Source organism: Pongo abelii, chromosome 17 (genome assembly GCF_028885655.2).
Source record: "Pongo abelii isolate AG06213 chromosome 17, NHGRI_mPonAbe1-v2.0_pri, whole genome shotgun sequence".
Taxonomy (NCBI): domain Eukaryota; kingdom Metazoa; phylum Chordata; class Mammalia; order Primates; family Hominidae; genus Pongo; species Pongo abelii.
Window position 1 is genome coordinate 8,538,348 of NC_072002.2, and position 72,089 is coordinate 8,610,436.

Sequence of the window (72,089 nt, forward strand, 5' to 3'; positions counted from 1 at the left end):
TGAAATGGAATGCAATGGAATGTGGAATTGAATGGAATGAAATGTGGAATGGAATGGAATGCAAAGGAATGTGGAAGGAAATAGAATGAAATGTGGAATGGAACGTGCAATGGAATGTGGAATGGAATGGAATGGAATGTGGAACGTAATGTGGAATGGAATGTAATGGAACGTGTAATGGAATCCGGAATGAAATGGAATGGAATGTGGAATGGTATGTGGAATGGAACAGAATGGAATGTGGAATGGAACGTCATGGAATGTGGAATGGAATGTGGAGTGGAATGTAATTTGGAATGGAATGGAATGGAAGGTGGAATGGAACGTGTAATGGAATGGAATGTGCAATGGAATGAGGAATCAAGTGGAATTGAATGTGGAATGGAATGTGGAACGAAACGTAATGGAAGGTGGAATGGAACGTGGAATTGACTGCAACGTGGAGTGGAACATGGAATGGAATGTGGAATGGTATGGATTGGAATGGAATGTGGAATGTAATGTTGAAACGGATGGAATGGTACATGGAGTGCAATGTGGAATGGACTGCAATGTGGAATGGAATGCATTGGAATATGGAATGGAATGTGGAATGCAATGGAATATAGAATGGAATGTAATGGAATGTGGAATGGAATGTGCAATGAAATGAAATTGGATGGAATGAAATGAGGAATGTAATTGAATTGAATGCAATATGTAATGAAATGCAACGGAATATTGAATGGAATGGAATGGAATGTGGAATGGAATGGAATTGAATGTGGAATGGAATGGAATGGAATGTCAATGGAATGGAATGGAATGTCAATGGAATGGAATGTAATGTGGAATGGGATGGAATGGAATGGAATGTGGAATGTTATGGAATGGAATGTGGATGGAATGGAATGCAATGTGGAATGGAATGGAATGGAATGGAAACTGGAATGGAATGGAAAGTGGAATGGACTGTGGAGTGGAACGGAAAGGTACATGGAATGGAATGTGGAATGGAATGGATCATGGAATGGAATGTGGAATGGAATCGGATGGAATTTGAAATGGAATGTGGCATGAAATGGATTGGAATGTGCAATGGAATCTGGAACGGAATGGAAGTGAATGTGGAATGGAATGTGGAATGGAATGTGGAATAGAATGGAAATGAATGTGGAAAGGAATTTGTAAAGGAATGGAATGGAATGCAATGAGGAAAGGAATGGAACGTGGAATAGAATGGAATGGAATGTGGAATGGACTGGAATGAAATGAAAGTTTGCATGGAATGGACTGGCATGCAAAGTGGAATGGAACGGAATGGAATGTGGAATGGAATCCAACGGAATGTGGAATGGAATGGAATGGAATGTGGAATGGAATAGAATCGAATATAAAGTGGAATCGAATGTGGAAAGGAATGGAATATGGAATGGAATGGAATGTGGAATGGAATGGAAAGGAAAGTGGAATGGAATGTCGAATGGAACTGAATGGAATGGAATGGAATGTGGAACGCAGTCTGGAATGGAATGGAATGGAATGTCGAATGGAATGTGCTATGGAATGGAAAGGAATGTGGAATGGAATGTGGAATGGAAAGAGGAATGGAATGTGGAATGGAATGGAACGGAATGGAAAGTGAAATGAAATGTGGAATGGAACGGAACGGAATGGAAAGTGGGATGGAATATGGAATTCAATGTAATCATATGTGGAATGGAATGTGGAATGGAATGGAATGCAATGTGGAATAGAATGGAATGCAATGTGAAATGAAATGGAATGGAATGTGGCATGGAATGGAATGGAACGTGGAATGGAATGTGGAATGGAATGGTATGCGGAATGGAATGGAATGGAATGCAATGAAATGAGGAAATGAATGGAACGGAATGCGGAATGGAACGGAATGGAAAGTGGAATTGAACGGAATGCAGTGGAATGTGGAATGGAATGGAATAGAATGCAATGGAATAGAATGTGGTATGGAATGTGGAATGGAATGTAATGGAAACTGGAATTGAATGCGGAATGAAATGTGGAATAAAACGTGGAAAAATATGTTGCATGGAATATGGAATGGAATGTCAAATGAAATGAGAAATGGAATGGAATGGGATGAGGAATGCAATGTGGAACGGAATGTGGAATGAAATTGAATGTGGAATGGATTGTGAAAAGGAAGGTGGAATGGAATGTGGAATGGAACGCGAAATGGAATGTAGTTCAACGTGGAATGGAACGTGGAATGGATCGTGGAATGTAACGTGGAATGGTATATGGAATGGAATGTTGAATATATTATGGAATGGAACGTGAAATTGAATGGAATGGAATGTTGAATGGAAACTGTAATGGAATGGAGTGGAACGTGGAATGGTATGTGGAATGTAATTTGGAATGGAAAGTGGATGGAACGTGGAATGGAATGGAATAGCTTATGGAATGGAGTGTGGAATGGAATAGAAAGGAACATGCAATGCAATTTGGAATGGAATGGAATGGAATGTGGAATGCAACGTGGAATGGAATGGAATGGAATGTGTTATGGAATGTGGAGTTTGAACACAATGTAACGTGGAATGGAATACAATGTAACGTGGAATGGAATGTGGAATGGAATGTGGAAAGGAAAGTGGAATTGAATGGCATGTGCAATAGAATGTGGAAAGGAAACTGGAATGGAATGACATGTGGAATGGAACTTGGAATTGAATGGAATGGAACGAGGAATGGAACTTGGAATGTTTTGTGGAATGGAATTTGGAATGGAATGGAATGGATTCTGGAATGGAATTTGATGGAATGATATGGAATGTGGAATGGAATGGAATGCAATGTGGAATGGAATCTGGAAAGGAATCGAATGGATTGTGGAATGGAATTGAATGGAATGTGGAATGGAATGGAATGGAATCGAGAAAGAAATGGAATGGAACGGTAAGGAATGTGGAATGGAATGGAATGTAACGTGGAATGTAACGTGGAATGGAGCATGGAATGGAATGTGGAATAGAATGAAATTGAATGTATAATGGAAGGGAATGGAAAGTGCAATGGAATGGAACGGAATGGAATGTGTAATGGAACGGAATGGAATGTGGAATGCAACTTAGTGGAATGTGGAATGGAATGGTATGCGGAATGGAAAGGAATGGAATGTGGAATGGAATGTAATCGAATGGAAAGAATGTGGAAATGAATGGAACGGGAAGTGGAATGGAATGGAATGGAATGGGGAATAGAATGGGGAACGCAAAGAATGGAAGGTGGAATGGGACGTGAAATGGAATCTGGAATGGAAGATGGAATGCAATTAAATGGAACGTGGAATGGAACTTGGAATGGAATGTGGAATAGCATGAGGAATGGATCTTACAATGGAGTGTGTAATTGATTATGGACTGGAATGTGGAATGGAAAGGAATGGAATGTGGAATGGAATGTGGAATGGAATGGAGTGGAATGGAATGTACAATGGAATGTGGAATAGAATGGAATGGAGTTTGTAATGGAATGGTATGGAATGTGGAATGGAATGTGGAATGGAATATGAAATGGAGTGTCCAATGGAAAGTGGAATGGAATGCAATGAAATGTGGAATGGAATGGAATGCAATTTAGAATAGAATAGAATGGAATGGATTGGGGAATAGAATGTGGAATGGAATGTGGAATGGAATGGAATGGAATGTGGAATGTAATGTAATGGAATGGAATGGAATGTGAAATGGAATGTGGATTGGAATGTGAAATGGAATGTGGAATGAAATGTGGAACGGAAAGTAATGGAACATGGCATGGAATGGAATGGAATGGAAAGTGGAATGGAATGTAGAATGGAATGTGGAATGGAATGTGGAATGGAACACGAAATGGTTTGGAACCCTATGTGGAATGGAATGTGAAATGGAATGGAATGAAATGAGGAATGCAATGTGGAATGGAATGGGGTGGGATGTGGAATGCAATGTGGAATGGAATGGAATGGAATGGAATGTGGAATGGAATGCAGGGGAATGTGGAATGGAATTTAATGGAATGTGGAATGGAATGTGGAATGGAATGGAATGGAATGCGGAATAGAATGTGGAATGGAACTGAATGGAATCTGGAATGGAATAGAATGGAATGGAATGCAACATGAAATGGAACGTGGAATGGAACGTTAAATGGAATGTGAAAAGGAATGGAAAAGAATGAGAAAGGAAGGTAATGGAAAGTGGAATGGAAAGTGGAATGGAATTTAATGCAATGTGTAATGGAATGCAATATAATGTGGAATGGAAGGTCAGGGAATGTGGAATGGAATGTGGAATAGAATGGAAAAAATGTGGAATGGAAGGTAATGGAAATGGAATGGAAGGTAACGGAAGGTTTAATGGAATGGAATGGAATGTAGAATGGAACGTGGAATGGAATGTGGAATGGAGTGTAGAATGGAAAGTGGAATGTAACGTGGAATGGAAAGGAATGGAATATGGACTGGATTGGAATGGAATGTGGAAAGGAATGGAATGATATGTCGAACATAATTTGGAATGGAATGGAAAGGAATCCAGAATGGAATGGAATGGAATGGAGCAGAATGGAATGTGGAATGGAACGTGGAATGGAACGTGGAATGGAATGTGCAATGGAATGGAATGGAATATGGAATGGAAGGGAATGGAATGTGGAATGGAATGTGTAATGGAATGGAATGGAATGGAATGTGGAATGGAGTGGAATAGAATGTGGAACGGAATGGAAGGAAATATAAGGTGGAATGGAATGTGAAATATAATGTGGAATGGAACCTGGAATGCAATGAAATTGAACGTGGAATGGAATGGAATGGAACGTGGAATGGAAGGAAAAGGAAACTGGAATGGAATGTGGAATGGAAAGTGGAATGGAACGTGGAATGCAACGTAATGGAATGTTGACTGGAGTGGATTGGAATGTGGACTGGAATGGAATAGAATATGGAATGTAACATGGAATTTAATGGAATGGAACGTAGAATGGAATGCAGAATGGAACCTCTAACCAAACGTAGAATGGAAAGTGGAATGGAATGGAATGAAACGTCTAATAGAATGTAGAATGGAACGTGGAATGGAATGCAGTGGAACGTGGAATGGAATGTGGAATGGAATGTGGAATGAAATGTGGAATGGAATGTGGTATGGGATGTGGAATGGAACGTGAAAGGGAATGTCGAATGCAATGTGCAATGTAATGTGGAATAAAACGTGGAATGGAATGGAATGGAATGGAATGTGGAATGGAATGTGGAATGGAATGGAATGGAATGTAGAATGGCATGTGGAATGGAATGGAATGGAATGTTGAATGGAATGTGGAATGGAACGTGGAAAGGAATGTGGAATTAAATGTGGAATGGAACGTGGAATGGAATGGAATGGAATGTATAATAGAATGTACAATGGAACGTGGAATGGAATGCAATGTGGAATGGAACGTGGAATGGAATGGAATGGAACTTGGAATGGAACGTGGAATGAAACGTGGAATTGAATGGGGAATAGAAAGTGGAATGGGATGTGGAATGGAAAGGGGAATGGAATGGAATGAGGAATGGATCATGAAATGGAACACGAAATGGAAAGTGAAATGGAACGTGGAATGCAATGTGGAATGCAACGTGAAATGGAATTTGCAATGGAATGTGGAATGGAACGTGGAATGGAACGTGGAATGGAATGTGAAATGAAATGTGGAATGCATCTTGAATGGCATGGAACGTGGAATGAAAAGTGGAATGGAACGTAGAATGGAATGTGGAATGGAACATGGAATGGAATGTACAGTGGAATGTGGAATGGAATGGAATGAAAAGTGGAAAGCAATGTGGAATGGAATGGAATGGAACATGGAAAGTAACATGGAATGGAAAATGGAATGGAACGTGGAGTGGAATGGAATGGAATCTGGAATGGAATGTGGAATGGAATGTGGAATGCAATGCAAAGGAATGTTAAATGGAATGTGGAATGGAATGGAATGGAATGTGGAATGAAAGTTGGAATTAATTGTGGAATGGAACGTGGAAAGGAACGTGAATGGAATGGCACAGAATGTGGAATGGTGTGGAATGGAATGTGGAATGGAATGTGGAATGGGATTATGAATGGAATGTGGAATGGAATGGAAGGTGGACTGGAATGGAATGCAATGTTTAAATGAAATGGAATGGAATGTGGAAAGGAATGTTGAACGGAATGTGGAATGAAATGGAATGTGGAATGGACGGGAATGGAATTTGGAATGGAATGTGTAATGGAATGGAATGGAAAGGAATGGAATGCAATGGAATGAAATGTGGAATTGAATGTGCAATGGATGGTGGAATTTAATGGAATGGTATGGAAGTTGAAACGTAATGGAATAGAATGGAAAGGAATGTGGAATGGAATGGAATACAATTTGGAATGGAATGGATTCGAATGTAGAATTAAACGGAATGGAAGGGAATGCGGAATGTTGTGCAATGCAATGTGGAATGGAATATAATGGAATGGAATTGAATGTTGAATTCAATGGAATGGAAGGTGGATTGGAATTGTATGGAAAGTGGAATGGAAAGGAATGGAATGAAATGGAAGTTGGAATGGAATGTGAAATGGAATGTGGACTGGAAAGTGGAATGGAATTAAATGGAATGTGGAATGGAATGGAATGGAACGTGGAATGGAACATGGAATGGAATGGAATGCAACGTGGAATGGTACGTGTAATTCAACGTGGAATGGAATGTGGAAAGCAACGTGGAATGGAACATGGAATGGAATGGAATGCAATGTGGAATGGTACGTGTAATTCAATGTGGAATGGAATGTGGAAAGCAATGTGGAATGGAATTGAAAGGAATGTTGAATGGAATCGAATGTTAAATGCAATGGAATGTAATGGAACTTTGAATGGAATGGAATGGAATGTTCAATGCAATGGAATGGAATATGGAATGTAACTTGGAAAGGAATGGAATGGAACGTGGAATGGAATGTGGAATGTAACCACTAATGGAAGGTAGAAGGGAACGTGGAATAGAACGCAATGGAAAGTCTAAATGAAAGTGGAATGGAATGTGGCATGGAATGGAATGGAAAGTGGAATGGAATGGAATGGAACGTAGAATGGAACGTGGAATGGAACGTAGAATGGAACGTGGAATTGAATATGGAATGGAACGTGGAATGGAAAGTGGAATGTAATGTGGAAAGGAAAGAAATTGTATGTGGAATGGAATGGAACGGAATGTGGAACGGAATGGAATGGAATGTGGAATGGAGTTGAATGGAATGGTGTGTGCAATTTAATGCGGAATGGAATGGAATGGAATGTGGAATGGAATATATGATGGCCTGGAATGGAATGTGGAATGGAATGGAATAGAATGTGGAATGGAAGGAAACGGAATGTGCAATGGAATGTGGAATGGAATGCAATGGAAAGTGAAATGGAAAGGAATGGAATGGAATGTGGAAAGGAATGTGGAATGGAATGAGATTCAATGGAACATGGAATGGAATGTTGAATGAAATGGAATGGAATGTAGAATGGAAGGGAATGGAATGTGGAATGGAATGGAATGTGGGATCGAATAAGGAATGGAATGGAAAGTGGTATGTAATGGAATAGAATAGAATGTGGTATGGAAAGCATTGGAATGGAATATCAAGTGGAATGGAAGGGAATGGAATGTGGAATGCAATGTGCAATCGAATGAACTGGAATGTGAAATGCAATGCGCTACTGAATGCAATGGGCTGGAATGGAATGTGCAATGAAATGGAATGGAACGTGCAATGGAACTTGGAATGAAATGGAATGGAATGTGGAATTGAATGGAATGCAATGTGGAATGGAATGTGGAATGGAATGTGTAAGGGAATGCGGAATGGAATGTGGAATGGAATGGAGTGGAATGGAATGGAATGTGGAATGGAATGTGGAAAGGAATGTGGAATGGAATATGAAATGTAACGGAATGAAATGTGGAATGGAATGAGCAATGGAACGTGGAATTGAGTGGAATGGATTGGAATGGATTGTGGAATGTATTGTCGAATAGAATGTGGAATAGAAAGTGGAATGCAATGGAATGGAATGTGGAATGGAATGGACTGGAACGTGGAATGGAAAGTGGAATGGAATGTGGAATGGAATGTGGAATGGAACGTTGAATGGAACGTGGAATGGAATGGAATGGAATGTGTAATCGAATGGAATGGAATGGAATGGAATGTGGAATGGAGTGTGGAATGGAATGTGGAATGGAATGGAATGGAATTTGGAACAGAGTGGAATCGAATGTTGAATGGATGGTGCAATGGAATGTGCAATGTAACGAGGAATGGAAAGGATAGGAATGTGGAATGGAAAGAGTGGGATGTGGAATGGAATAGAAAGTAATGTGGAATGGAATGTCAAATGGAATGGAATGGAATAGAATGTAATGTGGAATGGAGTGTCAAATGGAATGGAATGGAATGTGGAATAGAATGTGTAACGGAATGGAATGGTATCCGGAATGGAATGGAATGGAATGGTATGCAATGCGAAATGGAACGTGGAATGGAAAGTGGCATGGAACATGGAAGGGAACGTAGAATGGAATGTGGAATGGAAGGGAAAAGAATGAGAATGGAATGGATTGGATTGTGGAATAGAATGTGGTATGTAATGGCATGGAAGGTGGAATGGAATAGAATGGAATGGTATGGAATGTAGAATGGAAAGAGGAATGGAAGGTGGAATGGTGTGGAATTGAACGTGAAATTGAACGTGGAATGGAAGGACGAATGTAGCGTTGAATGGAATAGAATGGAACATCTAAAGGAATGTGGAATGGAATATGAATGGAATGGAATGGATTGTGAAATGAAATGGATTGTAATGTTGGATGAAATATGGAATGGAATGGAATGGAAAGTGGAATGGAATGTGGAATGGAATGGAATTGAATGCGGAATGGAATGTTGAATGAAATGGAATGGAATGTGGAATGGAATGAAATGGAATGTGGAATTGAATGGAATGGAATATGGAATGGAATGTAGAATGGAATGTGGAGTGGCACGTGGAATGTAATGGAGTGCAATGTGGAATGGAATGTGGAATTCAATGTGGAATGGAAAGAAAAGTGGAATGGAATGGAATGGAATGTGGAATGGAAAGTGGAATGGATTGTGGAAGAGAACGTGGGATGGAATGTGCAATGGAATGTGGAATGGAACAAGGAATGGAATGGAATGGAAAGTGGAATGCAACGTAGAATGGAATGGAATGGAATGTAGAACGGTGTGTGGAATGGAATGTGAAAAGTAATGGAATGGAATGTTTAATGGAATGTGGAATGGAATGTAGAATGGAATGGAATGCTATGTGGAATGGAATGTGGAAAGGAATGTGGAATGGATTGTGGAATGGAACGAAATGGAATGTGGAAATTAATGTGGAATGGAATGTGGAATGGAAAGTGGAATGGAATGCAGTGGAACAGAATGGATTGTGGAATGGAAGGTGGAATGGAACGTGTAATGGAATGCATTGGAACGTGGAATGCAATGGAATGCAATGTGGAATGGAAGGTGGAATGGAATGGAATGGAACGTGGAATAGAATATGGAATGGATCATGGAATGTAATGTGTAATGGAACGTGAAATGGAATGTGGAATGGAAAATGGAATGGAAAGGAATGGAAAGTGGATATAATGTGGAATGGAATGGAATAGAACGTGGAATGGAATGTGGAATGGACTGTGAAAGGAACGTGACATGGAACGTGGAATATATTGTAATGGAATGTGGAATGAAATGTGGAATGGAAAACGGAATGGAATGCAAATCAATGTGGAATGGAATGTGGAATTGAACGGAATGGAATGTGGAATGGAATGTGGAATGGAATATGGAACAGAAAGTGGAAAGGTATGGAATGAATTGAGCAATGTAACGCGCAATGGAATGGAATGTAACATGGAAGGGAACTTGTAATAGAACGTGGAATGGAAGGTGGAATGGAATGTGGAATGCAGCGTGGAATGGAATGTGCAATGGAATGTGGAATGGAATGGAATGGAATCTGGAAAGGAATGGAATGGAATGTGGAATGTAATTTGGAATGGAAATAATGGAAGTTGGAATAGAATGTCGAATGGAATGGAATGGAATACGGAATGGAATGAAATGGAATGGAAGGGAAGGTGAAATGGAATGGAATGGAATGTGGAATGGAACGTGGAATGGAATGTGTAATGGAACGTGGAATGGAATGTGCAATGTAATGAGGATTGGAACGTGCAATGGAAAGGAATGGAAAGTGGAGAGGAATGTGGAATGTAATGGAATGGAACGTGGAATGGAATGTGGAATGGACTGTGGAATGGAAAGTGAAATGGAACGTGGAATGTGTTGGAATGGAATGTGGAGGGGAATGTGGAAAAGATTGTGCAATAGAAAGGGGAATAGAAAGGAATGCAATGTGCAGTGCAACATGTAATGGAATGGAATGGAACGTGGAATAGAACTTGGAATGGAACGTGGAACTGAAAGTGGAATGGAATGTGGAAAGCAGAGTGGAATGGAATGTGGAATGTAATGTGGAACAGAATGGAACAGAATGTGGAATGGAATGGAATGGAATGGAATGGAATGTGGAATGGAATGGAATAGAATGTGGAATGGAATGTAATGTTATGGAAAGTGGAATGAAATGGAATGGAATGGAATGGAATGTGTAATGCAATGGAGAGTGATGCGGCATGGAACTTAATGGAATTTGGAATGGAATGGAATAAAATGGACTGTGGAATGGACTGAAATGGAATGGAAAGGAATGTGGAATTGAATGGAATTCGAAGTGGATTGGAATGGAATAGAAAGGGGAATAGAATGGGGAAATGGAATCTGGAATGGAACATGGAATAGAATGAAATGCAACATGGAATGGAATGGAAGGGAACATGGAATAGAATGGTATGGAACGTGGAATGGAACTTGGAATGGAATGTGGAATGTAATGTGGAATATTACGAGGAATGAATCGTGGAATAGAATGTGGAATGGAATATGGAATGCAATGTGGAATGTAATGGAAAGGAATGTGGGATGGAAGGTGGAATGGAATGGAATGGAAAGGAATATGATATGGAATATGGAATGGAATGGAGTGGAAAGTGGAATGGTATGGAATGTGGAATGGAATGGAAAGGAATGGAAAGTCGAATGGAATGTGGAATGGAATGGTGAATGGAATGTGGATTAGAATGTGGAATGGAATGTAATGCAACGTGGAATGGAATGTAATGGAATGCAGAATAGAAAGGAATGGAATTTGGAATGGAATGGAATGGAAGGTGAAAGGGAATGTGGAATGGAATGTGGAATGGAATGTGGAACGGAATGAAATATAACGTGGAATAGAATGGAATGAAAGGTGAAATGGAATGGAATGGAAAGTGGAATGGAACATGGAATGGAACATGGAATCGAATGTGGAATGGAATGTGGAAAGGAATGCGGAATGGAATGGAATGGAACCTGGAATGAAATTTGGAATGGAATATAATGGAATGTGGAATGGAATGGAATAGAATGTGGAATGGAATGCAATGGATTGTGGAATGGAATTTAATAGAATGTGAAATGGAATGGAATGGAATGTGGAATGGAAGGCAATGAAATGGGGAACAGAATGGAATGGAATGTGGAATGGAATGGAACAGAATGTAATGGGAGGTGGAATGGAAAGCAATGGAATGTAGAATGGAACGTGCCATTGAATGGAATGGAATTGAATGGAAATTGGAATGGAATGGAATGCAATGTGGAATGGAATAGAATGGAATGTGGATTGGAATGCAGTGAAATGTGGAATCCAATGGAATGGAATGAAATAATTAATGGAAAGGAATGGAATGTGCAATGGAAATTGGAATGGAATGGAATGGAAAATGGAATGGAACGTGGAATGGAACGTCTAATGGAAGGTGGAATGGAACTTGGAATGGAATGCAAAGGAACGTGGAATGTAATGTGGAATGGAATGTGGAATGTAGTGGAATGGAATGTGGAATAGAATGGAAACGAATGTGGTATGGAATGTGTAATGGAATGGAATGGAATGTGGAATGAAATGTGGAATACAACGTAATGGAATGTGGAAGGGAATGTGCAATTGAATGAGGAATGGAATGTGGAATGTAATGGAATATAATGTGGAATGGAATGGAATGGAGTGTGGAATGGAATGGAAGGGAATATGGAAGGGAATGAGCAATGGAATGTGGAATGGAATGTGGAATGAAATGGAATGGAATTTGGAATGGAAAGTGCAATGGAATGAAATGTGGAATGGAATGGAATGGAATGGTGAATGGAATGTGGAATGGAATGTGAAATGGAATGGAATGGAATGTGGAATGGAATGTGCAGTGGAGTGTGGAATGTGATGTGGAATGGAAAGTGAAATGGAATTTGTTATGGAAAGGAAGGGAAAGTGGAATGGAATGTGGAAAGGAATGGTATGGAATGTGGACTGGAATGTAGAATGGAATGTAGAATGGAATGTGCAATGGAATGGAATGGAATGTGGAATGGAATGCGGAATGCAATGTGGAATGGAACGTGGAATGCAATGGAATGGCATGTGGAATGAATGGAATTTGGAATGGAATGAAATGGAATGCAATGTGAAACGGAATGGAATGGAATGTGGAATGGACTGTGGAATGGAAAGTGGAATGAAATGTGGAATAGAAAGTTAAATGGAATGTGTAATGGGAAGGAATGTAATGTGGAATAGAATCTGGAATGGAGTGGTATGAAACGTGGAATGGAATCTGGAATGTAATGTGGAATGGAATGTTTAATGGAACGGAATGGGAAGTGCAATGCATTGGAATGTGGAATGGAATGCAACGTTGAATGGAATGGAATGGAATATTGATTGGAATGGAATGGAATATGGAATGAAATGGAATGGAATGGAATGTGAAACGGAATGTGGAATGGAATGTGGAATGTAGTGTGGAATGCAACGCGGAATGGAATGGAACAGAATGTGAAATATAATGTGGAATGGAAAGAAATGGAATGTGGAATTGAATGTTAATGGAATGTCAAATGGAATGTAATGGATTGTGGAATGGAATCGAATGGAATGGTATGGAATATGGGATGGAATGGAATGGAATGAGGAATCGAACGTGGAAAGGAACATAGCTTGGAGCTTGCAATGGAACGTGTAATGGAAAGTGGCATGGAATGGAATGCAACCTGGAATGGAATGTGGAATGGAATGGAATGGAACGTGTAATGAAATGTGGGATGAAATGGATTGGAATGTGGAATGGAAGGTTGAATGGATTGTGGAATAGAAAGTGGAAGAGAAGGTAGAGTGGAATGTGGAATGTAATTTAATGGAATGTGGAATGGAACGGAATGTGGAAGGTAATGTGCAATTGAATGAGGAATGGAATGTGGAATGAAATGGAATATAATGTGGAATGGAATGGAATGGAATGCGGAATGGAATGGAATGGAATGTGGAAGGGAATGTCCAATGGAATGTGGAATGAAATAAAATGGAATTTGGAATGGAATGTGGAATGGAATGTGGAAGGGAATGAGCAATGGAATGAGGAATGGAATGTGGAATGAAATGAAATGGAATTTGGAATGGAATGTGGAATGGAATGTAATGGAATGTGGTATGGAATGTGCAATATAAATTGAAATGTAATGTGGAATGGAAAGTGAAATGGAATTTGTAATGGAAAGGAATGGAATGTGGAATGGAATGTGGAATGGAAGGAAATGGAATGTGGAATTGAATGTGAATGGAATGTCAAATAGAATGGAATGGATTGTGGAATGGAATCGAATTGAATGGTATGGAATATGGGATGGAAAGGAATGGAATGTGGAATCGAACGTGGAAAGGAACGTAGATTGGAGCTTGCAATGGAACGTGGAATGGAAAGTGGCATGGAATGGAATGTAACGTGGAATGGAATGGAGTGGGACGTGTAATGAAATGTGGGATGAAATGGAATGGATTGTGGAATGGAATGGAACGTGTAATGAAATGTGGGATGAAATAGAATGGAATGTGGAATGGAAGGTTGAATGGATCGTGGAATAGAAAGTGGAATAGAATATAGAGTGGAATGTGGAATGTAATTTAATGGAATGTGGAATGGAACGGAATGGGATGTAGAAAATATTGGAATGGAATGGAAAGTGGAATACAATGGAATGGAATGTGGAACGCAATGTAATTGAATGGAATGTGAAATTGAATGAAATGGAAAGTGGAAAGGAATGGAATGGAAAGTGGAATGGAATGGAAAGGAATGCGGAAAGGAATGGAATAGAATGTGGAATATAATGTGGAATAGAGTGGAATGGAATGTGGAATCGAATCGAATGCAATGTGGAATAGAATGTGGAATGGAATGGAATGAAATGTAGAATAGAATGTGGATAGTAAAAGAATGGAATTTGGAATGGAAGGGAATGTGGAATGGAAGGAGGAATGGAATGGGATGGAATGTGCAATGGAATGGAATGGAATGTGGATTGGAATGGAATGGAATGTGGAATGGAATGCAATGGAATGTGGAATGGAATGGAATGTAATGGAGTGGAATGTGGAACTGAATGGAAAGGAAAGGGGAATGGAATGTTGAATGGAATGTGGAATGGTCTGTGGAATGGAATGGAAAGGAATGTGGAATGGAATGTGTAAGGAATGTGGAATGGAACGTGGAATGCAATGGAATGCAATGGGGAAAGAATTGTGGAAAGAAATGGGGAATGGAATGTGGAATGGAATGCAGTGGAATGTGGAATCGAGTGGAATGGAATGTTCAATGGAATGTGGAATGGAATGGACTGGAATGTGGAAGGGATTTTGGAGTGGAATGTGGAAAGTAATGGATTAGTATGTGGCATGGAATGTGCAATGTAATATAATGGAAAGTAGAATGGAATGTGGAATGGAAAGTGTAATGCAATGTAGAACAGAACGCAATGGAATGTGGAATGGAATGTGGAATGCAATGTGGAATGGAACGTGGAATGGAAAGGAAACTGTAATGGAATGGAATGTGTAATGGAATGTGGAATGGAATGGAATGGAATGTGGAATGGAATGTGTAGTGGGATGGAATGGAATGCGGAATGGAATGAAACGGAATGTGGAGTGGAATGGGGAACGAAAATGAATGGAATCTGGAAAGGAATGTTGAATGGAATGTGGAATGTAATTTGGAATGGAACGTGGAAAGGAAAGTGCAATGGAACGTGGAATGAAACGCGGAATGGAATGTGGAATGGAATAGAATGCAATGTGGAATGGAATGGATTGGAATGGAATGTGGAATGGAATGAAATTGAATGCGGAATGGAATGGAATGGAATGTGGAATGGAATGGAATGCATTGTCAAAAGAAATGTGGAATGGAATGTGGAATGGAATGGTATGGAATGGAATGGAATCTGGAATTGAAGTTGGAATGGAATGGAATGGAATGGAATGGAATATGGAATGGAATGGAATGGTATGTGTAAAGGAATTGAATGGAATGTGGCATGGAATGTGGAATGTAATGTAACGTAGTGGAATGTGGAATTGAAGTTGGAATGGAAAATAATGGAAAGCGGAATGGAATGGACTGGAATGTGGATTGGATTGTGGAATGGAATGGAAAGCAATGTGGTATAGAATGGAATGGAGGAGAATGTGGAATGGAAGTTGGAATGGAATGGAATGGAATGTGGAATGGAATGTGGATAGGAATGGAGTGGAAAGTGGAATGGAAGGTGGAATGGAATGGAATGGAATGTGGAATGGAATGGAATGAAACGTGGAATGGAGCATGGAATGGAACTTGGAACGGAACATGGAATGGAACGTTTAATTGAAGGTGGAATGGAATGGAATGGAAAATAGAATGGAACATCGAATTGAAGGTGAAATGGAAGGAAGAATGGGAGGTGGAATGGAATGTGGAATAGAATGTAATGTAATGTGTAATGGAATGGAATGGAAGGTGGAATGGAATGGAATGGAATGTAGAATGGAACTTGGAAATGAACGTGGAATATAATGTGGAATGGAACATGGAATGGAATGTGCAATGGAATGTGGAAAGGAACGTGGAATGGAATGAAATGGATTCTGGAATAGATTGTGGAGTGAAATGTGGGATGTAATGGAATGGAATGGGGAATGGAACTTAATGGAATGTGGAATGGAATGGAATGTGGAATGGAATGGAATGGAATGGAAAGAATGTCGAATTGAATGGAATGGGAAGTGGAATGGAATTGAATGTAACTGGAAACAGAATGGGTAATGGAAAGGAATGGAAGGTGGAATGGAATGTGAAATGGAATCTGGAATGGAACATGGAATGGAATGAAATGGATCGTGGAATGCAATGGAGTGGAAAGTGGAATGCAGTGGTATGGAATGTAGAATGGAACATGGAATGGAATGGAATGGATACTGTAATGGTAATTGGAATGGAATGTGGAATGGATCATACAACGGAATGTGGAATTCAATTTGGAGTGGAATGTGGAATGCAATGGAATGGAATGTGGAATGGAATGTGGAACGGAATGCAGTGGAATGGAATGAACAATGGAATGTAGAAAGGAATGGAATGGAATTTGTAATGGAATGGTATGAAATGTGGAATGGAATGCGGAATGGAATGTGGAATGGAATGAAATAGATCGTGGAATGGAATGGAATGGAATGTAAAGTGGAATGGAATGTGGAATGGAATGTGGAATGGAACGTGGAATGGAATATAAAGTGGAATGGAAGGTGGAATGCAATGTGGAAAGGAACGTAGAATGGAACGCAGAATGGAGTGGAAACCAATGTGGACTGCAATGTGAAATGGAATGGAATAAAATGTGGAATGCAATGAGTAATGGAATGGAATGGGATGTGGAATGAAACGTGGAATGGAATGGAATGGAAAGTAGAATGGAATGTGGAATGGAATGGAATGGATTGTGGAAAGGAATGTGAAGTGAAATAGAATGGAACGTGAAATGGAAAGTGGAAAGGAATGTGGAATGGAATGGAATGTGGAATATAATGGAATGGAATTGGAACGGAAAGTAGAAAGGAATGGAAGGGAAAGTGGCATGGAATGGAATGCAATGAGGAATGGAATGTGGAATGGAATGGAATGGCATGAGAATTGGAATGGAATGGAATGTGGAATGGAAAGGAATGTCATGTGGAATGGAATGGAGTGGAATGTGGAATGAAATTTAATGGAAAGTGGAATAGAATGTGGAATGGAATGTGGAATGGAATGGAATGGAGTATCTAATGGCATGGAATGGAATGTGGAATAGAAGGGAATGGAATGGAATGGAATTGTAATGGAATAGAATGAAACGTGAAATGCAAAAGAATGAAATGAAATGAAGAATTGAATGGAATGTAATGTGAAATGGAATGGAATGGAATGTAGAATGGAAGGTGGAGTAGAATGTGGAATGGAATGTGGAATGGAAAGTGGAATGGAATGGAATGGAAAGTGGAATGGAATGGAATGGAATTTGGAATGGAATGGAATGGAACGGGGAATGCAAAGGAATGGAATGGAACGAGGAATGCAATGGAATGGAAAGTGGAATGCAATGGAATGGAAAGAAATGTGGAATTGAATGGAATGGAATGCGGAACAGAAAGGAATACAATGTGGGATCCAATGGAAAGGAACGTGGAATGGAATGTGGAATGATATATGGAATGTAATGTGGAATGCAATGGAATGGATTGTTGAATGGAATGGAACGAAATGTGGAATGGAATGTGGAATGGAATGGAATGGAATGTGGAATGGAATGCAATGGAATGTGGAATGGAACGGAATGGAACGTGGAATAGAATGTGGAATGGAATTTGGAAGGGAATGTGGAATGGAATGGAATGGAATGTGGAAAAGAACGGAATGTGATGGAATGGAATGCTGAATATAATGGAATGGTATGTGCAATGGAATGGAATGGAATGTGGTATACAATGGAATGGAATGTTGAATAGAATGTGAAATGGAATGTAGAATGGAATGTGGAATGTCAGGAGGAATGGAATGGAATGGAATGTGAAATGAAATGGAAGTTGGATTGCAATGGAATTAAATGTTGATGGGAAAGGAATGAAATACGGAATGGAATGGAATTTAATGGAATGGAAAGTGAAATGGAATTTGGAATGGAATGTGGAATGGAATGAAATGGAATGTGGAATGGAATGGAATGGAATGTGGATTGGAATGTGGAATGGAATGTGAAATGGAACGTGGAATGAATGTGGAATGGAATGTGGAATGGAACTTGAAATGAATGTGGAATGGAATGTGGAATGAAATGTTGAATGGAATGCGGAAAGGAAACGAGTGGAATGTGGAATGGAATGTGGAATGGAATGTAGAATGGAATGTGGAATGGAATACTGAATGAAATGTGGAATGGAATGTGTAAATGAATGGAATGTGGAATGGAACGGAATGGAATGCTGAATTGAAAGGAATGGAATGTGGAATGGAATGTGGAATGAAACGTGGAATGGAAAGTGGAATGGAATGGAATGGAACGTGGAAAGGAATGGATTGAAACTTGGAATGAAATGTGGCATGGAATGGAATGGAATTAGGTATGGAATTTGCAGTGGGGTGTGCAATGGAATGGAATGGAATGTGGAATGTAATTTGAAGTGGAAAGGAATAGAATGTGGTATGGAATGGAATGGAATGTGAAATTAGTTTGGAAAGAAAAGGAGTGTTATGTTGAATGGAATGTGGAATGGAATGTGGAATGGAATGGAATGGAATGTGGAACGGAATGGAATGGAATGTGGAATGCAATGTGGAATAGAAAGGAGGGAATGTGGAATGGAATGTAATGGAATGAAGAATGGAATGTGGAATGGAATGGAATGGCATGGGGAATTGAATGGAATGGAATGTGGAATGAAATGGAATGTAAAGTGCAATAGAATGCGGAATGGAATGTGGAATGGAATGTGGAATGGAATGGAATGGAATGTTGAATGCAATGGAATGGAATGAAATGAGGAATTGAATGGAATGGAACGTGCAATGAAATGGAATGGAATGTGGAATGCAATGGAAAGGAATTAAATGAGGAATTGAAAGGAATGGAATGTGAAATGGAATGGAATGGAATGTGGAATGGAATGGAATAGAATGAAATGGTATGGAATGGAATCTAATGAAGAATGGAATGGAATGGATTGTGGAGTGGAATGGAATGGAATGTGAAATGGAATGGAATGGAATGGAATGTGGAATGGTATGGAATGGAATGTGGAATGAAATGTGGCATTGAATGGATTGGAAAGTGGAATGGAATGTGGATTGGAATGGAATGGAATGTGGAGTGGAATGTGCAATGGAATGGAATGGAATGAAATGGAATTTGGAATGGAATGGAAAGGAATAGAATAGAATGGAATGTGGAATGGAATGGAATGCGTAATGGAATATAATGGAATGAGGAATGGAATGGAGTAGAATGTGGAATGGAATGGAGTGGAATTGGGAATGTAATGGAATGGAATGTGGAATCGAACGGAATGTGGAGTGGAATGGAATGATATGTGGAATGGAATTGAATGGAATGTGGAATGGATTGTGGAATGGATTCGAATGGAATGGAATGGAATGTGTTATGAATTGTGGAATGGATTGGAATGCAATGTGGAATGGAATGTGTAATGGAATGGAATGAAATGGAATGGAATTTGAAATGGAATGGAATGGAAACTGGAATGGAATGGAATGGAATCCAATGTGGAATGGATTGGAATGGAATGGAATGCAATGGATTGCGGAATGGAGTGTAATGTGGAATATAAAGCGGATTGAGTTGTGGAATGGAATGTGGAATGGAATGGAATGGAATGGAATGTGGAATGGGATCTAGAATGGATTGTGGAATGGAATGTGGATTGGAGTCTGGAATGGAATGTGGAATGGAACGGATTAGAATGTGGAATGGATTGTGGAATGGAGTGTGGAACGGAATGTGAAATGGAGAGTGGAATGGAACGGAATGGAATGTGGAATGGATTGTGGAATGGAGACTGGAATGGAATTGGACGGAACGGAATGGAATGTGGAATGGAATGTGGAATGTAGTGTGGAACGGAATGCGGAATGGAACGAAATGGAATGTGGAATGGAATGTGGAATTGAATGTAATGGATTGTGGAATGGAACGGTATGGAACATGGTATGGAATGTGGAATTTAATTTGGAATGGAGTGGAATGGAATGTGGAATGGAATGTGCAATGGAATGGAATGGAACGTGGAAGGGAACATGTAATGGAACGTGGAAAGGAACGTGGAATGGAATGTAGAAAGCAATCTGGAAAGGAACGCAGAATGGAATGGAATGGAATGTGGATTGGAATGGAAAGGATTGTTGAATGGAATGTGGAATGCAATTGAATGGAATGTGGAATGGAATCTGAAATGCAATGGAACGGAATGTAGAAAGCAATGTGAAATGGAATAGAATGGAATTTGGAATGGAATGGAATTTAATGGAATGTGGAATGGAACAGAATGGAATGTGGAATGGAATGAGGAATGGAATAAAATGGAATGCGGAATGGAAGGGAATGGAATGGAATGTGGAGTGGAATAGAATGTGGATTGGAATGGAATGGAATGTGGAAGGGAATGGAATGGAATATGGAAATGGAATGGAATGGAAAGGAATGGAATGTGGAGTTGAATGGAATGGAGTGTGGAATGGAATGCTGAATGGAATGTGGAATCTTATATGGAATGGAACGGAATGGAATGTGTAATGGAATGTGTAATGGAATGTAGAATGGAATGTGTAATGGAATGTGTAATGGAATGAAATGGAATGGGGAAAGGAATGTGGAATGGAATGTGGAATGGAATGTGGAATGGAATGGAATGAAAAGTGGAATCGAGTGGAATGGGATGTTGAATGGAATTTGTAATGTAATGCAATGGATTGTGGAAAGTATTTTGGAATGGAATGTGGAATGGAAAGGATTAGAAGGTGGAATGTGTTGTGAAATGGAATGGAATAGAATCTTGAATGGAATGTGGAATGGAAAGGAATGTAGAATGGAATAGAATGGAATGTGGAATGGAAAGTAATGGAATGTGGAATGGATTGTGGAATGGAGTGTGGAATGGAATGTGGATGGAACGGAATGGAATGTGGAATGGAATGTGGAATGTCGTGTGGAATGGAAAGTGGAATGGAACGGAATGGAATGTGGAATGGAATGTGGCATGGAATGTGGAATTGCATGAAATGGATTGTGGAATGGAATGGTATGGAACATGGAATGGAATGTGGTATGGATTGTGGAATGGAATGGAATGGAATGTGGAATGGAACGTGCAATGGAACGTGCCATTGAACGTGGAATGGAATGTGGAACAGAACGTGGAATGGAATGGCATGGAATGCGGAATAGAAGGCAATGTGATGTGGAATGGAATGTGGAATGGAATGGAATCGAATGTTTAATGCAATGCAATGGAATGTGGAATGGAATGGAATCGAATGTGGCATGGAATACTTGGAATGGAATTGAATGTTTAATGCAATGCAATGGAATGTGGAATGGAATGGAATCGAATGTGGCATGGAATGCAATACAATGTGGAAAGGAATGGTATGGAATGGAAAGGAATGTGGAATTGAATAGAATGGCGTATGGAATGGATTGGAATTGGACGTGGAATGGCACGTGGAATGGAACATGGAATGGAAAGTGAAATGGAATGGGCAATGGGAAGTGGAATGTAACGTGGAGTGGAAAGTGGAATGGAACGGGAAATGGAAAGTGGAATGGAACGTGGAATGGAATGTGGAATGGAGTGGTATGGGATGTAGAAAGGGACATGGAATGGAAACTGAAATGGAACGTGGAATCGAACATTCAAGGGAACATGGAATGGATCATGGAACGGAATCTGGATTAGAATGGAATGGAATGTGGAATGGAACGTGGAATGGAACGTGGAATGGAACCTCAACGGGAACATGGAATGGAACGTGTAATGGAAAGGAATGAAAAGTTTAATGGAATGAAATTGAATGGAATATGCAATGAAATATGGAATGCAACAGATCGTGTAGTTGAATGGAATGGAATTTGGAATGGAATAGAATGGAATGTGGAATGGAATGTGGAATGGCACGGAAATGAATGTGGAATGGAATGTGGAACGGAATGGAGTGTAATGAGGAACGGAATGGAATGGAATGGAATATGGAATGGAATGGAATGGAATGTGGAACGAAATGGAACTGAATGTGGATTGGAATAGAATGGAATGTGGAATTCAATGGAAAGGATCATGGAATGGAACATGGAATGGAATGTGGAATGGAATGGAAAGGAAAGTGGAATGGAAGATGGAATGGAACACGGAATGGAATGTGTAATGGAATGGAATGGAATGTGGAATGGAATGGAATGGAATGTGGAAAGGAATGTGGAATGTAATGGAAAGGAATGTGGAATGGAATTGAATGGAATCTCAATTGGAATGCGGAATGGAAGGTGGAATGGAATGTGGAATGGAATGGAATGGAAAGGAACGAGGAATGGAATATTGAATGGAATTTAATGTAATGTGGAATGGAATGAATAATAGAAAGGAATGGAACGTGGAATGGAAATGATTGGAATGTGAAATAGAATGTGGAATGGAAGGTGGAATGGAATGTGTAATGGAATGCAATGGAACATGGAATGGAATATGGAATGGAATGGTATGGAATGTGGAATGGTATGGAATGGAATGTGGAATGGAACTTGGAATGGAACGTGAAAAGTAACGTCGAATGGAATGGCACGGAAGATGGAATGGAATGCAATGGAACGTGGAATGGCATGGAATGGAACGTGCAACGGAACATGCAATTGAACGTATAATGAAAAGTGGAATAGAACGTGCAAGGGAATGGAATGCGGAATAGAAGGGAATGTGATGTGGAATGGAATGTGGAATGGAATGGAATGGAATGTTTAAGGAATGCAAGGGAAAGTGGAATGGAATGGAACCGAATGTGGAATGGATTGGAATGCAATACTATTTGGAATGGAATGGAATGGAATGGAAACAAATGTGGAATTGAATGGAAAGGAATATGAAATGGATTGGAATCGGACGTGGAATGGTACGTGGAATGCAACGTGGAATGGAAAGTGGAATGGAATGTGGAAAGGAATGGAATGAAAAGTGGAATCTAGTGGAATGGAATGTTGAATGGAAATTGAAACGTAATGCAATGGATTGTGGAAAGTATTTTGGAATGGAATGTGGAATGGAATGGATTAGAATGTGGAATGTATTGTGAAATTGAATGGAATGGAATGTTGAATGGAATGTGGAATGGAAAGGAATGTGGAATGGAATGGAATGTAGAATGGAATAGAATGGAATGTGGAAAGGAAAGGAATGGAATGTGGAATGGATTGTGAAATGGAGTGTGGAATGGAATGTGGATGGAACGGAATGGAATGTGGAATGGAATATAGAATGTAGTGTGGAACGGAATGTGGAATGCAATGTGGAATGGAACGTGGAATGGAACGCAATTGAATGTGGACTGGAATGTGGAATGGGATGTGGAATGAAACGTGGAAAGGATCGTGGAATTGAATGCAATGGAACTTGCCATAGAATGTGGAATGGAAGGGAAGGGAACGTGAAAAGGAATGTAGAATGGAAAGTGGAATGGAAAGCGAAATGGAATGTGGAAAGTAATGGAACGGAATGTGGAATGAAATGTGGAATGGAGTGTGGAATGGGAAGGAATGGAATGTGGAATGGAATGTGGAATGGACTTCAATGAAATGTGGAATAGAAAGAGGAATGGAACGTAGAATGGATTGTGGAATGGAAAGTGGAATGGAATGGAAAGGAATGTGGAATGGAATGTGGAATGGAGTGTGGAATGGAACTTGGAATTTAATGCAACGGAATGTGGAATGCAAAGTGGAATGGCCTGGAATGGAAAATGCAATGGAACATAGAATGGAATCAATGGAATGTGGAATGGAACGTGGAATGGAATGGAATGGAATGGAATGGAATCGAATAGAATGTCAAAGGGAAAGGAATGGAATGTGTAATGGAATGCGGAACGGAATGTGAAAAGAAATGTGGAACAGAATGGAATGGAATGTGGAATGGAAAGTGGAATTCAATGGATTGGAAACTGGATTTCATTCTGGAATGGAATGTGAAATGGAATGGAATGGAATGGAAAGGAATGGAATGCAGAATGGAATGTGGAATGGAATGGAATGGAATGTGGAATGGAATGTGGAATGCAATGTGGAACTAAATGTGGAATGGAATGGAATGGAATGTGGAAATGAATGTGGAATGTAATGGATTGGAAGGTGGAATGAAATGTGGAATGGAATGTGGAATGGAACGCCATTTAATGTGGAATGGAATGCGGAATGGAACGTGGAACGGAATGTGGAATGAAACGTGTAATGTATCGTGGAATTGAATGGAATGGAACTTGCAATAGAATGTGGAATGGAATGGAAGGGATTTTGGAATGGACTGTGGAATGGAAAGTGCAATGGAAAGTGAAATGGAATGTGGAAAGGAATGGAATGGAATGTGGAATGGAATGCGGAATGCAGTGTGGAATGGGATGGAATGGAACATGGAAGGGAATGTGGAATGGAATGTGAAATGGAATGGAATGGAATGTGGAAAGGAATGTGGAGTGGAATGTGGAATGGAATGTGGAGTGTAATGTGGAATGGAATGTGGAATGTAATAGAATGAAATGTGGAATGAAATATGGATTAGAATGGAAGGTGGAATGGAATGGCATGGAATGTTGAATGGAAAGTGGAATACAAATTAATGGAAAGTGGAAAAGAAATTGGAATGGAACGGAATGGAATGGAATGTGGAATGGAATGTAATGAAATGTGGAATGGAATGTGGAATGGAATGTGGAATGGAATGGAATGAAATGTGGAATGCAATGTTGATTGGAACGGAATGAAATGTAGAATGGAATGCAATGGGCTGCGGAATGGAATGTGGAATGGAATGTGGAATATAATGGAATGGAACATGGAAAAGAATGTTTAATAGCATGTGAACTGGAATGCAATGGAACGTGGAAGGGAAGGTGGAATGAAATGCTATGGAATGAGAATGGAATGTGGAATGGAATGTGGAATGGAATGTGGAATGGACAGCGGAATGGATTGTGGAATGGAATGTGTCATGGAATGTGGAATGGAATGGAAATGAAAGGAATGTGGAATGGAAGGTGAATTGTAATTCAATGGAATGTGGAATGCAATGTGGAATGAAATGCAATGGAATGACGATGGAATGTAGAATGGAGTGTGGAACGGAATGGAATGGAATGTGCAATGGAATGTGGAATGGAAAGTGGAATGGAATGAAATGGAATGTGAAATGTAATGTATACTGGAATGTGGAATGGAATGGAATGGAATGTGGAATGGAATGTGGAATGCAATGTGGAATGGAACGGAAGAGAATGTGGAATGGAATGTATAATGGAAAGGGGAATGTAATGGAATGGAATATGAAATGGAACGTGGAATGGAACGTGGAATGTAACATGGAATGGATCATGTAATGGAACGTGGAATGAGATGTGCAATGGAATGTGGAATGGAAAGTTGAATGGAAAGGAATGGAACGTGGAATTGAACGATGAATGGAATGGAATGGAACGTGGAATGGAACGTGGAATGGAAAGTGGAAAGGAATGTGAAATGTAACGTAGAATGGAATGAACAAAGGAATGTGGACGGGAATGTGGAATGGAATAGAATGGAATGGAATGTGGAATGGAATAGAATGGAATGGAATGTGGAATGAAACGTGCAATGTATCATGGAATTGAATGTGGAATGGATCGTGGAATGGAAGGTGAATTGGAAAGTGGAAGGGAATGTGGAATGGAATATGGAATGGAAAGTGAAATTGAATGGAATGGAATGTTGAATGGATAGTGGAATGGAATGGAATGGAATGCGGAATGGAAAGTGGAATGGAATGTGGAAGGAAATGGAATGGGATGTACAAAGTTATGTGGAAAAGGAACTGGAATGGAATGGAATGGAATGTGGAATGGAATGTGGATTTGAAAATGGAATGGAAGGAGGAATGTAATGTGGAATGGAATGGGCAATGGAATGTGGAATGGAACGTGGAATGGATTGGAAAGGAAAGTGGAATCGAACATGGAAAGAATGGAATGGAACCAGGATGGGAATGTGGAATGGAATGTGGAATGCAACGTGGAAAGGAACGTGGAATGGAATGGAATGCAATCTGGAAAGGAATTGAATGGAACTTGGAAAGAAATGTAGAGTGGAATGTGGAATGGAAGGTGGAATTGAAGGTGGAATGAAAGGGAATGGAATGTGGAATACAATAGAATGGAACGTGGAATGGAAAGGAACGCAACGTGGAATGGAATGTGGAATGGAATCTGGAATGGAATGGAACGTGGAATGCTATGTGCAATGGAATGTGGAATGCAACGTGGAATAGAACGTTGAATGCAATTTAATGGAACATTGAATGGAATGGAATGGAACGTGGAATGGAATGTGGAATGGAATTTAATGGAATGTGGAATGGAATGGAATGGAATGTGGAATGGAAAGGAATGGAACGTGGAATGGGACGTGCAATGAAACATGGAATGTGACGTGGAATGGAAAGTGGAATGGAATGTGGAATGGAATGTAATGGAAGGCTGAATGGAATGGAATGGAATGTGGAATGCAATGGAATGGAGTGGAATTTGGAATCGAATTGAATGGAATGGAATGGAATGCGGAAAGCAATGGAATGGAATGTGGAATGCAATGGAATGTGGAATGGAATGGAATGCAATGAAATGGAATGTGGAATTAAATTGGATGGAAAGTGGAATGGAATGTTAAATGTATTGTTTAATGGAATGGAATGGAATGTGGAATAGAATGAAAGGGAATGGAATGTGGAATAGAATGGAAGGGAATGGAATGTGGAATGGATTGTGGAAAGGAACGTGGAATATAATGGAAAGGAATGTGGAATGGAATGGAATGGAACGGAAAGTGAAATGGAATGTGGAAAGGAATGTGAAGAGGAATGTGGAAAGTAATGTGGAACGGAATGAAATGGAACGTGGAATGGAATGGAATGGAACGTGGAAATGAATGGAATGGAACGTGGAATGGAATGTGGAATGGAACATGGAATGGAAGGTGGAATGGAACATGGAATGGAAAGTGGAAAAGAATGGAATCGAACGTGGAATGGAACGTGGAATTGAACATGGAATGGAAAGTGGAATGTAAAGTTGAATCGAATGTGGAATGCAATGGACTGCAATGTGGTATGAAATGTGATGTAGAATGGAATTGAATGTGGTATGGAATGTGGAATGGAACGTGAAATGGAATGTGGAATGGAATGTGGCATGGAATTTGGAATGGAATGGAATTGAATGGAATGTGAAATGGAATGTGAATCGGAATGCAATGGAATGTGGAGTGGAATGTGGTATGAAATGCAAAGGAATGAGAAGGGAATGTGAAATGGAATGTGGAAAGAAAGGGAATGGAATGTGGAATGGAATGTGGAATGGAAAGTGGGATGGAATGAAATGGAATGCGGAATGGAATGTGGAGAGGAATGTGGAATGGAATGGAATGGAATGTGAAATGGAAAGGAATGTGGAATGGAAAGTAGAATGGAATGGAATGTGGATTGTAATGTGGAGTGGAAAGTCAAATGGAATGTGGAATGAAATGGAACGGAAAGTGAAATGGAATGTGGAATGGAAAGTGGAAAGAAAGTTGAATGGAATGGAATGGAATGTGGAATGGAACGTGGAATGGAATCGAAAGGAAAGTGGAATGGAAAGTGTGAGGGAATGTGAAATGGAATGTGGAATGCCACGGAAGTAATGTGGAATGGAAAGTGGAATGGATTGTGGAAAGGAAAGTGGAATGGAATGTGGAATTGTATGCAGAAAGGAATCGAATGGAATGTGGAATGGAATGGAATGGAATTTGGAATTGAACGGAATGGAACAGAACGTGGAATGGAAAGTGAAATGGAATGTGGAATCGAATGTTCAATAGAATGTGGAATGGAATGGAAAGGAATGTGAAACGGAATGTGGAATGAAATGTGGAGTGGAATGGAATGGAATGAGGAATGGAATGGAAAAGATTGAGAAATGGAACGCGGAATGGAATGTCGAAGTGAAAATGGCATTGAATGGAATGTAATGTGGAATGGAATGTGGAAAAGAATGTGGATTGGAATGGAATGGAATGTGCAATGGAATGTGGAATAGTATATGCTTGGAATGTTTAATTAAATGGAATGGAATGTGGAATGGAGTGTGTAATAGAATGCGAAATGCAACGGAGTTGAATGCAGAATGGAACGTGGAATGGAGAGTGGAATTGAATGTGGAATGGAATGGAAAGGAATGTGGAACGGAATGTGGAATGGAAAGGGGAATGGAATGGATTGTGGAAAGGAATGGAATGGAATGGTATGGAATATGGAATGTAATATAATGTACTGTGGAATGGAACGTGGAAAGTAACGTGGATAGGAAAGTAACGTGGAATGGAAAGCACAATGGAACATGGAATGGAAGGTGGAATGGAATGGAACACGTAATGGAATGTGTGATAGAATGGAATGGAATGTGAAATGGAATGTGGAATATGAAGTGGAATAGAATGTAGAATGGAATGCGGAATGGAAGGTGGAAAGTAATTGAATGTAATGTGGAATGGAACGTGGAATGGAATGGGTTGGAACATATAAAGGAATATGGAAAGGAATGGATTGGAATGTGGAATAGAATGTAGAATGGAATGCGGAATGGAAGGTGGAATATAATTGAATGTAATGTGGAATGGAACGTGGAAAGGAATGGGATGGAACATGTAAAGGAATATGGAATGGAATGGATTGGAATGTGGAATAGAATGTGGAATGGAATGTGGAATGCAATGAAATGGAAAGTGGAATGGAATGTGGAATGGAATGGAATGGAAGAGAATGTGGAATGGAATGTGGAATGTAATGGAATGGAATGGAATGTGGAATGGAATGGAATGGAATGGAATGTTGAATGGAATGGTCAGGAATGTGGTATGGAATCTGAAATGGAATGGAATGGAATGCCGAATGGAATGTGAAATGTAATGGAAAGAATTGTGACATGGAATGTGGAATGGAATGTGTAATGTAATGTAGAATCGAATGGAAGTAATGTGGAATGGAATATGGAATGGAATGTGGAATGGAATGTGGAACGTAATGTGGAATGGAAAGTGAAATTGAAAGGAATGGAAGGTGGAATGGAATAGTATGGATTGTGGAATGGAAAGTGGATTGCAATGGAGTGGAAGGTAGAATGGAATGTGGAATGGAATGTGGAAAGGAATGTTGAACGGAATGGAATAGAATGTGGAACTGAATGTGGAATGGAATGTGGAATGGAGGGGAATGGAACGTGGAATGGAATGTGGAAGTGAATGTGGAACGGAATGGAACAGAGTGTGGAATGTAATGTGGAATGGATTGGAATGGAATGTGGAATCGAATGGAATGAAATGGAGTGTAGAATGTAATGTGGAAAGGAATGGAATGGAATGTGTAATGCAATGTAATGAAATGTGGAAGGAATGGAATGGAATGTGGAATGGAAGTTGGATTTGAAGGGAAAGGAATGGAATGGAATGTGGAATGGAATGGAATGGGATGTGGAATGGAAAGAATGGAATGTGGAATGGAATGGAATGGAAATTGGAATGCAATGGGGAAGAAAATGAATGGCATGAAATTTGGAATGGCATAGAATGGAATGTGGAATGGAATGTGGAAAGGAACGTGAAATGGAATGGATCATGCAAAGGAACATACAATGGTATGGATTAGAATGTGGAATGGAATGTGGAATGGAATGGAATGTAGTTTGGAATGGAATGTTTAAAGGAAGGGAATGGAATGCAATGTGAAAATGAAAGGAATTAAATGTGGAATGCAATGGAATGGAATGTGGAATGGAAAGGAATGTGGAATGCAATGTGAAATGGAAAGGAATGGAATTGAACGGAATGTGGAATTGAATGGAATGTAATATGGAAAGAAATGGAGTCGAATGGAATGTGGAATGGAAGGAAATTGAATGGGGAGAGGAATGGAATGTAATATGGAATGGAATGGACTGAAATACAATGTGGAATGGAAAGGAAGGCAATTTGGAACGTGATGGAATGCAATGTGAAACGGAACGGAATGGAATGTGGAGTGGAATGGAATGGAATGTGGAATTGAATGTAATGGAATGGGCAATGGAATGGAATGGAATGTGGAAAGGAATATGGAATGGATTGGAATGGAATGGAATGGAATATTTAAAGGAATGGAATGTACTGTGGAATGGAAAAGAATTGAATTTGTAATATAATTAAGAAACGAATGGAAAGGAATGCAATGGAATGTGGAATGGAATGAAATGGAATGTGGAATGGAATGGAATGGAATGTGGAATGAAATTTGGATTTGAATGGAAAGGAGCTGAATGGAATGTGGATTGGAATGGAATGTATAATGGAAGGGAATGGAATGTGGAATGGAGTGAAATGGAATGTAGAACGGAATGGACTGGAATGTGGAATGGAATGGAATGGAATGTGGAATGGAATGTGGAATTGATTGTAATGGAATTTCGAATGGAATGTACAATGGAATGGAAAGGAATGCGATGGAATTTGGAATGGAATGGAATGGAATGCAATATGGAATGGAATGAAATGGAATATATAAAGGAATGGAATGGAATCAAATGCGTAGTGCAATGGAAGGAAATGGAAAGTGAAATGGAATGCAATGGAGCGTGGAATGGAATGAAATGGAAAGTGGAATGCAATGTTATTGAATGCAATGTGGAATGGAATGCATTGGAATGTGGAATGGAATGGAACGGAATGTGGAATGGAATGAGGAATGGAATGAGGAATGGAATGGAATGGAATGTGGAATGGTACGGAATATGGAATGGAATGGAATGGAATGGAATGTGGAATGGTACGGAATATGGAATGGAATGGAATGGAATGGAATGTGGAATGGAATGGAATAGAATGTGGATTGGAATTGAATTTAAAGTGGAATGAAATGGAATGGACTGTTTAATGGAACGGAATGTGTAGTGGAATGTAATGGAATACGGAATGGAATGTGGAATGGAATGGAAAGGAATGGAATATGGAATGGAATGGAATGTTATGGAATGTGGAATGCAATGGAATGGAATACGGAAAGGAATGGAATGGAGTGGAATGTGGAATGGAGTGGAATTGAATGTGGAATGGAATGGAATGGAAAGTGCAATAGAAGGGAATGGAAAGGAATGTGAAATGGAATGGAATGGAATGCATCGTTTAATGGAATGGAATGCAATGTAATTCAATGTGGAATGGAATGGAAAGGAATATGGAATGGAATTCAACGTAAGGTGGAATGGAATGTAACGGAATGTGGAATGGAATGGAATGGAATATTGAATGGAATACAATGGAATGCGGAATTCAATGGAAAGGATCGTGGAATGGAAAGTGCAATGGAACATGTAATGGAATGGAGAGGAACGTGAAACGGAACATGGAGTGGAACACAGAATGCAATGGGATGGAATGGAATGGAACATGGAATGGAATGGAATGGAACATGGAATGGAATGCAATGGAATTTGGAGTGGAATGGAATGTAATGTGGAATGGAATTTGGAATGCAATGGAATGGAATGGAATGTGGAATGGAATGGAATGTGGAGTGGGATGGAATGTAATGTGGAATTGAATGGAATGAAATGTGGAATGCAATGGAATGGAATGTGGAAATGAATGGAATGGAAGGTGGAATGGAATGTGGAATGGAGTGGAATGTGGATTGGAATGGAATGGAATGTGGAATGGAATGGAATGAAATGGAACCTGGAATGGAAGGCGGACTGGATTGGAATGCAATGTGGAATGGAATGTGGAAAGGAATGGAATAGAATGGAAGGTGGAATGTAATGTAATTTCATATGGAATGGAACTGAGTGGAATGTTGAACGGATTGTGGAATGGATTGGAATGGAGTGCGGAAAGGAATATGAAATGGAATGTAATGTAATGGAAAGGAAGGTGGAATGGAATAGAATGGAATGAGGATTGGAATGGAATGCAATGTGGAATGGAAGGGAATGAAATGTGGAATGAAGTGTGTAATGGAAAGGAATGAAAAGTGGAGTGGAATGTGAAATGGAATGTGGATTGGAATGTGGAATTGTATGGAATGAAATGGAATGGAATTTGGGATTGAATGAAATGGAATGGAAAGGAAGGTGGAATGGAATGGAATGTGGATTGGAATGTGGAATTGTATGGAATGGAATGGAATGGAATTTGGGATTGAATGAAATGGAATGGAAAGGAAGGTGGAATGGAATGGAATGGAATACAAAGTGGAATGGAATGGAATGGAATGTGGAATGGAATGTGGAATGGAATGTGAATTGGAATGGAATGTGGAGTGGGATACAATGGAATCTGGAATGGAATGGAATGCATAGCGGAATTGAATGGAATGGTATTTGGAATGGAATCGAATTGAAAGTAGCATGGAATGGAATGGAATATGGAATGGAATGGAATGGAATGGAAATTGGAATGGAATGGAATAGAATGTGGAATGAAATGGAATGGAATGTGGAATTCGGTGAAAAGCATAGTGGAATGGAAAGTGGAATGGAACATGGAATGGACCGTGGCATGGAATGGAATGGAATGTGGAATGGAAAACGGAATGGAAAGTAGAATATTATGGAAGGGAATGGAATGGAATGTGCAAAGGTCTGTAATGGAATATAGAGTGGAATGGAATGGAATGTGCAATGGAATTTGGAATGGAATTGTGTGGAATGGAATGGAATGTGGAATGGAATGGAGTGCAATGAGAAATGGAAGGGAATGGAATGGAATGGAAAGTGGAATATAATGGAATAGAATGCGGAATTAGTTGTGGAATGAATTGGAATGGAATGGAATGGAATGGTGAATGGATTGTGGAATAGATTGGAATGGAATGTGGAATGGAAAGTCAAATGTAATGGATTTTAATGGAAAGGACTGTGGAAAGGAAGGGGATGCGGAATGGAATGTAATGGGATGCGGAATGGAATGTAATGGAATGTGGAATGAAATGGAATGGAGGGCAGAATGGAATAGAATGGAATGCGGAATGGAATAGAATGGAATGTGGAATGGAATGGAATGGAATGTGGAATGGAATGGAATGGAATGGAGTGGAATGCCATGTGGAGTGGAATGAAATGGAATGTAGAATGAAATGTGGAATAGAATGGAATGGAATGTGAAATTGAATTTGGAATGGAATACAAAGGAATGCGGATGTAATGGAATGAAGTGTGTAATGAAAAGTAATTGAATGTGGAATGGAATGGAATGTGGAATGTGGAATGGAACAGAATGAAATGAAATGTGGAATGGAATGGAATGGAATGCAATGTGGAATGGAGTGGAATGAAATGTGGAATGGAATGGAATGGAATGTGGAATGTAATGGAAAGCAATATTGAATGGAAAATGGAATGGAATGGAATGGAATTGAATGGAATGTGGAATGGAATGGAATGGAATATGGAATGGAATGGAATGGAATGGAATGTGGAATGGAATGGAATTGAAAGTGGAGTGGAATGCAATGTAATGTGGAATGGAATGGAATGTGGAATGGAATTTGGATTTCAATGGAAAGGAATGGAATCGAATGTGGAATGAAATTGAATGTGGAATTGAATGGAATGTGGAATGAAGTGGAATAGAATGGAATGGAATGGAATGGAATGGAATGGAATGTGGAATGGAAAGGAATGGAATGTGCAATGGAATTGAATGGTATGGAATTTGGAATGGAATGGTATGGAATGTGGATTGGAATGTGGAGTGGAACGGACTAGAATGTAGAACGGAATGGAATGGAATTAAATGTAATGGAATGGAATGTTTAATGGAATGGAAAGGAATGTGGAATGGAAAAGAATGTTGAATGGAACGTGGAATGGAATGGAATGCAATGGAATGGAATTGAATGGAATGGAATGGAATGTTTAATTGAATGGAATGTGGAATGGAATTGAATGGAATGTGGAAAGGATTCTGGAATGGATAGGAATGGAATGTGGAATGAAATGAGAAATGGAATGGAATGGAATGGAATGTGGAATGGAATAGAATGGAATATGAAATGGAATTGAATGGAATGCAATGTGGAATGGAATGGAATAGAATGTGGAATAGAATGGAATGGAATGTGGAATTCATTGGAAAGGATTGTGGAATGGAAGGTGGAATGGAACATGGTACGTAACATGGTATGGAATGGAACAGAATGGAACGTGGAATGGAACGCAGAATGGAATAAAATGGAATGGAAGGGAATGCGGAATGGAATGGAAGGGAATGTGGACTGGAATGGAATGGACAGTGGAATGGCATTTGGAATGGAATGGAATGGAAATGAATGGAATGCGGATTAGAATAGAATGCGGAATGGAATGGAATGTAATGTAGAATGGAATGAAAAAGAATGTGGAGGGGATGTGGAATGGATTGTAATGGAATGGAACAGAATGTGGATTGGATGGTTCAATGGATTGGATAGCAATGTGGAATGGAATGTGAAATGGAATGGAAAGGAATGGAATAAGGAATGGAATGTAATTGAAAGTGGAATGAAATGGAATGGAATGCAATGTGGAATGGATTGGAACGGAATGGAATGGAATGCAATGTGGAATGGATTGGAACGGAATGGAAAGGAATGGAATGTGGAATGGAATGGAAAGGAATGCGAAATGAAATGGAATGGAATGTGGAATTTAATAGAATTGAATGGTAAATTGAATGGAATGGAATGTGAAATGGAATGTGGAATGGAATTGAATGGAACTTGGAATGGAATGGAATGGAATTGACAGGAATATGGTATGGAATGGAATGTGGAATGGAATGAGATGGAATGTGGAATGTAATGGAATGGAATGTGGAATGGAATGGAATGGAATGTGGAATGGAATGGATCGGAATGTGAAATGTAATGGAATGGAAAGTGAAATGGAATTTCGGATGGATTGAAACGGAATGTGGATGGGAATGTGGAATGGAGTGGAATGGCGTGGAATGGAATGTGGAATTGAAAGGAATGGAATGTGTCATGGAATGGAATTCAATGGAATGTGGAATGGAATGGAATGGAAAGCAGAATGGAATGGAATGCAATACGGAATGGAATGGAATGGAATGTGGAATGGAACGGAATGGAATGCGGAACGCAAAGGAAGGTGGAATGAAATTGAATGGAATGTGGAATGGAATGTAGAATGGATTTGAATGGAAAGTGGAATGGGATGTGGAACGCAATGGAAAGGAAAGTGGAAAGGAATGTGGAATGCAATTTAAAGGAAATTGGAATGGAATGTGGAATGAAATGCAATGGAAACTGGAATGGAATGTGGAACGAAATGGAAATAAATGTGTAACGGAATGGAATGGAATGTGGAATGGAAAGTAATGGAATGTGGAATGGAATGTGGAATTCAATGTGGAAGGGAATGAAATGGAATATGGAATGGAATGTGGAATGGAATGGAATGGAATGTGCAATGGAATATGGAATGGAATAGAATGGAATGTGGAATGGAATGTGGAATGGAATGGTTCCTTGAATGGAATCTGGAATGTAATGGAATGGAATGTGAATTGAAATGTGGAATGCAATGTGGAATGGAATGAAATGGAATATGGAATGGAATGTGTAATGGAATGGAATGGAATGTGGAATGGAATGTGCAATGCAATGGAAATCAATGTGGATTGGAATTTGGAATGGAGTGGAGTGGAATGCAATTTGGAATGGAAAGGAATGGAATGTGGAATGGAATGGAACACAATGTGGAATGGATTTGAACAGAATGGAAAGGAATGGAATGGAAAGGAATGTGGAATGGAATGGAATAGAATGTGTAATGGAATGGACTGTGGAATGGAATGGAATGGAATGCGGCATGGAATGGAGTGGAATGTGGAATGTATTGGAATAGAATGTGGAATGGAATTAAATGTAATGTGAAATGAAATGGAATGGAATGGAATATGGACTGGAAAAGAATGGAATGGAATGTGGAAGGGAATGTAATGGAAGGTGGAATTGAATATGGAATGCAATGGAATGGAATGTGGATTGGAATGGAAAGGAATGTGGAGTGGAATGCTGAAGGGAATGGAATGGAATATGGAATGGAATGAGGAATTTAATGGAATGGAATGTGGAATGGAATGCAGAATGTAAAGAAATGGAATGTGGATTGGTATGTGAAATGGAATGAAATGGAATGTGTAATGAAATGCGGAATGAAAAGGAAAGTGGTATGGAATGCGGAATGGAACGGAATGGAATCTGGAATGGAATGGTATGGAATGTGGAATGCAATGGGGAATGGAATGGAATGTAATATGGAATGGATTGTGGAATGGAGGGAAAAGGAATGTGGAATGGAATGTGGAATGGAATGGAATGGAATGTGGAATGGATTGCGGAATGGAATGGAATGGAATTTGGAAAGTAATGGAATGGAATGTGGAATGGAATGGATTGTGGAATGGAATGTGGAATGGAATGGAATGAAATGTGAATTGGACAATGGAGAGGAATGTTGAATGGAATGTGGAATGAAATGGAATGGAATGTGGAATGGAATGTGGAAGGGTATGTGGAATGGAATGGATTGGAATGGAATGTGCAATGGAAAGTGGAAAGGAACGTGGAACGGAACGTAAAATGGAACGTGGAATGAAATGCGGAATGGAATGAGGAATGGAATGGAATGGGATGTGCAACGGAATGTAATGGGATGTGGAATGTAATGGAATGAAATGTGGAATGGAATGTGGAATGCAATGAGAAATGGAATGTGGAATGGAAAGGAATAGAATGGCATGGAATGTGGAATGGAAAGGAATGGAAAGTGAAATGGAATGGAATGCTTATCGGAATGGAATGTATTGTGGAATGGAACGTGGTATAGAAAATAGAATTGAACCTGGAAAGGAATGCGGAATGTAACGTGGAATGGAACGTGGAATGGAGTGAGTAATGGAATGTGGAACGGAATGTGGAATGGAATAGAGTGAAATGTGGAATTGAATCGAATGGAATGTGGAATGGAATCGAATGGAATGTGGAATGGAACGTAGAATCGAAGGTGGAATGGAAAGTGGAATGGAAAGTGGAATGGAATGGAATGGAATGTGGAATGGAACGTGGAATTAAAAGTGGAATGAAACGTTAAATGGAATGGAATGGAATGGAATGTGGAATGGCATGAAAGGAAAGTAGAAAGGAATGGAATGGAAAGTAGAATGGAATGGAATGTAATGTGAAATGTAATGGAATGCAATGTGGAATGGGATGGAATGTGGAATGGAATGAAATGGAATGGAAGGTGGACTGGAATGGAATGGAATGTGGATTGGAATGGAATGGAATGTGGAATGGATGGAATGGAACGTGGAATGGAATGTGGAATGGAAAGGAAAGGAACCTAGAAAAAACATGGAATGCAAAGTGGAATGGAATGTGGAATGAAATGTGGAATGGGGTGGAATGGTATGTGGAATGGAATGGAATGGAATATGGAATGGAATTTGGAACGCAATGGAATGGAACGTGGAATGGAATGGAATGTCGAAAGGAACGGAATTGAAAGTGGAATGGAACATGGAATGGAACGTGGAGTGGAATGGATTGCAAATTGGAATGGAATTTGGATTGGAAAGTTGAACAGAAAGTGGAATGAAGTGGAGTGGAATCTGGAAAGGTATGTAGAATGGAATGTGCAATGCAATGCATTGGAATGGAATGTGGAACGGAACGTGGATTGGAACGTGGAATGGAACGTGGAATGTAACGTGGAATGGAACGTAGAATGGAACGAGGAATGGAACGTGGAATGGAATGCATAATAGAATGTGGAATGGAATCGATTGGAATGCGGAGTGGAATGCAATGGCATGTGGAATGGAATGGAATGTGGAATGGAAAGGAATGAAATGGCAAGGTATGTGGAATGGAATGGAATGGAATGTGGAATGGAATGGAATGGAAAGGAATCTGGAATGGAATAGAATGGAAAGGAATGTGTAATTGAATGGAACAGAATGGAAAGGAATGTAATGGAATGGAATGGATTGGAATGTGGAATACAATGGAATGGTATGTGGAATGGAATCGAATGGAATGGAATGTGGAATTCAATGGAATGTGGAATGGAATGTGGAATGGAATTGAATGTGGAATGGAATGGAATGGAATGTTGAATGGAATGGATTGCAATGTGGAATGGACTGGAATAAAATATGGAATTGAATTAAATTTAATGTGGAATGGAATGGAATATGGACTGGAATGGAATGGAATGGAATGGAAGGTGGAACGGAAAATGGAATGGAATGGAATGAAATGTGGAATGGACTGGAATAAAATGTGGAATTGTATTAAATGTAATGTGGAATGGAATGGAATATGGACTGGAATGGAATGGAATGGAATGGAAGGTGGAACGGAAAATGGAATGGAATGGAATGAAATGTGGAATGGAACTGATTTGAATATGGAAGGGAAAGGAATGAAATATTGGATGGAATGTGGAATGGAATGGAATGGAATGCAACGTGCAGTGGAATGTGGAATGAAATGGAATGGAAAGTGGAATGTTATCGACTGTGGAATGGAATGGAATGGAATGGAATGTGGAATGGAATGGACTGTGGAAGGGAATGTAATGGAATGTGGAATGGAATGTAATGGAATGTGGAATGGAATGTAATGGAATGTGAAATGGAATGTGGAATGGAATGGAATGGAATGTGGAATGGAATGGAATGGAATGTGGAATGGAATGGAATGGATCATGGAATTTAACATGGAATGGAACGTGGAATGGAACCTGAAAGGACAGTGGAATGGAACGTGGAATGCAAAATGGAATGAAATGTGAAATGGAATGTGTAATGGAATGTGGAATGGAACAGAATGGAATGTGGAATGGAATGGAATGAGGAAAGGTACTTGGAATGGAAGGTGGAATGGAAAGTGGAATGGAAACTGGAATGGAATGGAATGGAATGGAATGTTGAATGGGAAGTGGAATTAAAGTTGGAATGGAACGTGGAATGGAATAGAATGGAATGGAATGTGGAATGGCATGGAAAGGAATGTAGAATGGAATGGAATGGAAAATGGAATGGAATGGAAAGGAATGTGCAATGTAAGGAATGGAATGTGGAATGGAATATGGACTGGAATGGAATGGAATGTGGACTGAAATAGAATGGAATGTGGATTGGAACGGAATGGAATATGGAATGGAATCGAATGGACTGTGCAATGGAATGTGTAGTGGAAACGAATGGAACCTGGAATGGAATGTGGAATGGAATGTAATGGAAAGTGGAATGGAACATGGAATGGAATGTGGAGTAGAATGAAATGCAATGTGGAATGGACTTTGGAATGGAATGTTGAATGGAAAGTGGAATGAAATCAAACGGAATGTGGAATGGAATGTAGAATGGAATATACAATTGAATGGAATGGCATGGAATGTGGAATGGAACGTAGATTGGAACATGGAATGGAACGTGGAATGGAACGTGGAAGGGAACATATAATCAACGTGGAATGGAACATCGAATGGAACGTGGAATGGAATGCCTAATAGAATGTGGAATGGAATGGATTGGAATGTGGAGGGTAATGGAATGGGATTTGGAATGGAATGAATTGGGAGTTGGAATGGAATGTAATTAAATGCGGAATGAAATGTGGGATGGAATGTGGAATGGAAAGGAATGAAATGGCATGGAATGTGGAATGGAATGGAATGGAATGTGGAATGGAATGGAATGTGGAATGGAATAGCATGGAAAGGAATGTGGAATTGAATGGAACAGAATGGAAGGAATGGAAAGGAATGGAATGGAATGGAATGGAATGTGGAATGGAATGTAATAGGGAATGGAATGGAATGGAAAGTGGAATGCAATGGACAGCAATGTAGAATGGATAAGAATTGAATGTGGAATGGAATTAAATGTAATGTGGAATGAAATGGAATGGAATGGAATATGGACTGGAATGGAAAGGAATGGAATGTGGAATGGAAAGGAGTGGAAGGTGGAATGTAATATGGAATGCAATGGAATGGAATGTGGAATGGAATGAAAAGGAATGTGGACTGAAATGGGGAAGGGAATGGAATGGAATGTGTAATTGAATGCGGAATTTAATGGAATGGAATGTGGAATGGTATGTGGAATGGAATGAATTGGAATGTGGAATGGAATGTGGAATAGAATGTGGAATAGCATCTGTAATGCAATGCAATAGAATGTGGAATGGAATGTGGAATGAAATGGAAAGTGGAATTGAACACGGAAAGTCATGGAATGGAAAGTGGAATAGAATGTGGAATGGCGTGGAAGGAATGGTGGAATGGAATGTGGAATAGAATGTGGAATGGAATGTGGATTGGAATGCAATGGAATGTGGTATGGAATGGAAGGGAATGTGGAATGAATGTGGAATGGAATGTAGAATGGAATGGAATGCAATGTGGAATGGCATGAGTAATAGAATGGAATGTGGACTGGAAAGGAACAGAATGGAAGGGAATGGAATGGAATGTGGAATGGAACTTGGAATATAATGGAATGAAACGTGGAATGGCACGGGGAATGGAATGGAAGGGAACGTGGAATGGAACGTGGAACGGAATGGAGTGGAAAGTGGAATGCAAGGTTGAATGAAACGGAATGAAACGTGGAATGGAATGTAGAATGGAATGTGGAATGGAATGTGGAATGTCGAATGTAATGGAATGTTTAAAGGAATGGAATGGAATGTGGTATGGAAAGGAATGGAATCAGGAATGGAACGTGGAGTGGAAAGGAATGGAATGCAACGTGGAATTGTATGTGGAATGTAATGGAATGGAATGTGGAATGGAATGTAGAATGGAACAGAATGGAATGTGGAATGCAAAGTGGAATGGAATGGCAGGCAATGTGGAACGGAATGCGGATTGGAATGGAATGGAATGAAAAGGAACGTGGAATGGAATGAAATGGAATGTGAAATGGAATTTGAAATGGAAAAGAATGGAATGTGGAATGAAATGGAAGGGAACTGAATGGAATGTTAAGCGGAATGAAATGCAATGTAATGTGGACTGGAATTTAATGCAATGTGGAATGGTATTGAATGGAATGTGGAATGGAATGTAGAATTGAATGGAAAGCATTGTAGAATGGAATGTGGAATGGAATTGAATGGAATGTAGAATGGGATGGAAAGCAATGTGGAATGGAAAGTGGAATGGAATGGAATGTGGAATGGAACGGAATGGAATGTGGAATGGAATGGAATAGAATGGGCAATGGGACGAGGAATGGAATGGAATGGAACGTGGAGTGGAAAGTGGAATGGAATGGAATGGAACGTGGAATGGAACGTAGAATGGAATGGAATGGAATGTGGAAAGGAATGTGGAATCTAACGTGGAATGGAAAGTTGAATGGAATGTGGAATGTGGAATGGAATGGAATGGAACGTGGAACGGAATGGAATGGAATGTGGAATGGATGGAATGGAATGGGAATGGAATGGAATGTGGAATGGAATGGATTGGAATGTGGAATTTATTGTGGAATGTAATGTGGAATTGAATGAACAGAATGTGGAATGGAATGGAATGTAATGGACTGGAATAGAACGTGGAATGGAATGGAATGGAATGGTATGGAATGGAATGGAACGAGGAATGGATTAGAATGTGGAATGCAATGCAGTGGAAAGTGGAATGGAATGTGGAATAGAACGGAATGCAGTCTGGAATGGAATGGAAAGTGTAATGGAATGGAATGGAATGTGGAATGGAATGGAATGTGGAATGGAATGGCGTAGAATGTGGAATGGAATGTAATGGAATGTGAAATGGAATCGAATGGAATTGAATGTGGAACGCAATGAGGAATAGAATGGAGAGGAATGGAAAGGAATGTGGAAGGGAATGGAATGCAATTTCTAATGGAATATAATGGAATGTGGAATGGAATCTAATTCAATGGAATGTGGAGTGGATTGTGGAAAGGAATGTGTAGTGGAATGGAATGGAACATGGAATGGAATGTAGGATGGAAAGGAAAGAAATGTGGAATGGAATGTGTAATGGAATGGAATGGAATGTGAAATGGAAGAGAATGGAATGTGGAATGGAACATGGAATGGAATGGAATAGAATGTGTAATGGAATGTGGAATTAAATCTAATGGAATGGAATGTGGAATGATATGTGGAAAAGAATGTGTAATGGAAGGGATTGGAACGTCGAATGGACTGTGGAATGGATAGGAAAGGAATATGGAATGGAATGTGAAATGGAATGGAATGGAATGTGGAATGGAATATAATGGAATGTGGAATGGAAAGTGGAATAGAATGGAGTGGAATGTGGAATGAAATGGAATGGAACGTGGCATGGAACGGCGAATGGAATAGAATGAAAAGTGGAATTCAACGTGGAATGGAAAGTGGAATGGAAAGTGGAATGGAATGATGAATGGGAACTTTAATGTGGACTGGAAAGGAATGGACTGTGGAAAGGAATGGAAAGAAATCATGAATGGAAAGAAAGGGAATGTGGAATGGAATGGAATGTGGAATGGAATGGAATGGAATGTGAAATGGAATGCAATGGAAAGTGGAATGGAATGGAATGGAATGGAATGTGGAATGGAATGGCATGGAATTTGGAATGTAACGTGGAATGGAACGTGGAATGGAACTTGGAATGCAACGTGGAATGGATAGTGTGATGTAATGGAATGAAAAGTGGAATGGAATGGAATGGTTTCTGGAATGGAATGGAAAGGAAAGTGGAATCGAATGGAAAGGAATGTGGAATTGAATGGATTGGAATTTGGAATGCAATGGAATGTGTAATTGAATGGAATGGAATGTGTAAAGGAATGCAATGGAATGTGGAATGGAATGGAACGGAATGCAGTCTGGACTGGACTGGAATGGAATGAAATGTTGAATGGAATGTGGAATGGAATGGAATGGAAAGTGGAATGGAGTGTGGAATGGAATGTGGAGATTAATGTGGAATGGAATGGAATGTGGAATGCAATGGAATATAATGTGTAATGGAATATGGAATGGAATGGAATGGAACCTGAAATGGAATGCAGTGGAAGATGGAATGGTATGGAGTGGAACTTGATTGGAATAGATAGAATGGAATGTGGAATGGAATGGAGCGTGGAATGGAATGGAATGGAAGGTGGAATGGAATGGAATGGAACGTGGAATGGAATGGAACGTGTAATGTAATGGAATGTGGAATGAAATGGAATGCAATGTGCAATGGAATGTTGAATGGAATGGAATGGAATGGAAGATGGAATGGAATGGAATGGAACGTGGAATGGAATGGAATATGGAATGGAAAGGAATGTGGAATGGAATGGAATGGAAGGGAACGTGGAATATAATGGGGTGGAACATGGAATGGAATGGAATGGAAGATGGAATCGAATGGAATGGAACGTGGAATGGAATGGAATGTGGAATGGAATGGAATGTGGAATGGAATGGAATGTGGAATCAAATGGAATGGTACGTGGAATGGAATGTGGGATGGAAAGGATTGGAAGATGCAATGGAATGTGGAATTCAATAGAATGCAATGTGGAATGGAAGAGAATGTAATGCGGAATGGAATAGAATGCAATGGGAATGGAATGTGGAACGTAACGTGGAATTGAATTTGATGGAATGTGTAATGGAATGTAATGGAATGTGTAATTTAGTCTAATTGAATGGAATGTGGAAAGTAATGTGGAGAGGAATGTGTAATGGAATGGAATGGAACATGGAATTGAATGTGTAATAGATAGGAAAGGAAAGTGGAATGGAATAGAATGCAATGTGGAATGGACCATGGAATGGAATGGAAGGCAGAATGGAACATGGAATGGAACGTGGAATGGAATGTGTCATTGACAGGAATGGAATGTGGAATGGAATATAATGGAATGTGGAATGGAACTTGAAATGAAATGGAATAGAATGTGGAATGGAATGGAATGGAACGTGGAATGGAAACTGGAATGCAACGTGGAATGGAATGTGTAATGTGAACTGGAATAGAATGTAATGTGGAAGGGAATGGAATGGAATCAGCAATTGAATGGAAGGGAATGTGGAATGGATTGGAAAGTAATGTGGAATGGAACGTTAAATGGAATGGAATGGAATGTGGAATGGAATGGAATGGAATGCGGAATGGAATGGAATAGAATTTGGAATTGAATGGAATGGAATGTGGAGTGGAATGTGGAATGGAATGGAATGGAATGTGGAATGGAATGAAATGGAATGGAATGTGGAATGGAATGGCATGGAATGTGGAATGGAATGCGGAATGGAACATGGAATGGATCGTGGAATGGAACGTGTAATGGAAAGTGTGATGGAATGGAATGGAACATGGAATGGAAAGGATTGGATTGTGGATTGGAAAGGAAAGGAAAGTGGAGTGCAAATGAATGGAATGTGGAATGGAATGCAATAGAATAGAATGTGGACTGGAATTGAATGGAATGGAATGGAAAGTGGAATGGAATGGAAAGGAAAGTGGAATAGAATGTGGAATGGGATGGAAAGCAATGTGGAATGGAATGGAATGGAAGGTGGTATGGAATGTGGAATGGCATGGAAAGGAATGTTAAATGGAATACAATGGAATGTGGAATGGAATGGAATGGAATGTGGAACGGAATGGAATGGAATGTGAAATGGAATGGAATGGAATGTGAAATGCAATGCAATGGGATGGAATAAGGAATGGAATGTGGAATGGAATTGAATGGAAAGCAGTATGGAATGGAATGGAATGTGGAATGAAACGTGGAATTGAATGGGTAGTGAAACGTAATGGAATTTAATGAGGAATGGAATGGAATGTGGAATATAATGCAATGGAATGTGGAATGCAAAGGAATGGAATGCGAAATGGAATGGAATGGAATGTGGAATTGACTGGAATGGAATGTGGAATGGAATGTGGAAAGGAATGGAAAGGAATGTGGAATGGAATGGAAAGGAATGTTGAACGTAATGAAATGGAATGTGGAATGGAATGCAATGGAATGAGAAGTGGAATGTGGAATGGAATGGAATGTGGAATGGAATGGAATGGAATGTGGAATGGAACGTAGTGGAATGTGGAATGGAATTGAATGTGAAAAGGAAAGTGGAATGGAATGGAACGTTGAATGGATTGTGGTATCGAATGGAATGGAACGAGTAATGGAATGTGGAATGGAATGGAATGGAATTTGGGTTGCAATGGAATGGAATATGGAATGGAATGGAATGGAATGGAATGGAATGTGGAATAGAATGGAATGTTTTGAAGTGGGGAATGGAATGGAATGGAACAGAAGGTGGCAGGGAATGGAATGGAATGGAAAGGAATGGAAAGGAATGGAATGTGGAATGGAAGAGAAAGTTATGTGGAACGAAATGGAATGCAATGGAATGTAGAATGGAAAGGAATGGAATGTGGAATGGAAGAGAATGGAATGTGGACTGGAATGGAAAGCGGAATGGAAAGCGGAAGGAAATCTGGATTAGAATGGAACGGAACGGAATGTGGAATGGAATGTAATGGAATGGAAAGGAATGGAAGGGCATGGAATGGAATGGAAAGAGGAATGCCTTGGAATGGTGTGTGGAAAGGAATGGAATGCAATGGAATGAGGAACGGAATGGAATGGAATGGAATGGAATGGAATGTGGAATGGAATGTGGAATGAAAAGGAATATGGAATGTGGAATGGAATGGAAAGTGGAATGGAAGGGAAGGGAAAGCAATGTGGAATGGAATGTGGAATGGAATGATATGGAATGTGGAAGGGAATGTGGAATAGAATGGAATGTGGAATGGAATATGGAATTGAATGGAATGGAATTTGGAATGGAATGGAATGGAATGTGGAATGGAATGGAATGTGGAATGGAATGGAATGGAATGTGGAAAGGAATTTCAGAGGAATGGAATGGAATTCAATGGAATGGAATGTGGAATGGATTGGAATGGAATGTGGAATGGAATGCAATGGAACGTGGAATGGAATGTGGAATGGAATGGAATGGAATGAAACAGAACGTGGAATACAATGGAATGGAACGTTGTATGGAATGGAATGGACTGTGGAATGGAATGGAATGGAACGTTTAATGGAATGGAATGGAATGTGCAATGGAATGGAATGGAAACTGGAATGGAAAGTTGATTGGAATGGAATGGACAGGGGAATGGAAAGGAATGGAAAGTGGAATGGAATGGAACGCAATTTGCAGTGGAATAGAATGGAATTTGGAATGGAATGGAAGGTGTAATGAATTGGAATGGAAGGAAAGGTGGAATGGAATGAAATGGAATGGAGTGTGGACTGAAATGCAATGGAATGGAATGTGAAATGAAATGTGTAATGGAATGGAATGCAAAGTGGAGTGGAATGTGGAATGGAATGGAATGGAAAGTTGAATGGAATATGGAATGGAATGGAGTGGAATATGGAAAGGAATGTGGAGTGGAATAGATTGGAATGTGGATTGGAATGGAATGGATAGTGGAACGGAATGCAATGGAATGTGGAATGGAATTGAATGGAATTTGGAATGCAATTGAATGTGGAATGGAATGGAATTTAATGTGAAATGGAATGGAATGGAATATGGAATGGAAAGGAACAGAATGGAGTGTCAACTGGAATAGAATGGAATGGAATGTAGAATGGAATGTGGAATGAAATGGAATGGAAAGTGGAGTGGAACGTGGAATGGAATGTGGAAATTAATGTGGAATGGTATGGAAAGGAATGTGGAATGGAATTGAATTGAATGTGTAATGGAACGTGGATTGGAAAGGAATGGAACGTGGAATGGAATGCAATGGAAGGTGGAATGGAATGGAATGGAACATGGAATGGAATGGAAAGTATGCTGTGTGGAAGGGAAAGGAATGTGTAATGGAATGGATTGGAATGTGGAGTGGAATGGAATTTAATGTGGATTGGAAAGTGGAATGGAATGGAAATGAATGTGGAATGGATTGCAATGGAAAGGAATGTGGAATGGAACGGAATGGAAGGGAACGCGGAATATAATGGAATGGAACGTGGAATGGAATGGAATGGAAGTTTGAATGGAATGGAATGGAACGTGGAATGGAAAGGAATGTGAAATGTAATTAAATGTTGATTGCAATGTGGAATGGAATGGAAAGGAATATGGAATACAATGGAAAGGAAGGGAACATGGGATATAATGGAATGAACGTGGAATGGAATGGAATGGAAGTTGGAGAGGAATGAAATGGGAAGAGGAATGGAATGGAATGTGGAATGGAATGGAATGTGGAATGGAATGGAATGGAATGTGGAATGGAATGGTATGGAATTTGGAATGGAATGGAATGGAAAGTGAAATGCAATGCAATGAAGTGGAATGAGGAATGGAATGTGGAATGGAATGGAATACAGAATGCAATGGAATGGAATGTGTAATGGAATGGAATGTGAGTTGGAGTGGAAATCAATGAGGAATGGAATGGAGAGCGGAATGGAATGGAATGGAATATGGAATGCAATGGAATGGAATGTGGAATGGAATGGAATGAAATGTGGAATGGAATGGAATGGAATGTGGAATGGAATGGAATGGAATGAGAAGTGGAATGTGGAATGGAATCGAATGTGGAATGGATTGGAATGGAATGTGGAATGGAACGCAATGGAATGTGGAATGGAATCGAATGGAATTGGATGTGGAAAGGAAAGTGGAATGTAATGGAACGTGGAATGGATTGTGGAATAGAATGGAATGAAATGTGGAATGGAATGGAACGGAATATGGATTACAATGAAAAGGAATGTGAATGGAAGGGAATGGATTCTGGAATGGAATGGAATGGAATGTGGAATGGAATGGAATGGAATGTGGAATGGAATGAAATGGAATATGGAATGGAATGGAATGTGTAAAGGAATTTCAGAGGAATGGAATGGAATTCAATGGAATGGAATGTGGAATGGATTGGAATGGAATGTGGAATGGAATGCAATGGAACGTGGAATGGAATGTGGAACGGAATGGAATGCAATGAAACAGAACGTGGAATACAATGGAATGGAACATTGTATGGAATGGAATGGAATGTGGAATGAAAAGGAATGGACTGTGGAATGGAATGGAATGGAACATTTAATGGAATGGAATGGAATGTGGAATGGAATGGAATGGAAACTGGAATGGAAAGTTGATTGGAATGGAATGGACAGGGGAATGGAAAGGAATGGAAAGTGGAATGGAATGGAATGTAATTTGCAGTGGAATAGAATGGAATTTGGAATGGAATGGAAGGTGTAATGAATTGGAATGGAAGGAAAGGTGGAATGGAATGAAATGGAATGGAGTGTGGACTGAAATGCAATGGAATGGAATGTGGAATGAAATGTTTAATGGAATGGAATGCAAAGTGGAGTGGAATGTGGAATGGAATGGAATGCAAAGTTGAATGGAATATGGAATGGAATGGAGTGGAATATGGAAAGGAATGTGGAGTGGAATGGAATGGATAGTGGAACGGAATGCAATGGAATGTGGAATGGAATTGAATGGAATTTGGAATGCAATCGAACGTGGAATGGAATGGAATTTAATGTGAAATGGAATGGAATGGAATATGGAATGGAAAGGAACAGAATGGAGTGTCAACTGGAATAGAATGGAATGGAATGTAGAATGGAATGTGGAATGAAATGGAATGGAAAGTGGAGTGGAACGTGGAATGGAATGTGGAAATTAATGTGGAATGCAATGGAAAGGAATGTGGAATGGAATGGAATTGTATGTGTCATGGAACGTGGATTGGAAAGGAATGGAACTTGGAATGGAATGCAATGGAAGGTGGAATGGAATGGAATGGAACATGGAATGGAATGGAAAGAATGCTGTGTGGAAGGGAATGGAATGTGTAATGGAATGGATTGGAATGTGGAATGGAATGGAATTTAATGTGGATTGGAATGTGGAATGGAATGGAAATGAATGTGGAATGGATTGCAAAGGAAAGGAACGTGGAATGGAACGGAATGGAAGGGAACGTGGAATATAAAGGAATGGGATGGAATCGAATGGAATGGAAGTTTGAATGGAATGGAATGGAACGTGGAATGGAAAGGAATGTGAAATGTAATGAAATGTTGATTGCAATGTGGAATGGAATGGAAAGGAATATGGAATACAATGGAAAGGAAGGGAACATGGGATATAATGGAATGGAACGTGGAATGGAATGGAATGGAAGTTGGAGAGAAATGAAATGGGAAGAGGAATGGAATGGAATGTGGAATGGAATGGAATGTGGAATGGAATGGAATGGTATGTGGAATGGAATGGAATGGAATTTGGAATGGAATGGAATGGAAAGTGAAATGCAATGCAATGAAGTGGAATGAGGAATGGAATGTGGAATGGAATGGAATGGAATGCAGAATGCAATGGAATGGAATGTGGAATGAAATGTTGAATGGAATGGAATGTGAGTTGGAGTGGAAATCAATGAGGAATGGAATGGAGTGTGGAATGTAATGGAATGGAATATGGAATGCAATGGAATGGAAAGTGGAATGGAATGGAATGAAATGTGGAATGGACTGGAATGGAATGTGGAATGTAATGGAATGGAATGAGAAGTGGAATGAGGAATGGAATGGAATGTGGAATGAATTGGAATGGAATGTGGAATGGAACGCAATGGAATGTGGAATGGAATCGAATGGAATTGGATGTGGAAAGGAAAGTGGAATGTAATGGAATGTGGAATGGATTGTGGAATAGAATGGAATGAAATGTGGAATGGAATGTGGAATGGAATGGAACAGAATTTGGATTGCAATGAAATGGAATGTGGAATGGACGGGAATGGATTCTGGAATGGAATGGAATGGAATGTGGAATGGAATGGAATGGAATGTTGAAAGGAATGTGGGAAGAATGAAATGGAATTCAATGGAATGCGGTGTGGAATGGATTGGAATGGAATGAGGAGTGGAATGGAATGGAATGAGGAGTGGAATGGAATGGAATGGAACGTGGAATCTAATATGGAAGGGAATGGAATGGAATGGAGTGGAATGGGATGTTGAATGGAATGGAATGGAACTTGGAATGGATTGTGGAATGTAGTGCAATGGAATATTTTGTGGAATGGAAAGGAATGAGTAATGCAATTGAATGGAATGTGGAATGTAGTGGAATGCAATGTAATGTGGACTGGAATGGAATTAAATGGAATGGAAAGTGGATTGGAATGGAATGGAATGGAATCGAATGTGGAATGGCATGGAATGGAATGTGGAATGCAACGGAATGGAATGTGGAATGCAATGGAATGAAATGTGGAATGAATCAGAAGGGAATGTGGGAATGGAATGTGGAATGGAATGGCATGGAATGGAATATTGAATGGCATGGAAGGTGCAATGGAATGGAATCTGGAATGTGCAATGAAATGCAGAATGGAATGGAATGGAATGTGTAGTGGATTTGAATGGAATGGTATGTGCAATGGAATGCAATGGAAAGTTGAAAGGAATGTGGAATGGAATTGAATGGAGTAGGAAATTGAACGGAATGGAATGTGGAATTGAATGGAATGGAATGTGGAAAGGAATGTGAAATGGAATGGAATGGAATGTGGTATCCAATGGATTGGAAAGTGGAAAGGAATGGAATGGAATGTGGGATGGAATGTAGAATGGAATATGAAAAGGAATGGAATGTGGGATGGAATGTAGAATGGAACGTGGAATGGAATGCGGAATGGAATGGAATGGAATGTGTAATGGATTGGAATGGAATGGAATGTGGAAAGGAATGTGGAATGGAATGGAATGGAAAGTGGAATGGAAAGTGGAATATAATAGAATGGAATGTGGAATGCAATGTGGAATGGAATGGAAAGGAATGTGAAATGGAATGGAATGGAATGCGGATTTGAAGGGAATGGAATGTGGAATGGAAAGGAATGGAATGTGGAATGGAATGAGGAATGGAATGGAATGGAATGGAATGTGGAATTGAATGGAATAGAATGTGGAATAGAAATGAATGGAATGTGGAATGGAAGGGAAGGTGGAATGGAGCGGAATGTGGAATGGAATGGAATGCAAAGTGTAACGGAATGGAATGGAATGAGTATTGGACTGTGGAATGGAATAGAATGGAATGTGGAATTGAATGTGGAATGGAATGGAATGTGGAAGGGAATATAATAGAATAGTTCGTGGCATATAATGGAATAGAATTTGGAATGGAATGTGGAATTGAATGGAATGGAATGTGGAATGGAATGGAATGTAATGAAATGGAACATGGAATATAATGGAAATGAACGTGGAATGGAATATAATGGAAGGTGGAATGGAACAGAATGGAACATGGAATGGAATTAAATGGAATGGATTGTGGAATGGAATAGAATGTGGAATGGAATTGAATTTAATGTGGAATGGAATGCAACGTGGAATGGAATGGAATGAGGAACGGAATGGAATGTGGAATGTAATGGAATGGAATGTGCAGTGGAATGGAATGTGGAATTGAATGGAATGTGGAAGGGAATGAAATGTGGAATGGAATGGAATGGAATGTGGATCACAATGGAATGTGGAAAGGAATGGAATGCAATGTGGAATGGAATGAAATGTGTAACGGAATGGAATATGGAATGGAGTGGAATGGAATCCGGAATGGAATGGAATGTGGAATGGAATGGAATGTGGAATAGAATGGAATGAGGTATGGAATGTGGAATGGAATTGAACGGAATGTGAAATGGACTGGAAAGGAAAGTGGAATGGAATGTGGAATGAAATGTGATGGAATGTGGAATGCAATGGAATGGAATGTGTAATGGAATGGAATGGAATGGAATGCGAAATGGAATGGAATGGAATGTGGAATGGAATGTGGAACGGAATGGAACGGAATGTGGAATGAAATGCAAAGAAAGTTGGAACGGAATGGAATGTGTAATGAAATGGAATGGAAGGAAATGTAGAATGCAGTGGAATGGAAAGGAGTGTGGACTGGAATGGAATGGAATGGAAAATGGAATTGAATGTGGAATGGAAAGGAATGGAATCTGGAATAGAATGTGGAATGGAATGCAATGGAAACCGGAATGTAATGTGAAATGGAATGGAAAGGAATGTGGAATGTAATGGAATGGAATGAGGAATTGAATGGAAAGGAATGTGGAATGGAATGTGGAGCAGAATGGAATGGAACGTGGAATGGAATGGAAAGGAATGGAATGTGGAATGGAAAGGAAAGTGGATTGGAATGGAATGTGGAATGGAATGAAATGTGGAATGGAATGGAATCGACTTTGAAATGGAATGAACTGGAATGAGGAATGGAATATGGAATGCAGGGGAATGGAATGTGGAAAGGAATGGATTGGAAAGTGGAATGCAATGTAGAATGGAATGCGGAATGGAATGGAATGGAATAAGGAATGTGGAAGAAAATGGAAAGGAATGGAATAGAATGGAATATGGAATGGAACGGAATAGAAGGTGGAATGGAGTAGAATGTTGAATGGAATGTGGCATGAAATGGAATGTGGAATGGAAACTGGAATAGAATAGAATGTAGAATGGAATGAAATGGAATGTGGAATGGAATGGAATGTGGAATGCAATGGAATGGAATGGAATCTGCAATTTAATGGAATGGAAAGTAACGTGGAATGGAGAGATATGGAATGGAGTGGAATGGAATGGAATGGAATGGAATGTGGAATGCATTGGAATCTTAAGTGGAAGGGAATGGAATGGAATGTGGGTTGGAATGGAATGTGGAAAAGAATGTGAAATGGAATTCAATGGAATGCAGAATGGAATGTAGAACGGAATGGAATGGAATGTGGAATGGAATGTGGAAACGAATGTGGAAAGGAATGGAATGCAATGTGGAATGGAATGTAGAATGGAATGTGAAATGGAATGGAAAGCAATGTGGAATGGAACGGAATGAAATGTGCTATGGAATGGAATGGAATTTGGAATGGAACATGGAATGGAATGGAATGAAATGTGGAATAGAATGGATTATGGACTTGAATGGAAAGGTATGGAATGGAATGTGAAATTGAGTGGAATGGAATGTGGAATGGAATTGAATGGAAATTGGAATGGAACCTAATGGAATGTGGAATGGAATGTGGAATGGAATTGAATGGAATGTGGATTGGAATGGAATGGAATTTAGAATGGAATGTGGAATGGAATCGAATGGAATGTGGAATGAATTGTTGTATGGAATGGAATGGTATATGGAATGGAATGGAATGTGGAATGGAATGGAATGGGAAGGAATCTGGAATGCAATGGAATCGAATGGAATGGAATGGAATGGAAGGGAATGGAGAATGGAATGTGGAATGGAATGGAAAGGAATGTGGAATGGAATGGAATGGAATGCAACGTGGAATGGAATGTGGAATGGAAACTGGATTGCAGTGGAATGGAAAGTGAAAAGGAATGCAATAGTATGTGGAATGGAATGGAATGCATTGTAGAATAGAAAGGAATGGAATGGAATGGAGTATGGAATGGAATGGAACGGAATGGATTGTAGAATGGAATGGAATGGAATGGAATAGAATGTGGAATGCAATGGAGCAGAATGGAATGGAATGGAATCGAAGGGAACGGAGAATGGAATGTGGAATGGAATGCAAAGGAATGTGAAATGGAACGGAATGTGGAATGGAATGGAATTGAATGTGTAAAGGAATGGAATGTAATGTGGAATGGAATGGAAAGGTATGTGGAATGGATTGGAATGGAAAGGAATGTGGAATCGAATGTGGAATTTAATGGAATGGAAAGTGAAAATGAATGGCATGGAATGTTGAATGGAATGGAATGGAATGTGGAAAGGAATGGAATTGAATGAAGATTAGAATGTGGAAAGGAAGGAATGTAACAGAATGGAAAGGAATGAAATGGAATGGAATGGATTGTAAGGGAATGTGAAATGCCTTGGAATTTTATGTGGAATGGAATGGAATGCAATGGAATGTGGAACAGAATGTGGAATGAAAAGGAACTTGAAATATGTAATGGAATGGAATGTGGAATGGAATGGAAAGCAAAGGAATGTGGAATGGAAAGTGGAATGGAATGGAAGGGAATGTGGAATGGAATGTGGAATTGAATGGAATGTGGAATGGAATTTGGAATGGAATGGAATGGAATGGAATGTGGAATGGAATGGAGTGGAATGTGGAATGGAATGGAATCGAATTTCGGAAGGAATGTGGGAGGAAAGGAATGGAATTCAATGGAATGCAGTGTGGAATGGATTGGAATGGAATGTGGAATGGAATTGAATGGAATAGAACGTGGAATGTAATATGGAAGGGAATGGAATGGAGTGGAATGGAATGGGATGTGGAATGGAATGGAATTGAATGTGGAATGGAATGGAATGGAACTTGGAATGGAATGTGGAATGGAATGCAATGCAATGGAATGGAACGTGGAATAAAATGGAATGGAACGTTGAATGGAAAGGAATTAAACGGAACGCGGATTATGGTGGAATGGAACGCGGAATAGAATGGAATGCAATGTGGAATGGAATGTAATAGAATATGTAAAGGAATGGAATGCAATGTGGATTGGAATGGAATGGAAAGCATAATGGAATTGAATGGAATGTTATGTGCAGTGGAATGGAATGGAAAGTGGAATGGAGTGGAAACGAATGGAATTGAATCTGAAATAGAATGGAATGGAATGGAATGGAATGTGAAATGGAATGGAGTGGATTGTGGAATGGAATGGAAATGAATGGAATGTGGAATGGAATGGAAAGGAATGTGGAATGGAATATGGAATGCAAAGGAATGGAACGTGGAATGGAATGTGGAATAGAAATTGGAATGGAATGAGGAATGGAATGGAATTTAATGGAATGGAATGTGGAATTGAATGGAATGGAGTGGAATGAGGATTGGAATGGAATGGAATGGAATGTGGAATGGAATGGGGAATGGAATGGAATGTGGTGTGCAATCGAATGGAATAGGATGTGGAAAGGAATGTGAAATGGAATGGAATGGAATGTGGTATGGAATGGAATGGAATGTGAAATGGAGTGAAAATGAAAGGAATGGAATATGAATTGTAATATGGAATGGAATGTGGAATAGAATTGAGTGGATTGTGGAATGGAATGGAATGAAATGTCGAATGGAAGGTGGAATGGAATGGAATGGAATGTGGAAAGGAATGTGGTATGGAATGGAATGGAATGTGGAATGGAATGGAATGGATTGTGGAATGGAATGGAATAGAATGGAATGTGGAATGGAAAGGAATGCAATTTAATGTGGAAATCAATGGAAAGGAAAGGAATGCAATAGAATGGAATGGAATGGAATGGAATGGAAGGGAATACGGAATGGAATGTGGAATGGAATGTAAAGGAATGTGGAATGGAATGGAATGGAATATGGAATGCAAAGTGGAATGGAATGGAAAGGAATGCGAAAAGGAATGGAATTGAATGTGCAATGGAAAGGAATGGCATGTGAAAAGGAATGGAATGTGGAATGGAATGGAGTGGAATTTGGCATGGTATGGAATGTAGAGGAATGTGGAAAGGAATGGAATGAAATGTGGAATGGAATGTGGAATGGAATTTAATGAAACGTGGAATGTAACGAGGAATGTTAAGTGGAATGGAATGTGGAATGAATGTGATGGAATATGGAAAGAAATGTGGAATGGATTGCAATGGAATGGAATGTGGAATGGAATGTAGAATGGAATGTGGAATGCAATGTGGAAAGGAATGGAATTTGGAACGGAATGTTGAGTGGAATTGAATGGAATGGAGTGGAATGTGGAATGGAATTTGGAATGGAAGAGAATGGATTGGAATGGAATGTGGAAAAGAATGGAATGGAAAGGAGTGGAATGTGTAATGGAATGACACAGAATGTGGAAAGGAAAGGAATGGAATGGAATTTGGAATGGAATGGAATGGAATGGAATGGAATGTGGAATGAAATAGAATGAAATGCGGAATGGAATGCAATTGAATATCTAATGGAATGGAATGGAATATGGAATGGAAAGTGAAAAGGAATTGGATGGGATGCAGAATGTAATGCAGAACAGAATGGAATGGAACTTAGAATGGAATTTGCAATGAAATCTGTAACGGAAAGTGGAATCGAAACTGGAAAGTAGTGGAATGCAGTGTGAAATGAAATATAGAATGGAGTGTGCAATGGAATGGAATGGAATGTGGAGTGGAATGGAATGGAGTGTGCAATAGAATGGAATGGAATGTGCAATGGAATGTGAAATGGAACAGAATGTGGAATGGAAAGGAATGGAATGTGTAAAGGAATGGAATGGAAAGTGGAATGGAGTGGAAACGAATGGAATTGAATCTGAAATAGAATGGAATGGAATGTAATGGAATGTGGAATGGAATGGATTGGGTTGTGGAATGGAATGGAAATGAATGGAATGTGGAATGGAATGGAAAGGAATGTGGAATGGAATATGGAATGCAAAGGAATGGAACGTGGAATGGAATGTGGAATGGAAATTGGAATGGAATGAGGAATGGAATGGAATTTAATGGAATGGAATGTGGAATTGAATGGAATGGAGTGGAATGAGGATTGAAATGGAATGGAATGGAATGTGGAATGGAATGTGGAATGGAATGGGCAATGGAATGTGGAATGGAATGGAGTGAAACGTGGAATGGAAAGTGAAATGGAATGGAGTGGAATGTGGAATTTAATGGAGTGGAATGTGGAATGGAATGGAAGGGAATGTTTAATAGGAAGTGGTATCCAAAGGAATGAAATATGGAATGGAATGGGATGGATTGTGGAATGGAATGGGATGGAACCGAACGGAAGGTGAAATGGAATGAAATGGAATGGAATGTGGAATGGAATGGAATGGAATTGAATGTGGACTGGAATGGAATGGAATGAGGAATGGAAAGGAATGGAATGTGGATTGGAACGTGGAATGCAATGGAAGGGAATGTAGAATGGAGTGTGGAATGCAATGGAATTTGACATGGAATGGAACGTGTAATGGAAAGTGGAAAGGAACGTGGAATGTAACGTGGAATGGACCGTGGAAAGGAAAGAGGAAGGGAAAGTGGAATGGAACGTGGAATGCAATGGAATGGAACGTGGAGTGAAAAGTGGAAAGGAACGTGGAGTGGAAACTGGAATGGAACGTGGAATGGAACATGGAATGGAAAGGAATGCAATGTAGAATGCAATGGAATCGAAAGTGGAATGGAATGGAATTGAACGTGAAATGTAATGGAGTGGAATATGGAAAGTAACGGAATGAAATGTGGAATAGAATGGAATGGAATTTGGAATGGAATGTGGAATGTAGTGGAATGGAATGTGGAATGGAATAGAATGGAATGTGGAATGCAAAGGAAAGGAACGTGGAATGGAATGCGGAATGGAAAATGGAATGGAATGTGGAATGGAATGGAATGGAATGGAATGGAATGGAATATGGAATTGAATGAAATGGAGTGGAATGTGGAATGGAATGGAATGGAATGGAATGTGGAATGGAAGTTGGAATTGAATGGAAAGGAAAGTGGAAAGGAACGTTGAATGCAGTGTGGAAAGGAACGTGGAACGGAACGTGGAATGAAACGTGGAATGGAATGCAATGAGGAAAGGAATGTGGAATGGAGCGAGGAATGGAATGTGGAATGGAAAGTGGACGGAAAAGTGTAATAGAAAGAGGAAAGGAACGTGGAATGGAATGGAATGGAACGTGGAGTGGAATGTGGAATGGAACGTGGAGTGGAATGTGGAATGGAACATGGAGTGGAATGTGGAATTTAACGTGGAATGGAAGGTGGAATGGAACGTGGGATGGAACGTGGAATGGAATGGAATGCATTGTGGAGTGGAATGCAAAGGAAGGTGGAATGGAATGGAATGGAATGGAATGTGGAATGGAGTGGAATGGAATGTGGAATGGAATGTTGAATGGAATGTGGAATGGAAAGGAATGGAATGTGGAATGGATTGTGGAACAGAGTGGAATGGAATGTAGAGAGCAATGGGAAATTGAATGTGGAATCGAATTTAACGGAATGTGGAAAGGAATCTCGAATGGAATGGAATGGATTGTTGAATGGAATATTGAATGTCATGTGGAATGGAATGGAATTGAAGGTGGAATAGAAAATGGAATGGAATGTGGAAAGGAAAGTGGAATGGAATGGAATGGAATGTGGAATGGAATGGAATGCAATGTGGAATGGAATGTGGAATGGAATGGAGTATAATGTGGAATGGAATGGAATGGAATGCAATGAGGATTGCAAGGGAATGGAATGTGGAATGGAATGGGATGCAAGGTGTAATGGAATGGAATGTGGAATTGAATCGAATGGAATGGAATATGAAATTGAGTGGAATGGAATGTTCAATGGAATGTGGAATGGAATGTGGAAGGGAATGTGGAATGGAAAGTGGAAAGGAACGTGGAATGGAACGAGGAATGGAACAAGGAATGGAATGGAATGGAAAGTGTAGTGGAAAGTGGAATAGAATGGAAAGGAATGTGGAATGGAATGGGGAATAGAAAGGAATGTGGAATGGAATGTAGAATAGAATCTTATGGAATTTGGAATGGAATGGAATGGAATGGAATGCGGTATGGAATGGAATGGAAAAGAATGGAATGTGTAATGGAATGAAATGGAAAGTGGAAAGGAATGGAATGGCATGGAATGTGAAATGGAATGAAATGGAATGTGGAAAAGAATGTGGAATAGAAAGGAATGTGAAATGGAATGCGGAATGGAATTGAATGGAATGGAATGGAATGGAATGGAATGCGGAATGAAATGGAATGGAATGGAATTGAATGTGGAGTGGAATGGAATAGAAAACGGAATGGAATGGAATGGAATGTGGAACGGAATGGAATGGAAAGTAGAATGGAATGGAATTGAAGGTGGAATGGAATGGAATGGAATGTGAAATGTAACATGAAATGGATTTGAATGGAATGTGGAATGGAATGTGGAATGGAAAAGAATGGAATTTAGAAAGGAATGTGGAACGTAATGCAGAATGCAATGTGGAGTATAATGGAAAAAATGTGGAAAGGAATGTGGAATGCAAAGTGGAATGGAATGGAATGCAATGTGGAATTGAATGGAATGGAATGCGGAATTGAATGGAATGGAAATTGCAATGGATGGAATGGAATGTGGAATGGAATGCGGAATGGAATGGAGTGGAATGTGGAAAGGAATGCTGAATGAAATTGACTGGAATGTATAATGGAATGTGGAATGGAATGGAATGGTATTTGCAACGGAAGGGAATGGAATGTGGAATGGAATGTGGACTGGAATGGAAAGGAATGGAATGGAATGTGGAATGGAATTGACTGGAATGTGTAATGGAATGTGGAATGGAATGGAATGGATTGTAACGTGGAATGGAATGGAATGGAATGTGGAATGGAAGGGAATGGAAAGAGGAATGGAATTGAATGGAATGTGGAATGGAATGGAATGGAATGGAATGTAGAATGGAATGTGGAATGCAATGGAATGTAATGTGGAAAGGAATGTGGTTTGGAATGGAATGGATTTTGGAATGGAATGAAAAGGAATGGCATGGTATATGGAATGGAATGGAATGTGGAATTGAATGGAGTGGAATGGAATGTGGAATGCAATGGATTCGAATGGAATGAAATGGAATGGAATCGAATGGAATAGAAGGAAATGTGGAATGGAATGTGAAATGGAATGGAAAGAATGTGGAATGGAAAGAATGGAATGGATTGTGGAATGGAATGCAATGGAATGTGGAATGGAATGGAATGGAATGTGAAAAGGAAAGGAATGGAATTTGGAATGGAATGTGGAACAGAATGGAATGGAATGTGAAATGCAATGTGGAACGGAATGGAATGGATTGTGGAAAAGATTTTGGAATGGAATGGAATGGAATTGAACGTGGAAGGGAATGGAATGGAATGCAATGGAATAGAAGGGAAGGCGTATTGGAATGTGCAATAGAATGGAATGGAAAGGGAAGTGGAATGGAATGGAATGGAATGTGCTATGGAATGTGGAATGGAATGTATTGGAAAGTCAAAAGGAATGGAATGGAATGTGGAATGGAATGCAATGGAATGGAATGGAATGGAATTTGGAATGGAATGCAACGGAATGGAATGGAATGGAATGTGGAATGGAATGAAATGGATTGCGGAATTGAATGGGATGGAATGTGGAAAGGAAGGAATGGAACGTGGAATGCATCGCGTAAAGGAACGTTGAAAGAAAAGTGGAATGGAAAGTGGAATGGAGTGTGGAATGGAATGTGGAATGAAATGGAATGGGAAGTGGAATGGAGTGTGGAATGGAATGTGGAATGAAATGGAGTGGAATGTGGAATGGAATGTAGAATGGAACGTGGAATGGAACGTGGAATGGAATGGAATTAAATGTGGAAAGATTAGGAAAGGAAGTTGCAAGGGAATGGTATTGAATGTGGAATGGAATGGAATGGAATGGAAAGGAAAGTGGAATGGAATGCAGTGGAATGTGGAATTGAGTGTAGAATGGAAGGGAATGGAAAGTGGAATGGAATGTAGAAAGGAACAGAATGGAATGTGGAATGGAGTGTAGAGTGGAACGGAATGGAAGGTGGAATGGAATGTAGAAAGGAATGGAAAGGAATGTGGAATGGAATGTGGAATTGAATGTAATGGAATGGAATGTGGAAGGGAATGGAAGGGAAAGTGGAAGGGAATGTAATGGAATGTGGAATGGAGTGTGGAATGAAATGGAATGGAATGTTCAATAGAATGTGGAAAGGAATGGAATGGAAAGTGGAATGGAATGTGGAAAGGAATGGAATGGAATGTGGAATGCAAAGTGGAATGGATTGGAACGGAACGTGGAATTGAATGTGGAATGGAATGGAAAGGAACTTGGAATTGAAAGTGGATGGAATATGGAATGGAACGTGGAAAAGAATGGAATGGAATGTGAAATGGAATGTGGAATTGAATGGAATGGTACGTTCAATGGAATGTGGAATAGAATGTGGAATGGATTGGAATGCAACGTGGACTGCAACGTGGAGTGGAACGTTTAAAGGAACGTGGAATGGAACGTGGAATGGAATGTGGCGTGGAATGTGGAATAGAATTTTGAATGTAATGGAAAGGAATGTGGAATCGAATTGAATGGAATGTGGAATGGAATGTGCAATGGAATGGAATGGAATGTGGAATGGAATGGAATGGAATGGAATGGAAAGTGAAATGAAATGGAAAAGAATGTGGAATGAAAAGCGGAATGGAATGAATGGAATGGAATTGAATGTGGAATTGAATGGAATGGAATGGAATGTGTAATGTAATGGAATGGAATGGAATGGAATGTGGAATGGAATGGAATGGAATGTGGAATGGAATGAAATGCATTGCAGAATGGAATGGAATGGAATGGAAAGTGGAATGGAAGGGAATGCAAACGAATGCAATGGAATGTGGAATGGAATGCAATGGAATGTAGAATGGAATGGAAATGAATGAGGAATGGAATGGAATGGAATGTGGAATGGAAGGGAATGGAATGGAATGGAATTTGAAATTGATTGGAAGGGGATGTTCAATGGAATGGAATGGAATGGAATTTGAAATTGAATGGAAGGGGATGTGCAATGGAATGGAATGGAATTGATGTGGAAAGGAATGGAATGGAAAGTGGAATGGAATGTGGAATTGAGTGGAATGGAATGTGCAATGGAATGTGGAAAGCAATGGAATGGAACGCGGAATGGAACGTCGAATGGAAAGTGGAATGGAAGTTGAATTGGAATGGAATGGAATAAAATATGGAATGTAAAGGAATGGAATGTGGAATGAAATGGAATGGAGAGGAATGGAATTTGAAATGGAATGGAATGGAATATGGAATGGAATGTATTGGAAAGTGGAATGGAATAGAATGTTGTGGAATGTGGAATGGAATGGAAAGGAATGTGGAAAGGAATGGAATATTGTGGAATGTGGAATGGAATGGAATGGAATGTGGAATTGAATGGAGTGAGATGTGGAATGGAATGTGGAATTTAATGGATGTGAATGTGGAATGGAATGAGGAATGGAAAGGAATGGAATGTGGAATTTAAACGTTAGGAATGTGGAATGAAATGGAATGGAATATGGATTGGAATGGAATTTGAAAGGAATGTGAGGGAATCTAATGGAATGGAATGGAATGTCGAATGGAACGGAGTGGAATGTGGAATGGAAAGTAATGCAATGTGGAATGGCATTGAAAGGAATATGGAATGGAATGGAATGGAAAGGAATGGAATATTGAATATAAGGGAAGGGAATTTGGAATGGAATGTGGAATGGAATGGAACGGAATGTGGAAAGAAATGGCATGGAATTTGGAATGGAATGGAATGGAATCGAATGTGGAAAGGAATGGAACGGAATGGAATGTGGAATGGGATTGAATGGATAGTTATCTGGAATGGAATGTGTAATGGAATGGAATGGAATGTGAAATTGAATGGACTATAATTTGGAATGGAATGGAATGGAATTGATGTGGAAAGGAATGGAATGGAATGTGGAATTGAATTTGGAATGGAGTGAAATGGAATGTAGAATGGAAGATGGAATGGAATGGAATGGAATGTGGAATGGAATGGAATAGAAGGGAATGGAATGTGGAATGGAATGGAATGGAATGGAATGCGGAAGGAAATGGAATGGAAAGGATTGGAATGTGTAATGGAATGAAATGGAAAGTGGATAGAAATGGAATGGAACGGAATGTGAAATGGAATGCAATGGAATGTGTAATGGAATGTGGAATAGAAAAGAAAGTGAAATGGAATGTGGAATGTAAATGAATGCAATAGAATGGAATGTTTAATGGAATGTGGAATAGAAAAGAAAGTGAAATGTTATGCGGAATGTAAATGAATGGAATGGAATGGAATGTGGAATGGAATGGAATGGAAAACGGAATGGAATGGAATGGAATGGAATGGAATGTGGAACGGAATGGAATGGAAAGTGGAATGGAATGCAATTGAAGTTGGAATGGAATGGAATAGAATGTAAAATGTAACGTGGAAAGGATTTGAATGGAATGCGGAATGGAAAGTGAAATGTAATGTAATGGAATAGAATGAAATGTGGAATGGAATGTGAAATGGCATTGAATGGAATGCGGAATGGAATGTGGAATGGAATGGAATGGAATTTGGAAAACAATGTGGAATGGAATGTGGAATCGAATGTGGAAAGGAATGGAATGCAATGTTTAATGGAATGTAGAATGGAATGTGCAATGGAATGGAATGCAATGTGGAATGGTATGGTATGGAATGCGCAAGGGAATGAAATGGAATGTGGAATGGGATGTGGAAAGGAATGAAATTTTATGTGGAATGGAATTGAATGCAATGTGGAATGGAATGGAAAGAAATGTGGACTGGAATGGAAAGGAATGGAATGGAATGTGAAATGGAATGGAATGGAAAGTTGAATGGAATGGAATGGAATGTGGAATGGAATGGAATGGAATGTACAATGATATATAGAATGGAATGGATTGGAATTTGGAATGGAATGTGGAATGCAATGTGGAATGGAATGTGGAATGGAATGGAATTGAATTTGAAATGGAATGTGGAAAGGAATGGAATGGAATGTGGAATGGAAAGGGATGGAATGTGTAACGGAATGTGGAATGGAATGTGGAAAGGAATGAAGTGGAAAGTCAAATGGAAAGTGGAATGGAATGTGGAATGCAATGTGGAATGGAATGTGGAATGGAATGGAATTGAGTTTGTAATGGCATGTGGAATGGAATGGAATGGAATGTGGAATGGAAAGGGATGGAATGTGTAATGGAATGTGGAAAGGAATGAAGTGGAAAGTCAAATGGAAAGTGGAATGGAATGGGGTGGAATGTGGAATGGTACGGAATGGAGAGGAATGTGGAAGTGAATGGAATGGAATGTGGAATTGAATGTTGGACTGAATGGAATGGAATGTGGAGTGGAATGTGGACTGGAATGGATTGGAACTTGTAATGGAACATCGAACGGAATGTGGAATGAAATGGAAAGTAATGGTTAATGTGATGGAATGGAGTGGAATGTGGAATGGAATTGAACGGAAGGTTCAATGGAAGAATGTAATGTGGAATGGAATGGAATGGTGTGCAATGTGGAATGGCATGGAATGGAATGTTTATTGGAATGTAGAATGGAAAGTGGAATGGAATGTGGAATGGAATGAAGTGGAATGTTGCGTGGAATGTGGAATGGAATGTGGAATAGAATAGAGTGGAATGTGGAATGCAATGGAAAGCAGTGAAATGTGGAATGGAATGGAATATGGAATGGAATGGTATGTGGAATGGAATATGGAATGGAATGAAATGGAATGTGGAATAGAATGGGGAATGTAATGCAATGGAATGTGGAATGGAATTTGGAATGGAAAGGAATGAAATGTGGAATGCAATGGAATTGAATGAGGAATGGAATGGAATAGAACGTGGAATGGAACTTGGAATGGAATGTGGAATGGAACGTAATGGACTGTGGAATGGAATGTGGAATGGAAAGTGGAAAGGAATGAAGTGGAATGTGTAATGGAATGTGGAATGGAATGTAGTGGAATGTGGAATGGTATAGAATGAATGTGGAATGCAACGTGGAATGGAATGGAATGGAACGTGGAAAGGAAAGTGGAATGCAATGTGGAATGGAATGTTATGGAATGTGGAATGGAATGGAATGGAGTGGAATGTGGAATGCAATGTGGAATGGAATGTGGAATGCAATTTGCACTGGAATGGAATGTGGAATGCAATTTGCACTGGAATGGAATGTTTAATGTAATGTGGAATCGAATGGAATGGATTGGAATGGAATGGAATGGAAAGTGGAAAGGAATGTTGAATGGAATGGAATGGAATGCAATAGAATGGAAAGTGGAAAATAATGTAATGGACTGGAATGTGGAATGGAATGGATTGGAGAGGAATGGAATGTGTAATGGAATGAAACGTAATGTGGAAAGAATGGAATGGAATGGAATTTGCAATGGAACGGAATGGAATGAAATGGAATTTAATGTAATGGAATGTGGAATGGAATTTAATGCAATGCGAAATGGAATGCCACTCCAAATGGAATGGAAAGGAATGGAATGTGGAAAGGAATGTGAAATGGAATTATATGGAATGCCGAATGGAATGTGGAAAGGAATGGAATGGAATTTGCAATGGAATGTCGAATTGAATGTGGAATCGTATTTGGAAAGGAATGGAATGCAATGTGGAAAGGAATATTGAATGGAATGTGCAATGGAATGGAATGCATTGTGGAATGGAATGGAATGGAATGTGGACTGGAATGGAAAGGAATGGAATGGAATGTGGAATGGAATGGATTGGAATGTAGAATGTCATGTGGAATGGAATGTGGAATGGAATCGAACGTGGAATGGAAAGCAATGGGATGTAAAATGGAATGTAGAATGGAATGGAATGGAATGTGCAATGGAATGTGGTATGGAATGGAATGGAAAGTGGAAAGGAATGGAAAGGATTGTGGAATGGAATGGAATGCAATGGAATGGAATGTGGAATGTAGTGTAATGGAATGGAATGTGGAATATAATGTAATGGAATGGAATGTGGACCGCAATGGATTGGAATGGAATGGAATGGAATGGAATGCAATGGAATGGAATGGACGGGAATGCGGAATGGAATTTGAAATGGATCGGAAAGGAGTTTTTAATGGAATGGAAAGGAATGGAATGTGGAATTGAACGGAATGGAAAGCGGAATGGAATTTGGAATGGAATGAGGAAAGGAATGGAATGGAATGGAATGGAATGTGGAATGGAATGTGGAATGAAATGGAATAGAATGTGGAATGGAAAAGAATGCAATGTGGAATGGAATGTGGAATGGAATGGAATGGAATGTGTATTGGAATGGAATAGAATATGGAATGAATGGAATGGAACGAGGGATGGAACGTGGAATGGAAAGTGGATTGGAACATGGAATGGAATGAAATGGAATGTGGAAAGGAACGTGGAATACAACGTGGAATTGAACATGGAAAGGAAGGTGGAATGGAACGTGGAATGGAATGTGGAATGGAATGGAATGGAAAGTGGAATGGAATGGAATGGTATGTGGAATGGAATTGAAAGGAATGGAATGCAGTATGGAATGGAATGTGGAAAGGAATGGAACGTGGAAAGCAATGGAATGGAATGTGTAATGGAATGTGGAATGGAATGTAATGTAATGTGGCCTGGATTGACGAATGAAATGGAATGGAATGTGGAATGGAATGGAAAGTAATAAGGTATGGAATGCAATGGAATATGGAATGGAATGGAATGGAATTTTGTATGGAATGGAATAGAATGGATTGCGGAATGCAATGCAAGGTTATGGAATGTGGGATGGAATGGAATGGAATGAAATGGAATGGAAAGGAATGGAATGCAATTCGGAATGAAGTATGGAATGTCATGGAATGAAATGAGAAATGGAATGTAGTGGAATGTGGAATGGATTCGAATGGAATGTGGAATGGAATGGAATGGAATATGCAATGGAAAGGAATGAAGTGGAAGGTGCAATGGAATGGAATGGAATGTGGAATGGAATGGAATGGAATTGAATGTGGAATGGAACCGAATGGAATGGAATGGAATGGAATGTGGAATGGAATGTGGTAAGGAATAGAACGGGATGTGAAATTGGCTGTAATGGACAGCGGAATGGAATGGAATGTGGAAAGGAGTGGAATGAGAAAAGGAATGGAATGGAATATGGAATGGAATGGAATGGAATGTGGAATTGAATGGAATGGAATTTGGAATGGAATTTAATGGAATGTACAATGGAAGGGAATGGAATGTGGAATGGCATGTGGAATGGAGTGGAATGGAACGTGGAATGGAAAGTGTAAAGGAACGTGAAAGGGAAAGTGTAAAGGAACGAGAAATGGAATGTGGAATGTACCGTGGAATGGAATGTGGAATGGAATGGAATGGAATCGAATGGCATGTGGAATGGAATGGAATGGAATGGAATGTGGTATGGAATGTGGAATGGATTAGAATGGAATGTGGAATGGAGTCGAATGCAAAGTGGAATGGAATGTGGAATGGAATGGAACGGAATGTGAAATGAAATGGTCTGGAATGTGGAATGCAATGTGAAATGGAATGGAATGGAATGTAATGGAATGTGGAATGTAATGTAATGGAACGTGGAATGGAACGTGGAATGGAATGCAATGGAACGTGGAGAGGAAAGTGGAATGGAACGTGGAATGGAAGGTTGAATGAAACCTGGAATGGAACGTGGAGTGGAATGGAATACAATATGGAAGGGAATGGAACGTAAGGTGGAATGGAATGCAACCGAATGGAATTTGGAATGGAATGTAATGGAATGGAATGGAATACAGTGTGAAATGGAATGGAATAGAAGGTGGAATGGAATGCGGAATGGAAAGTAATGGAATGTGGAATGGAATGTGGAATGGAATGGAATGGAATGTGGAATGGAATGTGGAATGGAACGGAATGGATTGTGAAATGGAATGTGCAATGGAATTTGGAATGGAATGTGGAACTGAATGGAATGGAATGCGGAATGGAATGTGGAATTGAATGGATTGTGGAATGGAAAGGAATGGTTTGTGGAATGGAATCTGGAATTGAATGGAATGGAACATGGAACGGAACATGGAATGGAATGTGGAAAGCAACGTGGAATGTAACTTGGAGTGGAAAGTGGAATGGAACATGGCGTGGAAACTGGAATGGAACGCAGAATGGAATGTGGAATGGAAGAGAATGTAATGTGGAATGGAACGTAGAGTGGAAAGTGGAATGGAACTAGTAATGGAACGTGGAATGAAACAGAATGCAATGTGGAAGGGAATGGAAAGGAAGTTGGAATTTAATGGAATTGAATATGGAATGGAATGGATTGGAATATGGAATGTAATGAATTGGAATGTGGAATGGAATGAAATGGAATTTGGAATGGAATGTGGAATGTAATGGAATGGAATGTGGAATGGAATGCGGAATGGAAAGGAATGGAACGTGGAATGGAATGTGGATTGGAAAGAGGAATGGAATGGAATGGAATGGAATTTGGGATGGAATGGAATGGAATGTGTATTGGAATTGAATGGAATGTGGAATGGAATGGAATGAAATGCGAAATGGAATGGAAAAGAATATGGAGTGGAATGTGGAATGATATGGAATGGACGGTATAATGGAATGAGGAATGGAATGGAATGGAACGTGTTATAGAAAGAGGAATGGAACGTGGCATGGAATGTGTAAAGGAAAGTGGAATTTTATGGAATGGAAAATAATGTGGAACTTAATGGAATGCAACATGGAATGTAATGGAATGGTATGTGGAATGGAATGTGGAATGAAATGTAATGGAACGTGGAATGGAATGTGGAATGGAATGTGGAACGGAAAGAATGGAATTTGTAATGAAATGGAATGTAATGTGAAATGGAATGTGGATTGGAATGAGGAATGTAATGTAATGGAATGGAATGTGGAATGGAATGGAATTGAACGTGGAATGGAATTGAATGGAAAGTGAAATGGAATGGAATGGAATGTGAAGTGGAATGGAATGGTATGTGGAGTGGAATTTGGAATGATATGGAATGGAAAGTATAATGGAATGAGGAATGGAATGGAATGGAACTTGGAATAGATAGTAGAATGGAACGTGGAAAGGAACGTGGAAAGGAAAGTGGAATGGAATGGAATGGAAAGGAATGTGGAATGGAATGGAATGCAATATGGAATGGAATGTGGAATGGAATGGAATGGAATTTGGAATTGAATGTGGAATGAAATGGAATGGAACGTGGAATGGAATGTGGAATGGAATGTGTAATGGAAAGAATGGAATGTGGAATGGAATGGAATGGAATGTGAATTGTAATGTGAATTGGAATGGAATGTAATTTGGAATTGAATGTGGAATGGAACGGAATGCAGTGTGGAATGTTATGGAATGCAATGCGGAATGGAATGGAATGGAATGTGAAATGGAATGGAATGGAAAGTGGAATGGAATGTGGAATCGAATGGAATGCAATGTGGAATGGAACGTGCAATGGAATGGAATGGAATGAAATGGAATGTGTAATGGAAAGGAATGGAATGGAATGTGTAATGGAAAGAATGGAATGGAATGTGGAAAGGAATGAAATGTGCAATGGAATGAAATGGAATGTGAAAAGGAATGGAATGGAATGTGGAATGGAATGGAATGGAATGCAATTCGAAATTGAACAGAATGGAAAGCGGAATGGAATGGAATGGAATATGGAATGGAATGGAATGGAATGGAATGTGGATAGGAATGCAATTAAATGTTCAATGGAAAGGAATGCAATGGAATGTGAAATGCAATTGAAAGGATTGCAGAATGGAATATGGAATAGCATGGAATGGATTGTGGAATGGTATGTGGAATGGAAAGTGTAATGGAATGTGGAATGGAATGGTATGGAATGTGGAATTTATGTGCAATGTAATGGAATGGAATGTGCACTGAAATGCAATTGAAGGTGAGACAGAATGGTATGGAATGTGAAATGGAGTTCAGTAGAATGCGGAATGAAATGTGGAATAGAATGGAATGGAATTTGGTATGGAATGTGGAATGGAAAGTGGAATGGAATGTGGAATGGAATGGAATGCAATGTGGAATGGAATGTGGAATTGAATTTGCAATTGAATGGAACGGAAAGTGGAATGGAATAAAACTGAATGTGTAATGGAATGGAATGGAATGTGGAATGGAATTTGGAATTGAATGTGCAATTGAATGCAACGGAAAGTGGAATGGAATACAACTGAATGTGAAATGAAATACAATGGAATTCGGAATAGAATGTGGAATAGAATGGAATGGAATTTGGAATGGGTAATGGACTGTGGAATGTAAAGGAATGGAATGTGGAATGGAATGGAATGGAATGTGGAACGGAATGGAATGGAAAGTAGAACGGAATGGAATGGAATGTGGAATGGAATGGAACGTGGAATGTGGAACGGAATGGAACGTGGAATGGAATGGAATGGAATGAGAATTGGAATGGAATTTAATGTGTAATGGAATGGAATGGAATGGAATGGAAAGTGAAACGGAATGTGGAATGGAATGTGAAATGGATTGTGGAATGGAATGTGAAATGGAATGTGGAATGGAATGTGGAATGGAAAGTGGAATGGAATGAAATGGAACGTGGTATGGAATGGAAAGGATACTGTAATGGAATGGAACGTGGAATGGAACGTGGAATGGAATGAGGAATGGAATATGGAATGGAATGGAATGTGGAATCGAGTGAGGAATGGAGTTGAATGGAATGTGGTTGGAATGTGGAATGGAATGTGGAATGGACTGTGGAATGGAATTTGTAATGGAACGGAATTGATTGTAGAATTGAATGTGTAATGGAATGTGGAATGTAACATGGAATGGAATGGATTGCAACGTGGAATGGAATGTGGAATGCAATGGAATGTAATGAGGAATGGAACGTGCAATGGAATGTAAATTGAACGGAATGAAATATGGAATTGAATATAGAGTGGAATGTAATGGAATGTGGAATGGAATGCTTGGAATGCGAAATGGAATGTGGAGTGGAAAGGAATGGAAAGTAGAATGGAATGTGGAAAGCTATGTGGAATGGAATGTGGAACGGAATTTGGAATGTAATAGAATGAATAGTGGAATGGAATGTAATGTGGAATAAAATAGAATGCAATGGAATGTGGAATGGAATGGAATGAAATATGGAATGGAATGGAGTTTGGAATGGAATGGAATGTGGATTGGAATGGAATGGAATGTGGAATGAAATGAGGAATGAAATGGAATGGAATGTGGTTGGAATATGGAATGGAATGTGGAATCACTGTGGAATGGAATGTGTAATGGAACGGAATGGATTGTAGAATTGAATGTGGAATGGAATGTGGAATGGAACTTGGAATGGAACGTGTAATGGAATGGAATGCAACCTGGAATGGAATGTGGAATGGAATGGAATGGAATGAGGAATGGAATGTGGAATGGAATGGAATGAAATGTGGAATTGAATGTGGAATGGAATGGAAGGTGGAATGGAATGCAATGGAATGTGAATTGGAATGTGGAGTGGAAAGGAATGGAATGTATTATGGAATGTGGAAAGGTATGTGTAATGGAATGTGGAATGGAACGTAATGCAATGTGGAGTGGAATGTGGAATGGAAAGTGGAATGGAACGTGGAATAGAAAGTGGAATGGAATAGAGTGGAACGTGGAATGGAACGTAGAATGGAATGGAATGGAAAGTGAAATGGAACGTGGAATGGAAAGTGGAATGGAACGTGGAATGGAACGTGGAGTGGAATGTGGAAAGGAATGGAAGGGAATGTTTATTGGAAGGGAATGGAACGCAGAATTGAATGCGGAATGGAATGGAATGGAATGTGGAATGGAATGGAATGGAATGTGGAATGGAAAGGAGT